The sequence below is a fragment of the Lytechinus variegatus genome, chromosome 14 (assembly GCF_018143015.1).
Source record: "Lytechinus variegatus isolate NC3 chromosome 14, Lvar_3.0, whole genome shotgun sequence".
Classification (NCBI taxonomy): domain Eukaryota; kingdom Metazoa; phylum Echinodermata; class Echinoidea; order Temnopleuroida; family Toxopneustidae; genus Lytechinus; species Lytechinus variegatus.
Genome location: NC_054753.1, coordinates 31,081,624 through 31,153,712, shown reverse-complemented (window position 1 = coordinate 31,153,712; position 72,089 = coordinate 31,081,624). Strand labels below are relative to the sequence as shown.

The following is a 72,089-nucleotide window of genomic DNA, read 5'->3' as shown; positions in this document are numbered from 1 at the left end:
ACTATTTCTTATCCGGAGTCTTAATGTGCTGTCGGCTTAGGATCATTAGTAATGTCAAACTTCTCAACTGCCTGATGGATAGTAAGATGGGAGGATCGTGCATTCAAAACGATTAGTTCCTTGACAGAGAGGTAACAGAAGATAATTCATCTGTCTTAATTATCAAAGGAAAGAATGGAATTTGTAAGAGAGAGAAATGCCTCTCATAGTTAATGAAGGACTAATATTTATTACTAATTAAATTAGAATTGCTTTCATATTTTCCTCTCAAATTATCAATTTTAAAACAGATCAATGTATACTTTAATACTACTAAACAAATATTTTTTTTAATTAAAAAATAAAACCTTACCAGAAATATAGATCAAAATATAAACAAATCTCTCCTAGAAATATGACAATGTGTTCTTCTTATTAATGGAAGTTTTTTCATTCAGGAATTATTTTAAGCACAGAATAAATATAACTTTAAAAACAGAGAAATGGATAATAAGGTGGATGAAAGGTTGATGATGATAAAATGACAACAGAGAAATAGAGAGAGAGGGGAAAGGGGAATGTAATGGGGAAAAAGAGGAAAGGAGAGAAAAAAATAGAGGCTGATTTGGGGGGGGGGGGGACAGAGAATGAGAAAAGATGGAGAAAAGAAAGAAGAATAGCGGGGAGCATGCACTAGCAGAACCTCAGCAGCCCTGTTTCCTTGTCCTCAGCAAGCTGGCTTGAGAGCATGCATCGATCTGTGATATTCCTTGCTGTTATTGTTATCTCAATTTCACTGATCAGCTGTTCGAACGAGGGCTTGCGGGGGCAGCAAACACAATTTGTTTTGTTGGGCGAGGAATTGGTGAGGATTTGGAGGCAGAAGAAGCATAACACAACTGTGTTTTTGCGGGGAAAGAAGAAAATGTCTAAATGCATCTGATAGAGTAGTTTTACCATCTTTGATATAGTGAGGACTCTACTGTATAGTGAATTGGTATGGCTTCCAACAGGTGTGCATCAACCAATATCAGAATGAATGTCTGCAAAGAAACAAGGTCCAATCAAGAAAAATACAATGAAATTGGATTTAAAACAAAAAAATAATTAATGTAAATGATTATTATTTGATATCATGGCACTTGTATTAAACAAAACTTTTGAGGTATCCTGTTTTTTTTTAACTGAAAGGCCAGTTTACTGCCTGATTATATATTAGATGTTAGAACTGTTTACATGCATTTTGAGGTAATATCGTTTTAGTATACTGAGTACTAAAGGTCTTCAACTTTGTTAGAGCCTAAATAGCTGTGGACATTTTAAAGACATTACCTTTTCATTCTCCTTTTTTTAAACATAATCTGATTAAATGAAATTTATTGTATATTCTTAGCCCCTCTGTATTTCCAGTTAAGTGTTCTTCAAATTCCTTCTTAAGGATGGACAATTTGATAATTCTTTTCTAACAAACAACCCCAACCCACATGTGAGAATTTATATAAGCGTGACTTGTCTAATTAACCAAGTCAACATAAACTTCCAGTTCCATTCCTTTGCTAGCCAGGTAGTTTAGTGATTAATAATCCACTCCCTTCTAAGGTCTGCTGCTGAAATGATCTTGACGTTAGTGCCCCTGGCAACGGAGGGAGGGAATCGTTTGTAAAAATTAGGAGGTCCATTAGGCATGTTTGTCTTTACGTGCTCGTGTAGTATAGAGTCACAAACCATGACTGTATTATGTTTTTCCTCCTATCTAGTCCCGTTTGTTTGTTGTTCATTTGTCGGCTTTATGGTCTTTGAAGAGGGCTTGATATGATCTGATGCGGCCCCGCAACAAATTGCCGGCTCATCTCACTCGTAATCGCGACATCGTCTTTGGTTTGTCAGCGTTGGAGGGGGGTAGTCAAAAGACTCAGTGAATGGTCAGAATAGAAATAAATAGAAATGGTCAAAATGTATTTAGTTTCTTGACCATTAGACCAGGGAAGGATTTCATTAAGTACTTTGTTTCTGACAATCATTTAATATAGATTATTGAAATCCATGTACATTTGATAGGCTCAAAGCAAATTTATTGGTGATAATCAATAAGCTTGCATCATCAATAGTTCTCAACTTGCTTTTTTGAAAAATTAATTTAATTTGGAATTCATATGGCTTAACGATTTTATGAGCATATTTTTGTCCGAATTGCTATCGTTGTGGTTTCTTGTTACAAACTTATGTCTTGGTGAAGAAAACATGAAATAAAATGTTGAAAAATTATGACATTTTGAAAGTTACGCCCTAATATGAGTTGACTTCTCATGCGATGTAAAATGTAAACACCAAGTGCACCATTAATCCGCATTTTCATGGTATTCCTCAGAAAAATTGAGTATGACAAATTCGTACCTCATGCATACAGCTGAGAGGAGGAAAAAGGGAATTGTTGCCAAGAGTGTTTTGCCTTGAAGCATGAAGTAGCAAAAATTCCAGAGTTAAACCCTGCCATCTTAACTTGCCAGGACCGTCTCAAACAAGTCATTCTTTATTTCTCAATTTATCCGATGTCTTGATCCATCAGCAACAAGCTATAAAGAAGCAGTGACAGAGGAAAACGCTTTTCCAGGTTTTCACCAATTTTTTTGTAAATCTTCCATAGTAATACAACTTCTGATCATGCTGTATCTATCTTCTTGTATCATATCATTTCTCTATTTTGCTTCCTTGTTGAATTTAGCTAAAAGGGCATTTGAAAAAATACACCTACATTATTTTGGCAGAATTATCAATTTTATTTGTGTGTATTTGAAGGTGGAGGGGGGATATAGGTTAACATGGGGATCAAATGTCTTTAAAATGAAATGAAAAGAAAACAAATCTTCTTGAGTTCCCAGACTGTACTGGAGGAAGATGTGACACGGAAGTACATATATGATTTGAAAATGATGCCTTGGGTTTATACTCCAGTCACACCAATGAAACTCACTCCAAACCAACCGATGGTATGCATTGGTAATAGCGTAATATATTTGATCGGTCTGGAGTCGGTTTCATTTGTGATACTGTAACCGAAACAGACTCTAAACCGACCGATGGTATGCATTGGTAATAGCGTAATATATTTGATCGGTCTGGAGTCGGTTTCATTTGTGATACTGTAACCGAAACAGACTCTAAACCGGCCGATGGTATGTTATTGGTAATAACGTAATAGATTTGATCGGTCTGGAGTCGGTTTCGTTGGTCTGACCAGGGCATCAGAAAGACATACTTGTTACATCAAATCAAGAATGGGTGATCATGAGCATGTTTTATTCTGATAAATTTTACATAAGATTCAACACAAATATTGAAACATATCAAGAAATCTAGCAAATCTGTATGTACATTCAAACATTATGTAGAAATTAACAAATGATTAAATTGTCATGGATTAGTTTTTAAAAAATCATTCTTTTATTATGGTGAAACATTGAGACTCCAGCAGAGTAAGCATCAGTTTTCTGTATTGGCAAGATACAGGTTTGCTAATATTTTATTTTTATAATTCAGGAGGTGGAAGAAATGAATGATTCTTAAATTGTCATTGATATATTTTTGTTTTTATGGATACCAAATGCCCTGATCTAATCGTAATAGTACATCTCAAATGGGACAAGCACAGCGTGGGCCTAGTCGCCTTACAGAAAAACTGAATGGATCTCGAAATAGACCAGTTTCGACAGCTCATTATTAGATTCTGAGCCTATTCAGAAGAGAGAAATCACACAAAACCTTTCTAATATATATCATGTGAAGCATCAGATAATGTCACATGTAAGAAGACGATAGTTTAGGTAACTGTAAGTGTAATATCATATAAATACAAGATCATTCTGAACACTGATAGCTTGTTTATAATTATATAAAACATTTTTAGGTGTCTGAATGGGGGTTGACCTACAGAAATAGAACCATCCATGAGGGGTAGGGGCAGGAGGGAAAGACAAAGATGTTTTGAAAGTGGCTTTTTAACTCAGCAATGTTTCAGAACAGCAGGCTTAGCAGTCAACTCCTCCCACCCCCTACGGAGTGAAGGAACAGTTGATATCGTCATGACGATAGAGAATGCATAAACTGCTAGCAGATCCAAGGAAAAGTCACTGGCATTGATACCTGCCAAAGCCAAACTCACAATAAATTTATCTTTTAAAAGCATTATTGATATCCATGATTGCTGAAGCAATATCTAAGACCAGGAGTTTTACATTAAAATATTTTAGTGCTGCAGTGCAGCTAATATTATATTGAATACAGTGTATTTAATATTACTATTTTAAGGCAATTGAATCCAGCTGTTTAAAGAAAAAAATCAATAGAATGAGGTATGTGCTTTTAAGCAAATCTCATAAAATACTAAATTTATCAATTTGCATCTTTGTTGAAATCCTCCAGTGTAAGGCACAAGGGATTACTTTTTGTTCCATATGATTTGACATACTATTCACTCATGGCATAGAAATGAAGACACTAACATGAATTCAGTTCTTGAGAATAAAATGAAAATAGCATGTGTTTACAATATTATATTAGATTTGTGTACGAAAGTGGGGATAGTTAGTATTTATAAATGACAGAATAGAAGCATATTGTTGCTTTAAGATGATACTATGCTATCATATCATTCCTTGCTAGAGCCTGTCACATCCACTTCACATTCCACACCAACCCTCTCTCCCCCACAACCCCCCATTCACACTTGTTAAAAATGATTGTAATGTCAAGTCTGATGGGTCATTCTGAAGGGTCACCAGATGATTATCAGCCTTCCATCATATCCTAGGGACTAAGTAAGTATTAATGCCATACTAAAGGGCCCAAGACCATTATTTTTTCAACTGAGATTTGACCCTAGGATCTCCTGTTATGAGGACCCTTCTCTTTATCACATGCAGTCTATGGTGTCTCCAAGGCAAAACAAAATATTGAATCATCTCATTGTGTGTTTAATTTTAAACATATTATGATACCCAGAAGAGTATCTGTAGGATGTAGCCTGGAGTAGATATGATTTTATAAGTTTTCCTGCAGAGGATTGTCAGCCATATTTGTATAAATCTTTATTCTTAGTCATCCAATATTATTGTAGGAGAAAATTGACTCAATCACCCACAAGTTATTTCTTCTGAGTGCATTTGTATTGATTTTAAAGGTGTTATTTTTTTCCAATTTGAAGGAAATATTCAAAATTGTATTGATTAATTTTAGCTCCCCCTGAAATGATTCATTTCATTTGTCATAAATCAAAGATAACATGTTTTTGTTTTGTAACAATATAATCATTTGCATACATCACTCTCTTTATTTTCTTTTGTAGCCCCCCCATCTCTCATATCCCCCCCCCCATCTCTCATATCTCCAATGTAAATTAATGAATTTAAAATGCTCCTTTGGGATACACAAATTGGTCCAAATAAACCATAAAAAGGAAAGAAATATTTATTTATAACTCCAATAATTTAACTTCAAAGATATTATGAAAAATGGAATGGTCCAGTCCTTTGAAATTTACTTTTATTTTTCTGTTTTGTTAACTTATACAGCTTTGAGAACAGAGACTATAAATTAATCTGGAAATGAAAAAATATTACGATAGCAATGTCACATTTTTGCTGTGCATTGTTTTAACTTTTGATGCCTTTATTAAGAGATTTAACTTTTGATGCCTTTATTAAGAGATTTAACTTTTGATGCCTTTATTAAGAGATTTAACTTTTGATGCCTTTATTTGATACCGGACATTGGCCCTTCTCTTAGATATAATGAAATAATAGGGAACATTATTGAAAAAAAGGCACTGTTTTGGTGTCATTTGTTTCAAGGTTACATCATCAATATCAAGTCCACTGTAATACCCTGCAATATCCTCACTAGAAATCTTCTTATATTTCATCTCCGTTCCATCCTGTCTTTTGTTTTTGTTTGTAGTTTTTATAGAGAAACGTTGTAATAGAATCAACCTGAATACCCGCTAGCATCACATATCTTCTTGTGCTATTTTGTGATATTTACGGCTGTGTCCACACCATAACATTTTTAAAGCTTTTGAAACTTAATTTAGGGTGATTTGAAGCTTTGTAAGTGCTGTTAAATCATGAGTCAATATTCTACAACATTTCTGGCTTGAGAGTTTAATTAATCATTCGTCATCTCTATTTAACATCTTTGAAATATCTCTTGTAGTACATAGTTTTAAATGTCTCATAAAAGTGTTACGCTTCATAGGCCTATAAATTCTAATGATATTTGTACAGTAGCACAAATTTTGAACAGATGTTAAGACTGTCTTTGTTTCTTTATTGGGAAACTATGATTTAAACTCACCACTTGAACACTACCTGATAAACGTGAAGGAACAGAAGAAATTCAAGAAAAGGAGAGAAAAAAGGAGGACATAATTTAATTTATCATCACTTGTGGCTTTTCTGTTGATTTCCCTTGCTTTTGGTCTTCGTTTCAAAGCTTAAGAAAAGAAGACATTTTTAGAAGTAATCAACTCGAGATGCTCCCCTATGAAACATGATCCCCTTTGCAAAGTTTTTCTCAAATTTCAGCTTTTTTTGTCATCCTTTCCTCCAGTCATTGATTAGTAGCAGATAAATTGGAAGACAGAGAAAAAGAGAGAAGATAAAGATAAGAAGTGACTGTTCTTACAATATCTGGTGATAGTTAGATTTCAATGTTATTGATACCAGACAATTACAAACATATTCATTTTCTTTGATCAATAAAGTTTTACTTGTCCGACAAGTCCTTGAAAATAATTATATTTAATAAAAGGGATGAATTTTGAAAAAAGAAAAATAGACCTTCATGTTAGAAAACTTAATATGTTTACTTCGAATATTATCTATACGATATCGTCTTTAAACCAAGAATAGGATGTTTGTTTTTAGAGTGATTATTTGATCAGCTCCGGGGAACAAAATATGGAAATAGATAGTAAAGGAATATAGTTTACCTGAAGAAATGTTTCTTTGTTTTAAATGACTGTCAATATTATAGTTTGAATGGACTCCTGAGGTTCTAAGTTTTTCACATCTTTGGTTTTTTTAATGTAGAAAAGCTTAAACTCTTTGAGTAATAGAAGTCTTGTTTCATTTCTTGTGAGAGCATTAATTATTGAAATGTTATATTTCCCTAGAAGGGAAATTGACACTAAAAACCCCAGGGATATCATGAAGAAGAAGTGAAGATCATTGTCACTTTCATCAGAGCTAGAGTTTATCTTTGTTCACACTATTCAACAGAGAATGGGAGAATAGGAACTTGTTCACTTGAAGGAAACAGAAATCCAAATTATAACGTTTGTAAATGCCTAGTAACAGGTTAACAAAAATTGAAGAAAAAAAATTACTTTCACAATATTCACCAAATTATGATTGGCAATATATAGGGCAAGCCTTCATCATGACTTGCACTGTTAAACTAGAATATTTTATTCAAGCAGGAGGCAGAGGTATCTGTGGCCCCATTCATACAAGCAATATTAAAGAAAATTGAAGTGCCCTTACAGGGATTGTGTGTGAGTTTCCAGAATATAAGAAAATTATTTATCTTGTGCCCCTCTAACTTTCCTAAAATTTATGCATTTACCATTTCCTAATTGTTTAGCTCTGTCTCCCTAGTTTTATGTGACTGCCATCGTGTTTTCTTTCATTCTTTCTCTCATCCACCAACCTCCCCTCTCTCTCTCTTTCTCTTCATCTCTCTCTCATCTTATGATTATCTATCATATAGCTTGCAGGCATCACTGAGGCAGTGAGGTGTTAATCAGATTGTTAGTGTAATTTGGAGCATCATTTCCCCTCTGAGGATCGGCAAATCATCCACAAATATGACAGTTATTATTCAGCACACTTTCCTCCCATCTCCATCGCCTCTCCTTATTATGGGTATATATCTTGATGTTATATGAAACAAAACACCAAATTTCTTTTTGACTCTGCTATGAAATACATTATAAGTAACAAAATTATAACATCTGTTTTGCTTGAAACCAATTAATTAATGTCATTTCATTTTTCTGGGAAGTGGGATTTTCCATGTATATTGTTTTCTTTAGGATTGCTATTGTACTTATTAGGACAGTTATGGTTACCTAGGATGGAAGAAAGTCTAAACTTACAATCCCCTGGTGAATGTTACCATGGCAACAATGAAGACTCAGGATGGCATATCAATGGTGTGATCTAGGGGGAAAATATGAGTCAAAATATTTTGTTTTATGTCTCCTGTAGAAAGCATGTCGCTCTTTAGAAGGACAATAGAAGCTTTCATTACTGAGTTTCTCTCTTTAAAGCTCCTCTTTACCCCAATTCATTTCCTTTTTGTTTTGATGGATATACTGATTTTCTTTACATTTCTTAAAGACACACCTCTTTTCCCTATCATTATGTTGTGCCTTTTTATAAGTGGCATGAAGTGGGAATGATAGAGTGTCAGTGCATAGGGTATCGTTTAGGAGTGTGCATCACTTATTAGCCCAGATAAACCAGACTTTATGACAGTTATGATGGGCACCTGCTACACAGAGTAGTCTATGAAACTGTCTCATCGTTGCTTCACTGCAATTTTGAAGATGAAGGGTTGATACATTTTTGCATATGTATACTATTTGGTGTGATAAAAGAAATTGAATACTATCACTCTAAGATGGTGTTGGGTATTTTGTTTTGTTGGGGGGGACAGATTTTTTATGAACCCATATTGGCATGCTCTCCTGAGATGATACAGGAGAGATTAAGACTGGTGTCATATTCTGCTGTAAATGATAAGTTATGATGGTAGGAAATAAATGTTGAGACAGGAGAGAGACTGGTGTTTGATCTCTTAAATCTTTATGATGGATGGTTTCCTGCAAGCTACCCAGTATCATGATACATGATCAACTATACACCTGTTAGAAATCATTTCATATTATGTTTTTGAAATGATTCTTTCATAAACTTTTCCCTTATGTTGCATCCATATCATTTCGCTCCTCCCCACCCCTCCCTAAAAAAAGCTCCCCCACTCCCTCCAGCCCATCACCACAATCTATGCCAAGTCTGTGTTCTAAAGTTAAATATTTTTTGTTCGGCTGGCTGAGAAAATTGCTGAACAATTTTGACATTTTAACTTCTGGCCCCACTATAGGGAATTCTACCTTTGACCCAATGTTCAACAAAGATTTAGACTCACTGTTACAGGCTTTTCTCCATATTCTCAATTTTCTAGGTTTTTGATAAATTGAAGAATAAGGGGGGTGGGAGTTAAGGAATATATGGATCCATTATTGTATTTTGCATAAATTACATAAATCATAGTTGATTTATGTTCATGATTTTTATGTTTATGTTATTATTTAGTTTACTGGGAAAGATTAAAGTTGTTTTTGACATGAAAATGGCTAGGGGAGAGTTAAACTAGAGTAGGTTATTTTGTTATTTCCCTATGTAGGCTGATACTTTGTTGATGTCTATGGGGATAGATAGACACAATGAAGCTGGAAAGAGAGTTTGAAAGGAACAGAGAGGAACTGAGAGAGAGAACACCACCACCCCCCCCCAATAAAAAAAATATATATTCACATGAAAAATATCAAGTTTCATAGTTCAGGCAAGTTCACCAGAACACTGATTAGAAAAGAGTTTTATAGAGTAAAACCATTCAAATGACAGCAAAAGTGTTCGTGTTTCTACTACTTTTGTACCCCCAAGAATTACAAGCTTTGAACATTTCAACAGGAAAGTTGAGAAATTTGATAGGTATTGCAAGGTATATAATGAAAGCTGCATACATGCGCAGTGTAAAGGGATTTTTTTACTTGTTTATTATGGAGTTACAGAGAATTGATTTAAATATATATGCTCAAACTTGTCCATGACTAGTTTCATGAGGATTGTTTTGTACAAACAAATGTAAAGAAATAGCTTACATCTCTTTGAGAGAGTGTATTGCGGTTCCAGTCGTTTCATGTTTCAAATTTGATTTGGCATTGGTTGCTGCTGTATTGGATTCAAGTTAGTGTTGGCCAAAGTCAAGCTGTAGGATTTGTTCACCTAAAAGGGACAATTACTTGGCAAATTAGCCAGTCTTTGTACTACTAGTCCTTGTGGAAAGTCATGTTTGACTTCTCACAGCTAGCTGACAGATGGCAATCAAGACGTGTTCTATGAACTTTTTAAACTTTGCTTGCAGATTTCAAGAACTTTGTTTTACCAGGAATGAAATCTAAAAAAATATATATGGAAAAAAATTCTTGCACTTAATTGCAGAAAAATATTCTTGCACTAAATTGTGGAAAAAAATGTGTGTCAATTTAGGTTAACTGTAAGGGACATTGATTTGATTGAGGAGATAATTGAGGTTGCCAATTTGAAGATTTCTTTGAACTTCACATATTATTCGAACATTAGATTTCTGAGGTTGTTTATAATTTTACAGTGACCATGCGAGTGACCGACTATGTTTACTGTCTTCATTAAATGTTTGTATTGAAATTTGAATAATGTAACTTCATTTGTATGCATATGTGTGGGGAGTGTCTAATGATATTCAAGAAAATATCCAGGGGGAAGGTATTTTCAGATGTTTGATTCTCTTGCAAGTAGTTCTATAACCATGTTGTTTGTTGAGAGAGAAGGTATATGGCACTGTTTAACGATTAAGATGTCACCTGGTTGCCAACCAAGACCGAAACTAACTGGGAGCAAAGCAGTTGTCTTGCAAGACCCAACATTTTCTTTGGGAGAGAATGGATTGAAACATGATAGGAGCACGAAGGCAGAGGGATGGAATAGGTGTTTATTCAGGGAACACTATTGAAGAAAATGAAAATGTTGTGTTATAGCTAGGGTCATAAGAGGGCAGATCTAGGGTGAGGACTTTGGAACAGTTTGGAGGATCTGATGAAGACAGCTGTAGGACCATGTAGAATAGCTGTTGCAGTCCAGTATAGGAACTGGGCTGGAAGGTCTGATATAAAGTTAAGAATATTGGACAGCTCCAAATAATGCCCCTTTGGGCTTGGAGGGACTTGTACAAAATTAGGAATATAAAAGGGCTTCATATCTGTAAAGGGCCCATTGTGAATTGTCTTGAAGGCCTATGCTTGGAACATGTTTCTAAGAATTTAGGACAACTTACCTTTGAATAATCAAAATAGCCTATGTTAAAATATCAGTAATCCTGCTTAAATGAAAATGGCATTTGTGATTTTAATTTGTAATTGTATGCCAATGTTGATTCATAAGTGACATGATTAATGTTCCTGAATGTAGCTGTGTCTGTCTGGGTGAAGAAATGATGATATGAAATAAACGACAAAATGAAAAGAACCCTTTCATTCTATGGCGATGTTAAATAATGACTTTTGGTTCTAAAAAAGATATTTAGGACCACTGTAACCTTTGTCATAATTAGTGATTGACCTTTGACATAATTAGTGATTGACATGTTAGGTTTCTATGAATTTCAAAGAGGGAAAGGGGATGGGGGAGACTACCATGAAGTGAAATTTTGGATCAAATGACATGCACATATGAAATTCAAACAAGCCAACAGGAGCCAATTAGCCCGTGATCACACATAACAAATCTAATCGAGGACCTCGTTACCGTGGGCATCTGGCAAGAGTTTAAAAGTAATATCAACTTCGGAGTACATTCCCACCATAGTGATTGCCAAGTCTATGTCAAACATCATTCCTAGAGTTGAGTCCTAATGAAAGATGGCTATTCCTCGTACTCATTTTGCCCCTTGTAATCCCAGAGAAGGGTTTGAAATAGAAAGCTTCAGCCAATCAGAAAGTGTGTATCTTATGACGGGGCCATAACTCTGCACCTCGTTATCAACTTTCACCCCTGTTCTACCAATGAAATGCAGACCCAAATGATTTCTTTTTCTCGTTCCTCTCTCTTTACCACTCTCAGTACTTCGTATTCAATCTTTCTTTTTCCTTTTTTCATTCTTTCATAAAACATAGATATTCCCAGACATTGCACTCCCTTTTCCTTTGTCTCACTCCCTTCCCCCTTCCCCCCTCCTCCTTCCCCCTCTCCCTTCTATTTATCTTCTTTCACTGTTTCTTCCAAATTGAAAAATATTTCCCTCTTGCAAGGTATGCTGCGGTTCTTTCTTCATGCTGATTGACAAATGCGAAGTGCCCAGGCTCTAAGAGCCTGTCATCAGCAACTAGTTGTGACAGACGCTGATCATGTTTGTATTCTTCTTGTCAGAATATGCCTTTTCACAAACTCTCTCTCCCTTTCTCTCTTTCTCTTTTCTTTTTGTTTCAGTATTTTGTTTTCAAGTATAACTTGAACTTTTCTTATGTCAACAGTTTTTTGAGAGCACTAATTGGTGCTCTCTAAATAATATTGCACATACTGATGTGGAGAGAACAACTCCTGAAATAATACCTAATGCATTTATAATCCAAACATTGAATTTAATTGAAGAAGTGAAGAAGGGCACGCTGCGTTCTTCATTTTACAAAATTTGAATGATAATAGTATGACCTTTCTTTCTATATACTTCTTAAAAGATCATGAAGGAGTGTGTACAAGGTTTATCAGCATTGCAAAAAAATATTGTGTTTCTTTTCTATCTTTGTTTTTGTTTTTTTAAACTTGGTTCCTATCCATATCTAGTCTCTTCTTAGAATGTATACTTGATCAGTCATAATTAGTAATGATTTTCCTTTTCCTCTTTTCATTTATTCTTCCTCTCCATTTTTTTTCACTCTTCCATCTTCTTTTTCTCTATCTTTAACATTGATCATATCCCAGTTTAATTCCCTACTCCTTACCCCCCACCCCCTTATTCTCACCATTACTTGTAACCCTTTCCTTCACTACCTTCAAAATTTCCTTATTCAAAGTTATTCTTTCTTTAATTATTTTAGATTAAATCAAATTCCATTGCAATTTACCTTGATTGTTACAATGGTAGATCCAGGGAGTTGAAATAGAGGGGCTCAAAGAGGACAATTTTCTTTATATGTTCAATGGGAGATTAACAAAATTCAGAGGGGTGCGCATCCCTTGCACCCTCACATTAATCTGCCACTCTTATTTTGTTTCTCTCTTTTACCCCTTTCTCTCTCACTCATACTCTTGTGTTTGCATAAGAGGCCTATCGGTTGTAGGTCAGGGCTTTTAATAAAGACCTTCTGGATGTTGTTTCAACATTAACAGTCTCATCCTGTTCTGAAGGCATCTTCCATCTCCCGTATCCCCCATCTACCACTTCCAAACTCCAAAGAGATCTTCAATTCTCTCCTATTATGACTCACACAAATGTCGCTTTCCTCCATATCACAATATTGTGATACACGTAGGCCTCATTTAGATCACAAAGGTTTCCTCATAGAAAATTTCTATAGAATGTCCTCTTAGCAGACCAATGTTAAAAGATTCTTATTACTAAATCTATATTCTTCATTTCATGGAAATTCATCTTACAAAAAATCTCTCAGAAAAACATCCAGTTTCAAGCTCTTAGATTTTGAAATTGCAATATGATTTAAAGTTATTTATTCTGCAACTGAATAAATCTGTCATCACAGACATTGTAAGTCTTTGTTTGTTTGGCTATGGACATACATTATAAATCTTTTTTTAATTGTATATTTATCTTTTGATATTGGATTCAGCTTACAAGTTTATTAACTTGGCTTTGACGTCTTAGAAAAAGTTGTATAAATCTACTACTAATTTGAGATTAAGGAGTGGGTAGCAATGTTTCTTTGATTATTATGCTCATTTTTATTCATAGAAATGATTAAACGCCCAAAACCTAGTTAAATTCAAAATAGTGATGTGGATTGATAGATGTGAACAGGGCCTTGAAAAGCAATATCTGCAACTGTGTATGAGTGAAAGAAAGAAATCCATTTGAGTGAGACATTAGGGAAAAATGAAGTTGTGATGTGTTTTGTTTCTAAATGCATCTTGAGATGCAGAAGATGAGATGGGAACGATAAAGACTTAGAAGAGAAGGGACGAAAGAGGAGAGATTTGACTGGCAGATAGAAGAGAGAGAAAAAAGGGAGGGAGGGAGGTGAAGAAAAGAAAAAGGAAGAAAGAAAGATCAAGGGAAGATATTAGAAAGTGGTAGATAATTGGAAGGAATAAATAAAAAGAAATTGTGAGAGTAAGGAATGAAAATAAGAAGTAAAAAAAATACAAGAGAGATTGATGGATTTAAATGAAGGAATATAACACGGGAGAGAGAAAAGGAGACAGGCAATGTTTGAGAATTTAGGTTACTGGGAAGATTATGTATTGAAGAGAAAGCAACATCTTAAATGTTGACTACTTTGAAATAAAACATGTTACAAATATTACAATTATTGAACATATAGCAAAGTCACCACTTTCAAAAGAACAAGAAGGAATAATAATTACACATACAATCCTTATAATAGTATTACAGGATGAACCTAGTTGAAAATGACCTACATCCCCCACTAGCTATAAAGTTCAAGGTGGAATCTTCACCATCTTTCTAATCACAATTTCCATTAAATAATAATGCAGCAGGTTTAGTGTTTAATCTTATCTAGAGAGGGCTAGGTGAAGAGAGAGAGAGAGACGAGATGAAGAAATAAAGATGCACTCCGCATGAACTAGCTCCGGTATACGTGAGATGCATCAGATTTTGGGCTGTTACGCTGGGTACTACAATATCTTGATGAGGTATTCAGTGTGTAAAACAGTGTTCAAGGTGGAATGTCACTCTTACAGTTTACAGGTATGGTAAGATTGTGGAGGGGGGGGGGGGGAGGTTTGTATCCTAGATGTATCCATTGTACAGGCAGCCATGTTGGTATCTATATGTAGCATGAGAATTATTAGGATTTACCTTCATGTAGAACGTAACATACTTATCTTTATGTTTATCGTGTGATATATTTGTTTTAATATTAAATCAATATGTTTAAATGTATTTATATCCCATTGCATATAAGTATACAGACTTTCAAGTAAACTATTATCATATCCTAAGCTAAGGACATTACCCTATAGGATACTAGTATGTCTTTGACTTGAACCTGGATCTCTTGGTTCAGAACCCACTGCCACCCTACCACTGGACCGTCTACCTGCTTCATGTCTATCATATCTATGTTGCCTATTCATGTGAGGAATGAAAAATATTCCTGCTTCAGCCAGGGAGAATGGAAAATGTTTTAAGGATACCAAATAAATTCAGGAGATATATTTTTGAGGAGAGAGGAAAAAGAGAAGGGTAAAAGATGATGAGATTTTGATTGCAAATGATGGACAAAAAGTATAGCCCACCTCTAGGGCCAATATTAAAATGCAAACCTCGCGGGATGATGCTGTTGTGAAGGCAAATTTGCAGAGATCAGAAGTAGTGTTTAAATACCCCAATACCACGATGAATCTTTAACGAGGTGCGATTGGCTCTCACCATCAGAGCAAGAAAAATGCTTGGCAGGTACCTATTTTGGGGCTCTCTATCCTGTGGTAGGCTTCAAACCTATGTTTGCTTTTGCAGTGTGGAATTATGATTCTGCTTCAGATTTTCTTCATTTGTGTGGTGTATCCTTACCCAAGAGATAAATTGACATTTTCGTATTTTCTATGGGGATTGCAACTTAAATTAAGTGAATGCTGTCATCTTGAGCGATTACTCAAAGTTGTATTTTGCAATTTACTCTTTAGAATCATTTAAAATCTGTTAGCAAAGGGGTATGGTATCTAATTTACTTGAATAAAATTCCTTTGCATGAGTTCCGTGAAAATAGAGGCTTTTCATATTAGGGGAGCAAAACTGATCTCTTTAACTGTTGTCTGATTGGATTTCGTAATTGAGGAATGAAAATTGAGAATAAATAAATACAATTAACACCGACAGCTGAGTTTTATTCTTCCTCACAGACCCGTTTTGCCTCCTATTAAGCATTCTTTTACACCAGCTAGAACTCAAAAAGTCCTGAGGATAGATGGAAAACTGTATGGTAGAGTGTCACCTGGGCACGACTCCTCGCCCCTGCGATCTCAAAACGGCGACCATCAGGAAGCGCAAACACCGATTTGATTTCAACGCAAGCAAGCGCCTCATCTCCAAGGTATCTCTCTCTGCGGGCGTGCATGGCCCAAATCCCGAAAATGTTTGCTCTTCAAATTGCGGGGTAGTTATTGGATTTTACCTAGGAGGAAGGCGGCCCTGCAACCGTGTAATAGATGTAACGTTTGCTAAGGAATGGTGCTGCGAAAAAAGTGCAATGCAACCTATTAGGCTGGTAGCAGCAGACCTTACAAAGTGTGATGGTATGAATAGTAGAGGTATTTCCCCTCTGCATTTGATTATACTGACAAGAAAACAATAAAAAAGTAGATGATAGTAACGAAACTAGCAACTCTTGGAACCATGCTTTTCAGCGTTTCTAATGAAGTATACTACCACTCAATAATTTTTGAGAATATAAAGAAGAAAGCATGTGTTAATCAGAACATGTCTGTCTGATTTGCAGACTATAGATGTCTTATTGTCGATTCAGGGGGGCAATTGCACTCGGGGATGGGTCCAGGTAAGGTGGCTGGCCAATTGCGCCAATCTCGTCCTGACCCATTGTATCAGGAATGGCACTTGAACACGCATACAAACTCTAGAGGATCTAAAGGGGTTTGGTATAGCAGGAATAGGAGAGTAACATCATCAAGGTGAGATGGAGAAAGAGATGGTGGTTTCGTGGCCATCTGAGATTCAGGGGGATTTAAACAGAGATCAGCTGAACTAATTAGACACGATGAGGTCATTATTAGTTTTTGATCACGTTAGAAAGAGGAGAACTGTAGGGAAGATGACTAAGCATTCACACATTCATTACAAGTTGAAAGAAATGAGGGGGAAAATTACGATGATTGTGAAGCTCTTGTCTACCAAGTTTAATATTAAAACTAAAAGTTAAGATGGTGTGTTTGTAGTGCCATGAGAACTTGAGATTTTTCTTTCACTGATCATCCACATCAAGGGTGAGCAAGTTAGTAGAATTATACATGACATCTGAATAGTCAGCTTGTATGCAAGTTGTTGCAGGAGATATTGACATTAAGAAGGGTTTGAACCATGGGAACTGAAAAAAGTACATATCTAATGAGATACTTTGGAAAAGTAATTTTGCAATTATTTTGCAAAGTAATTGAAGTAATTTTTTTCAAAGCTAATGTAAAATGAGGAATAACAAAGTTATTATGCCATTGAATTTAGCAGGTTCCATTATCAAGTCCCAATGTTTGACTCTTCAATATAAAACATGGTGGTTTTATGATCATGATTGCCTAACATGTCAACTCAGATGATCAGGTTCTACCATTAGAGAAAGACAAATTTGATCATGAACATGTAATTCTATGTTGATTGAAAGTCAAAGTGAGACTGTAATATAGGACATGGAAAGATTTGAGATTGGGAGGGGGGGGGTCCAGATCTATTTGCATATCGTATCAAGTTTTGGGGGGAACAATTAATCAGTTGACTGCATTAAGCTGAATTTCAAAGACCACAATGTTTCTTCAAGTTTTGCAGTGGTGCCCGCCACCAATGTAAATTTGTAAATATGATTTGCGCTTTGTAATCGTGGGACTGTCAAGTTGCTCGAAGCATTCTCAATTATTCCATTCCAATTTGTGACCTTCTCTCCTCACCTTACTCTGTGAATGTGAAGGTTGGTTACCTAATTTTGTTCCCCCTTCTTCTCTTTCTTGCAAAATTCCTCCAACTCCTTTCCTTTCCTGTCTTTCTATTGAGGTTTTGTTTGGCAATCACACCAGACATTGTCGAGGGTGAAAACTCGATGGTCGAGGTGGACTGTTTTATACGCCGGGGCTGATACCGGAGCAGTGCGGCCGTAACTTAAGCCCACAGCTCTTTGTCCACGGTAGAGAGGGGCCCCCAAGCCCCCTAGACTTGACTGTCAATGTTTTGGCTTGACAATAGAGCAATCGGTCTAATGGGGGTGCACGCCGGTAACCATCAGGGAAAACCCAAGCGAGGATACCGGTATCAAATTACCCCGAAAGCGAGACCACTGTTTTCTTGCGATTGGAATTGCATGACCGGACAAATTTCTTTCGAAAGCAATTTCTTTTTCTCTTCTCTTTCACCTATCCCATACCTCCTTTCTCTTTTGGATAGTATTATGCATATTTTTTTATTTCATTCTTATGAAAGAGAAGTTTGTGCCCCAAAGCAAACAGAAGTATTCCTCAGAAAGTGATGTGGTCAAGAGAGAGATGGGTGCTTCCTCAGAGGATCGGCTAAAGTGGTCATATTACCGTCGGCTTGATCAACAAAATACTGGGATCAGAATGGGAATCCTGGAATAATGCGGCGTATAATTTCATGTAGAGCAGCTGTCGTGGGTTCACAACAGGCTTTCAAGGTGCGAGAGTGGTAATGACTTTACTGAGACTAATCACTCACTATTAGATTTTCCAAGGGAAATTTTTTTCGCAAATATTAAAATATTCTTGCTGAATTACAGATTAATGTAAAATAAAATTTAATTTTTCAGTTCTGCCCCTGCCTCACCTTCATCTGCAAGTTGTTAGATAAACTTGTTTGATTGTACAATTTGAAGACTCTTCTTAACTAAAATACTAATATATACCATCACTGAATATGTGATTGAATTATGCTAATTTGGTCATGATTATATAAAAATACATATTAATTTATAAAATCAAATAATTTTACTTTATAAGGTATTTATAACATAAATCTATATCTGATTCATTCTCATTTTTCAAAGATATGTGTAATAAAATGATTGCAAAATGAATATATATATAATTATAGCGCAAGTTTGGTGGAGTATGTTTTACCAAATTGAATCATATGATTGAGAATGAATCGAGAGCAGATTAAATATTGGAGCATTTGATTTGCTTGGTTGGATCCTTTGTTATGATTGAAATGCAATGATTCATTGTTTCATAATGGATTGGTTCTATTGTGGACTCCAGAGAGGCTGTTGAATTTACGGTCGGTCATAAGGTGACATTTGTTTTGATAACAGATGTTGATATGTATCTTATTGAAAAGATGGACCAGATAAGATGATGTAAGGATGATAAGATGATTAGGAGACCGAAGCATCTTTCAATAACAACACTAGATGACCTCACATTGAACTAGTTTGACAGGCACCTAAGAATGCTTTCATCCTGGGTCATCTATAGTAGATGTTGACTCATTCCTTGTCTCCTCCTATAATACCACCAATATACCACCACCACTGTACCCCTTGGACTGCATCCCCTTCCATCCCTTTACCCCTAGTAATAACACAAGACTCCAGTGAGTTGTGCCTGTCAAAGGCAATCACTACATTGAGTCATCAGGTGGTTCCAATCCCACTTGGGTCCATCAAAGGATTGAAGATTTTACCCTTTTACTAGAAGATCACCCTCCATATACCTAGTCTCAATGGCGAGTCTAATTCATTATGTTTGGTAGCATGTCTGACTCCTCTTTGAGATGGTTGGTGTAGGGTATGAAAGACTTCTTAGAATTGATGACCATTACTGTGGTGACTGTGAAATTAGAGAAATATTAACCTTTGTAGCTCTCTCTTCATTGGTTACCATTTGATTCAGTTGGTTATGGTAGGATTGTGAAGGGTCTGGTTAGAAAAGACTCTATGCCCCTATCCCTCCTTTTTTTCTTCCATCCCCGCCCCCTCAGGCCATATCCATTTTCATTTCTGCTAATTTAGCAGTGATATGACCCACACAGCTTTTAATACTTCGCCCAATTTGTCATCAAATCTTCCCAAAACAACGGTCAGGATTATTTTTCTAAGGTCTAAGGGACCAGGATTCTGAGTCATCCGTCCGGGGTTACATTTGATTAATAATCGAGAGTGAATTTCTGGTGTCTTTGTTTCAAAAAGCACTTGGTAACCTAAACATTATCTTTCTCTGATTTTTACCAAGGTTATGAGACATCTTTGCTCAAAGCATTCTAAATGTGCCCTGCGGTAGTATACCTTAATGAACAAAGTAGGTTTCAATTGATCATTTGTTAAACTTCTGGGTGACTGCTGCCTCGCTGTGGAATATTTTGTCAAAAATTAATGTCAAATTGGTAGCCCGTGGGGTCAGATTGGTAATAAACATAGCCAGAAATCAAGTAATGTGACATGTCTTCAGTAATAAACTGGAATGGAAGCTTGCTTGCCTTCAGGAATTCACCTTCAGAATATATCCATGTTGGAATATTAATCATTTAAGTGTACTGTAAACTGAGAGAGAGTTGATTTCATTTAGGCATGAGTAAGGCAATATTTCATAAAGCATGTTTGTCAATTCAGTTTGAGGGAATTTTCATGTAGCCTTCCTTACAATTCTTTCAAGAACATATCTCTGGTAACCATATCTTACTTGAGAATATATTTCTTCATGTATCCTTCTGAATATTTTTTTTTCATAATGGAATAAACTACAGGCTTTTGTTGACTTTTTCCAATCTCTAACGATATCAGTGCTAGTTATATCCAATGAGGCATTTCAATCCTTAAGTGGCTGTGAAATCTGATTGTAGGTGTGATGATATGCAAGAGGAATTTTGACCAAACCAAGCGTACCGATGAATATTTATGATTATCAGAGATCTATTCACTGACAGAGTGTGCCTCGCTGGGGTGTGAAAATTGCTTTGTAGATCTGTGATGGTCAACAAATTGAATTGAAAGTTGGAAGGAGTCGGGTATTGTTGATTCTAAGCTGTTTTTCAGTTAGACAATTAGTAATATAGCTCATCCTGCAAGATAGAGAGTAAAAATTATATTACAAATCACACATCACATCGATCATGCCAAGAAATTCATGTTTCCCGTAGGTTGTAAAATTGATATGAATATAATGATGCCGTCCAGAAATAAAAATTGTTGATTTTACTGTTTCATGAAAAACAATATAAAAACTAAAACGTTCTAAAATTGTATTCTTGAAGTAATTTTTCTTTGTATTTACCAAGGTTCCTTTCAACAGATGATCCATCTTTTTGCAGCATTTATCAATATTTGTGTGAAGGTGTTCCATAGTGTTTTTTGCTAAGATACGGGGTGAATTAAAACGTTCAGAGAATTTGAAAATGTTCTGAGAGGATAGTACAAATCAAGGTTCATGTGTACATGAATAAATGAGAACAGCCACGTGGAAGGAGATGGGAGAGGAGGGGGGATATTGGGCTTCGTTTTAAGAGTGCTTCGGAAAAGTATTAACTCAATTTTGCTTTCATGTAGTGGTGCCCACCTCAAGTCTTAAAAGCAAATAGTACAAGAGTTCCAATGCTCATATTAACAATCATTAAATGCCTTCTCAAGCGGAATAGCATGGATTACTTCAGCCAAACCATTTCCGCCGGCAGCACCGCTGTCGCATCATTGTTGGACTAAAGTTGTATTTGCCAAACAGATCCAGCAACTGATGCTGCCGATGCCGCTTCATTTCACGCTCCGTTCACGGGTGCGGCGCGATGGCTTGTCAAATTTGTTCGTGGCTAGTTTGTTCTTGTGCAATTGGTCACCTGTTTAAAGATACTGTCGTTGTTAAGTAGGAAGAAGATTCCAAATGGAAGGGATGTCTTTGAATGTTTAATGCTTCATCCTGATGTAGTCTTATATTCTCCTAGTACTTTTATGTGATAACACACACTTCCCACAGACTCCAGCCTGCCTGTATGTGTGGTTAGTCCTCAACAGGTTAAGGATCCAGTCTTGGACCACTTCACAGATTCTTTGCCTTGCTTTTAAAGTTTGAACACTTGCTCAGAATATTGATGTTCACTAAAAATCTCATTGCTCTCTTATTTAAAACATTGAAATAAATTCATGTTCATAAAAATTTGCTGTGCTTATCATATTGAAAGTTGTAAACTCAGTCATAGTACTCGATCTTTGGTTGTTGGTTCTCCAAAATACTCCTGTTTGAATTTTTTAGTGGTTGAGGGTGGATTTACAGAGGGTTTTTTTTTACTTGTTTTAATGTATAAAATGCTTCTCAGATATGTTTGTGGAATATGCTCTACATTTTGTTCATTGAAAACCCTTCAGGAGACTAGCTAAAGATTAATACTAAGTGGAAGTTACAGTTTGTAACCCATCACATTATGGGCAATCAACCCATTCCTCAGTGTATGTAACCTTTTAAGACGATAAGGCAAAAAGACAGATGAATGAAATCACTTTGATTAAGTGCACCGAGTGAAACTGTTCTCTTCAAGAAAGTCTTGCTTTGAATGCATGTAATCTCAACAGGAATTCTAGTCTTTGATAACCACAAATTAGGATCAATTTGGAATCTAATCTTAAAAATCCCTTTATATAATTCATCCTCAATATAACCTTTCTGAGAGAGAGTCCAGACAATCATTAAATCATTTTAAGCCCAAAGGTCGTGAAAAATGTTTTTCGGTTTGCATGTCTGAGCAAACAAGGTATATTGATGGATTTTCTGGTAAATAACCGTATTGAATGTTTTAAACATTGTTAATTGTCCTTGAATATTTTATTGCCATCTTCAGATAATCAATAATGTTCTATTGAGCAATTACATGTGTCCTCAGAAGGAGCACCCCTCCCAACTTTTGTAAACTCCTTTTTTCAATAACAGAACTGTTCAGGGGTCTAAATGATTGGTGTTTCTTCAGCTGTGCTGCCCTCATTGATCTGTGCTTTTAAGTGTCTTTTGAAAATAATGTTCAAGTTTTATGTTTTGCTTCAGAACATATGTAATGACAGATGTCACAAGATTGCTTATTACATATGCTGCCTCTCAGTTAAATCATCTTTCAGGAGTTTTGTTTTATTTCTACATCTGATGTCACAGTGAAAGGTTTATAATTGAAAACAAAATCTCAATGTCTTATAGCTGTTTTATACTTATTTGTCAGAAATAACATATATGAATATGTATACTGTCGAGAGTTGTCAACAATATGTGATCTTCTCATAATAGAGGTCTTTGGGATAACATGATGAAAAGTATCTAAAATAATTAAAGTTTGCCATGACAGAAATAGAGCCAATAAAAGCAGGTATTACACCAATTATTTTTACCTATGAGTGAGTGCTATAGCATCTAACAGGGGGGGGGGGGTAAATTGCAAATTTGTCTACTGCCAACTCATCCACTCACCACATGTCTACTTTCATTTAGTCACATGCCATTCCGTCCTTCAACATTTTGTCTTAACAACCATTTGGTCCAACAAACAATTTGGTCCAATCATGACTTTGTCTAATATCCATTTCATTTTCATTCATTTTGCACAATTTAACACCTAGTTCAATTAGACCAAATTGTATATGGACTAAATGGCTATTGGACAAACTGGTAATTAGAAGGAATGGCATTAGACTAAATGAAAGTAGACCATGTGGTGAATGGATGAACTGATGGTAGACCAAATGATAGTAGACGAGTTGGCATTTGGACGAATTGGTATTAGAAGAATTGGAAATGAACCAAATTGGGGGGGGGAGAGGTCATCAGATTGCCCCATTAAATTCTCTAATAATCTTCCCTCTGAAAGCCTTCAGTATGATTTTTTTTCTAAATTTTTAGTTTCTTGAGTAATTTTAAAGAAGAGTTGAGAAGAAGATGAAAAGGATGATGCGATCATCTCCCAATATCCCTAAACCCAAGGGACGTCATAGTGTACCACTGGTAGGAAGATCAGCTAGAAGCAGAATCCTTGCATGAAAATAAACTTATCAGTAAACATTGATCACACTATTGTCCAGGAGCTCAATCTTGGATACTTCCATGTCTTCTCAGTTACCACTGTCTCCTCAGAATCTCTGTCTCCAGACACACCGCCTTGTTAACTCTTCTTGTAAGGAATCCTTGGTAGTGGTAGGGATGTCAATGGAGACCGTGTGGTGGTAACCAGTCCCCAGGAAATTGGCTCAAGTTTTGATGCTTCTTCTTGTCTCTGGTAGAAACCTTCCAAGTGCAGTCAAAGGAATGTAGTAGGATTTTAAACAAGGACACTAGGGGAGCGTGTCATGAAACAAATAGTCAGTATTCAGCTGTTATAAGCTACTGAAATCCTTGCATCTGATTGGCTTAGAGTTAGTGGAAATCACCTGCAAGATACCTTATGAAAGACTCCCTAGGTCCATGTCATATGCAATTCTTGCATGACAGTTTGGCGGCATGCGTGACTTTAAAAAAAATATTTTACAGATGGTACCTGTTTTGGTTGACAGCATGTAGGAACTGTACAGGCTTCATGTAATTATTAATGATTCAAGACAGGAGGGTGCCAAGATAAAAAAAAAGCTACATGCATTGAGAATGAAACAATGACAGAAGCTAATAGAAGACGGTTCTGTGGTTTGGAAATGGCTAGGCTAATCAATAGAAAATTATATATAACATACACAATCGTGCAATTTCTTGGTTACAGTATTAAACCAATCTCATTTGCTCTTGTGTGGTTTTTCTGCAGCAGCATTAAGATCTTTCTATAATAGGGTACTTGAAAAGTAGGCCTGAAAGATTCCCAAGGTTTTTAACTATTCATTCCCAACCTTTCAATTTCTAAACTAGAAATTATGAAACTTTTCAAGAGAAAGGAAATGGAAATACCACCTACGGTTAAGATAGAGTAATCAAATGTTTTTGTAATCAAGACAATATCACATTACAGAAATGCACTAAAAAGGATTCATGTTGCATTTATTTAAAATAATTATTTGATCATGATAACCCAGAGGGGCGTTTTTTTTTCTTTTAGTTTTAATATAATTTTAAAAAGAAAACCCATGAAGAAGGAAAATATAAAAAGATTATTGAGGACTGTCTGATATGAATCATTCATGAGAACTATTACAAAATGCTTTTCACAAGAGGGAAAGATTAATCCTAGCAATTTTAAGTGTGATTTACTTAAAATTTCAATTGGAAATTAATGGTTTCTATAAAAAAATGTATGAAATACTGTTGCCATCTGTATCAGATTTAATTAGCCTTTGTAAGAATGGAAGTTGTGTCATTTATTTCTAAGAACGTTTTGGTTTGCTGGGAAAATTGTCATAAGGCAATGACCTAAAGAATCAATAAATCTTTTGTTTGAAGCTATTGTTGTCATTTATTGACCAATAAGGGAAAGATAGTAGTTCCAGTTGCATAGGACATGATTTCTTCTCTTTTAGGTTGTGTTCTTGTTTTAGGGGCATTTAAAGTGATTGGTTAACATTGGTTTGACTTTTAAAAAATCTTAGCTAGAAGGTCACACTTGTCACCTGTGTCTGTGATATGATACAAAAATGAAGCCCAGAAAAAATTGTGTTCGAAAATCATTATTTAGTGCTTCAAAAATTGAAATATAAAGTGACCGGAAACACCATCTTAATTTCATCTCATACACTTATGTGTACTATTTAGGTGTCTATAAGACGCCTATTTACAAAATCGGGGTTTGCCTTGTAGTTTTTGCTTTTCATTCTCAATAATGGTTGTTTTCGCAGTTTATTAGTTTTAATACATGCACTTGTACACATGTTTCATCTTGATTTGAGAATTTTTTAAATCGGCTGCTCACAAAGTTAAACAATACCTTTAAATTCTATTGGCAGATGAAGTGTTTTGAAATATACAGTGTAAACTCAGATACAAAACGCTCAACTGGATTTAAAAATTGTGCATAAGAAACCGCTTTTTCTTTATCATCAGTCAGTGGACAAACGTTGTCGTCCATTGAGGTGGCGCCCGAGGCAAGGATGTTACCTCAGACCTGCTTTCATCTTAAGATCAATACCTACTATCGGTTGGTCTCCATCTCATGACCATAACATCTCTCTTGGAGCTAGAAGGGGATGGCTACGGAAAGAGGCTCTTGAAGGATAGTAGAGACCATCAATTCATGTTCTTCTTATGTTCTTGGATGTACCCCTTTTGTGTGAGGTATATTTCTTTGGGCGCTCACTTGTACTCCTTTGTGTCAGGTGTTATTGTTCCTTTTGTCCAAACCTTGCCCCCATTGTGCTCATCTTGTACCCCTATTATGTAACTCTTGTCTCCTCTTATTCCACAGTGCCATGAAACACAATGGCTAGACATGTTTACATGTCCATATCACAAACCACAAATGCAGATTTCCACCAGATCGTTATGGTAAATGACTTCGTCCAAAAAAGGTGTGGCACTTGGCCTATTTCATGAGATGGATGGTTGCATAGATTAAAGATTGATTATACAAATCTAATAGGGTTATTGCTTGTAATCTGATATGAAATTGCTTAATAGTTTTGAGACTTAACTGAAATCAAATTTGCAGATATTACAGTTTTATTTCAATTGTTTAGTGAGTGGTATTACCAATTAAAAAAATCAAGTCCATTTTTTCCTTGATTCTTCTTTAGAAGTCTGTCACAACCCTTTCCAAAGTCAGAGCATTCTTCTCACCCATTCAGCTTTGGATGTGTGTCGCTTTATTTCTATTTTACCTCTTCAATACTACAGAGGAATATATTATGCAAGGAGTTATGCGAACCCAAGCTTACACATCCAATATATTTTCAAGGTGATGTCTTTTCAGTTCAGAGGGACATTTTGAATTCCCAGTGAAGCGGGAGGGTTCGAAAAAACTAAACGTGAGTGTTTCATACAGATGTTAGAAGATAGAGGGTCATTTGAACACTACGGCACATGAGTGGGCAATATTGGAGTATTGATTTCTTGGCTTGTTTGTGAGCTTTCTTGTAGGATTGATTTTTCTGTTCGGCCGTTGGAGGGCAGGAAAGTAACAAGTAGTTTAAGATCTTGTCAACAAGCTACAAAACAAGGAGCAAATTCTCAGGAAAAGTCACCAACATTCAGGAAAGGATGGATGATGTGTATGGTGAAGATTTGGGGCTTCTTGTAAAAAATAAAGATCAGAGAAGAGATCACCTAGGTGATTGTGGTACAAAGATGGATAGAATTCATTGTTGACATCTTCTTCCTTGAGCGTATAGATTAAAATGTTGTTGGGGAAAAGGCTTTTATGAACAAGAACTTTTGTCCACTAACAACGCCTCAGGCGATGCCTTCCTCGTCAAGGAATTAAGCTTGAATTGTTCTTATTGATTACTTGTTTATGACATAGCTTTCACAATAAGTTTTCTTATTGAAGCTTTTCTCAGCTTCATGTTGAAGCCTTGAAATGGAAAAGAAAGTCAAAGATTGTCAACCAAAGGAAAGTGATTCCCTTAAACTACAGGTCATCAAAGGTCATGAAGTCCTGAAAATGAAGATTTTCATCAAGAAATGCACTTTTATTCAAAGATAAAATAGGATAAAAAATAATTAGTCACATGGGAACTTGTTTTTCATAGTTCATACATTTATCTAGTAGTTTCATTTTGAACACTGCCCTCATTTGTTAGATTCATGTCCAATCCCATTAAACAACATAGTCAAATTCCCCCTCTCTCTGAATTATACATCAATCATGTTTATCTTTTGATATACTTAGAAAATAATTCGAGATATAGAATGCTTGTGGGAAAATTAAGTGATAAGAAAAATGGATGAAGGTGTGTTGAAACCTTGCTAGACTAGTGGATATGTAAATGGTAATATTGTATTGATTGAAGACAAAATAGCTCATTCCAACTGGCAAGTTTTTTTTATAATTTACTTCCTGTTCTCCCTTGCTTCATTTCTAGAAACAAGAAGTCAAGAAAACAAAATTGATGTAATCTTGCATTTAGGAAATTTAGTTTAATAAAAGAAGATGTGATTGATAGAATATAATTGTTATTATCAATGATATAAAAACCATAGAACTTGTATCAATATCTGAATATTGCATATTCCTTCTGTGCTGATCAACTGTTCCCTATCACATCACTGGGTTTGTATTTATCAGTTTGACTCTGGTGAGGGATAGTTGAAGAATGACATATTTTGAACAATAGATGGAGCTATTAAACAAAATAGAGATGGGCTCATATTATGAGCTTGCATGTTTTCATGCCCAATCTATTGTTTAATCCTTGCTTCATTAATAGGTAGACCAAATATTCATTCATTTGGTCTATTTTTCAAATAAAGAAGTACTGTTGGGTATGTAATTGTCTTAAATGAATTAGTTCTATTAATGTATTATACATTAGTCAAAAAGAAAAATATGTGTGTCCTTGGTGACATTAATTTTTATACTCTTGGCCAACTTTCACATCAGAAGTTTCATAGATATGTAACACAATATAGCTTATGTTCTCTATTCCAAACACAATTAAAGTCCCCCTCTAAATCATTCTCTTCACATTTAAACAGTTCGCCTCCTTTCCTTTATTCTATTCTAGAAACATTACAGCCTTCAATATAATGACCTTACACATGGTACATGGTATAAAAGTGTTGGAATTGTCCCTATTTAATATCCCCATGATTGTCATTTACACATATTTCTGAGCAGCTGACAGTCTGGAGATATTTACTGCCCATGCAATGTTATGATGTAGGTCTACATGTGTCCTCCTATGTCTGTGGTTTTTATTTTCATCCCCCCTCTCTCTCTCTCTCTCTTCCTTGCTCCTCCTTTCACTCTCACCTCTTTTCAGTTTTATAGACTTTCTTGATTTAATCTTCTCCATTTCCATGTTCATGAATTCTAACTTTAATCAAATTAAACTATATCTTTAATCAGTTTCAAACTATATCTTCAATTAACTTTCCTTAATCATTGTTTTTGCTGCAACCTTTTCATATATTCTTTCTTTTTCTTGGGTGTGGTCCTTTCCACCCATTCTTTATTTCACTTTCTCCTTCATTTTAGTGAAATTATGTGAACTTCTCTAATTGAGCCATAATATTTATTTTACCAGTCTCCTTCCATCTATTCAAGCTCATGTTTTATTCAACTTTGTTCTTTTCCTTCAATGTTGTTCTTTCCTTAACAATGTTCGCCTCTACCTTTAGTTGTTTCACAAGTTGACATTGGGAGTTAAAAGTGGGCAGGTCTGCTGTAAATTCAAGAACAGTTGCTATTAGTTTATTGGCTGTTGTACACAGCATCAAACATTTACTAAGATTAACAGGCAAACTATAGTGAGTATGATTGATCACCCAAACCAGGAGCTTATGACTGTATGATTTTATCAAAGATGTGTGTTATAGGCTCTTAGCAGTGATTGGTAGTGTTGCTCTTACAGTCTTACTGCTGATGGTGTCATTGATAATGACGGTGATGGTGATGATGATGATGATGAGGAAGATTATACTGATTATGAAAGTGATGATGGTATTCGTGGTGGTGGTGTTTTTGTTGTTTCTGTTGTTGATGATGGTTATTGTCTTGTTGGTGAAAAAGAAGAAAAAGATGATGATGTTGATTATGACGATGATGACGATGATGATAATGATCCCTAAGAAGGATGATTCGTGGGAATAGGGGGGGTATTGAAGGAGGAAGAAAAAGATTGATGGTAGATTAATGGGGATGCTGATCAATATTAAAGAAGAATCGGCGTGGATAATAATGCTTAATTAAGAGGAAGATTTTTAGGATGGAAGATTATCCAAAATTAGCATAAGCATGTTTTCAGTGGTGAGAGGATTAGATGATACCACCAAAGTCATGGCAATCCCAAATAGATTGGAAGATGGAAATTATGAGAGCACCAGCAAAAAATTCTCAAGATATTTAGATAATCTTGATTTATTCATGTATTTTTTTAATAACTATTAAGCCTTATACCTGTATACCCTCTAGCGATTAACTATTAAGCCTTCTAATAAGACATAGTGTTCATTCTCTCTGGACAAATGTCATAAATCTGCAAAATGTATGTAAAATATGTACAATTTAGGCGTACTTGATTTGTATGTTGTGAATTGCCTTTGAAGAAACAGAGGCTGAAGGAACTCTTACACTGCATTTAACATTTTGCCAGAATTATTCATCTCCCTATCCCATTGTAGCACTGAAATGTCTCCGAGCGTAGGTAATCCTTGTACATTTAGAAAAAGAAACAATTTACAGATCATGTCTTTTTCTACTGAGGAGCAGAAGCTTTAAAAGGTCAATATGTACATTTGTTGTCTCTTCTTCAACGTCTCCTTTTCCCCTAACCAAAGAAACCAAGATGAAAGCAAAGACTCCTCTCTAACATGATAATGGCCTTGACCTATGGCTGGCTTTAGTTTTTTTATTTCCTACTCCACTATAAACTTCATTTGAATTCAATTTTGTCTAGCTTGAGTTGTTCTTCTCTGCATCTTCTCATAGTGCATGTCTTATTCAATCAAACATAGTTTTGTCTCCATATCTGCTGGCTCAAAGTCAAAATATTTTGCTTGAATTTATGAATTTCGAACCTCTGATGAAAAAGGTTTGTTGGTGTGTTTATGAATTTGAGCCTGCAGATGTAGATTCATTTATTATCTGAATAAACTATATTTTCTGATCTTTTGAAAGCTTTGTTTTTGTAAATATAATACTGTAATTTCAGTTACACATCTATTTGACTTCTTTTAAAGCTAAAGAAATGAACAACTTTGTTGACATTGCCATGACCTGAAGATCAAGAGATATCTATCCACTTAAAGACACTCACGAATCGTTTAAATACTTTGATTTTCATCCTACCTCTTTTATTTGATGTTACTTATCTGTAATTTATTTATTGTTTGATAAAACCTTAAACAATTTAATCACAGTTTTTGCAATTGAATTGAATATTAAATCTTTGTATCTTTTCGACTTGGGTGCTCAAGCAGATGATTATATATTAATGCATTATGGTCTTGATTGTGATCACATTCAAATTGAACTTGGTCAATCATATTAAAAAAGTTGGTGGTGAATAAATTTTGTAATAGTGTGAAAATAACCCTCTCTCTATACCTATCTCATTATTTTACAGAATGTCAAATTGGGACTTTCAAGTCAGATATCGGTATAACTGAATGTTCTCCATGCCCTGCCAAGAGCCATGCAGACACCGTAGCAGTTACAAGATGTACCTGTATACCAGATTATTATCGAGCACCAGGAGAGGAAGCTGCTCATCCCTGCACAGGTACTGACGAAAAGCACCCCCTTATTCATAGTGGTATAATCTAAAAGAACTCTCATTTCATAATGGTATAGTCCAAGACATCCCTTCATTCATAGTGGTATAGTCCAAAATAACCCTCATATACAATTCAATTTCAATTCAGTTTGTTAACAAGAATAGAGGGACCGAAAATCTACTATATTGTGGGATTCGTCATGTCTCGTAATAACTATCCAGCATTTTTCTTACACCTCAATATTTTATCGTTTAGAAAACTATTTTGGACTAGTCACATTTCTAGTTATATAAGAAATAGAGAAGTAGATGTTTTCGTCCACAGAAATTAAATGTTTCCATTGCAGTATAACATTGAAGAAAAATTAACTTTTGGAGGCCAATTCAGGTTTAATAAAAAGAAAAATGAATCAATGGTGGTGGGGGGGGAGTGAAAATTTTGTGTATTTGGATACACGACATAAAAATCAGCCCTTTCCGCCTATTTTTTCATTTCTTATTTTGAAAGAATAACTGGATTAAAGTTTACTTTTCAGCCATGACTCATGGAAACCAGACCCCGAAAGACTTCCCTAGGTCCGGGCTAGGTTACCCGCCTTGTTCTTTATCCATAGTTATTGTGTCTTTTCACGTGTAAATATGTGTGCGTGAGCTCACTATTTGTTTTGTAGTATCAGATGGTTCTCAATTAGATCTCTTTGACTCCACATAATAATTTCAATGCCCCTTTTCCTCTGTTCTCCTCCCGGTGGCCCAAACGATATGATCAGTCCCGTGTTTGTGGTCACGAAAAGACTTCAGTTGAGACCGAATGTCCCTTCGGAATTAGGCATGATTTTGGTTGAAAAGATGTAATATTTGGGATCGACTTTTCAAGCAATTTCATTAGTAGTGTTTGGGCCATGAACTGGTTCTCATATCATTGTTGCATTTTGGAAGGATTAATTTTCATGGAAACTGGGGAATTTGGGGAAAAATAATTATGTGATAGATTTTATTTTTTCCACTTAGGAGACGAATAATCAGGAAAGGAGTTTAATAACTTTGTACCATGGATTCCATGCTTATGTGACTTGAAAAAGAAATGTTAACATTTGGGAGAGCATATTCAAGAACCATCATCATTGATGATTTTCAAGTACAAAGACCTTTCAGCCAATCAGATACAATGATGCACTAGTTTCTAATAGATTGCAGTTAAAAAAAAACCAAATCATCAAAAATTTATTCATGCGATGTTCCTCGAGATTGCTTTCTTACTACTTGTATGAAACTAGCCAGACTCTCATCTTAAATTTCTTTTAAGACAGTTTATCGTAACAAAATTTTAAACGATTTGGTTTGTGGAAATTGGGAAAATTAAATAACAGACAAACCGTGGTCAAAGGTGTGAAGTCGTCATGGCAAAGGAATGAAGTTTGTTTTACCTGTCGTAAAGTATGTAAATTATCTAAATGAAATATGGAAATGTTGTTTTCTTCCAACGAAATAGAATCATTCTCTCACAGCCTTAGATGAACTCAGATCCATCAAGTTTTCTTACTGACAGTGTTTGATTTGCTTGATATACAACCAAAACAAACTTATAAGACTGATTTGAACAATTTATTTGCTTAAACCCCACCTCTCTTGTCATCAAATACAAGAAATGTTCATAAATAGTCATCTTATGATTCTATTGCCTCATTTGGTTGTATAAATCTCCTGTCATTCAAATGCTAAAACTTGGTGAACAATATGATTTTTTCACAATCAATTCATACTACTGAAAAAGTACACCCAATTTCTTACATTTGACAAGAAGCTCAAATCACTTTAGCATGTTTAGTACAAGACGGGGCCATTTGGCAATACTGATTCAGTAACATTGCTTTGTGCCAAATCTAATGAAAGTAGTTGAAATGAAGGATAAATATCATCCGTAGATCTGATTCTTGCTGAGCTGTTCTTCATTTTTAAAAGAAGAGATATCTTTTGTAATGCCAAGACAACCAAAGCAGCAATAAATGTCTCATTTTACTTAAATATTTACCAGGCGCTCATATAAGAATATCCTCAATGCATATTTTGTCTGTTTCAGAAAATGTTCACAAATTTTCAACAACAAAAAGAAAGTCGTTGTGATAAGAGGTTGAAATCAGAAGTGAATGAACACTGTGAAAAGAAGTAGATTGAGTTTTAAGATTATTAATATGGTTCTGGAAAAGTCATTATGTTATTGACCTTAACAGTTAATTTGCACATCTTGGCTCTGTTAATCCTCATTAATCTTCTGTCCAAATACTTTTATGAAAATGAGTTTACAGGGAAAACTTATTTACATCAATCATGTAATAACATTAACAAATCACATGTCAGATATATGGGCACATCTGATATACACATTCAAGAAAATATTAAAGGGCATTGTACAACTCGAAAGAAATGTTATTGGATAAAAAGTGATGTAGTGTGTAATCTATACATTTGTTCAAGTATATTGTTGATGTGAAATAACTTGCTCATACAAAAATGAACAAATTGGAAATACTAAACATAAGTAAAAATGTACAGTTCACCATGAAGGAATTCAAGAAAAAACAATGTACAGTTGAATAGTAAAGTTCAGCATGAAATGACCAAAATGGAGAAGAAGAAAAAAAAAAGACATTAAAAACCTGCATTTGAAATGAACCAACTTGCCTAATTTGATTGATAATGGGCTTCGGATCGAGATGTTTTGTGGAGACAAAGGGAGGATGTAAATGGTAATGTAGATTCTTCTTTGTCTGGTAAATACTATTTCATGACGGATGGTGAGGGAGTATGGGCTCGGCTAATCATGTGTATATGAAGAATGAATACCTAGGGAGTTCTATCCTCTATGTCCAGTCAACCAAAGGATTCATCAAATGTCATAGGCTCTTGAATAATTCTTAAAGATGTTTCTGGTTCTGGAAGACTAATGTATCTTTGCATATGTATTCCTGTTTTTCTCCACTTCATGTATAGTGTGGTGGAACATAAAACTATTGTTATTAGTCATGCTTTTCTCTGTCCGTGGCTGCATGAGATCTGACTGACCTAGCACCTGGCAGTTGAAGAATATGTTTCATTGGAAGTAGTATTGAGATTCAGAATAGAGACATTGTCTCCAATTGCGAGATATAGCAGTTTCATTTTTATTGTTTTCTTTATCTTCATTCATATCTTTGCTCAAAGTGTATCATATCAAATCAGGGACCCGTTTCATGAAACAATAACACATCTGTAATAACAGTTTAAAGCTACTGCAATTCTTCTATCTCATTGGCTGGTAGTAAAGTTGTTATAGGAATTGTGCATAAAAATAATAAGTATTTATGAAACGGGACTCAGGTCTATTATTTCAAATAAAAGAATGTTAATCCTATCTCATTAAATTCAAATAGTCATTCCTCTGTAAAACTAGACTTTTTTATATTTCAGAATGCATGCATTATAATAAAGCAACATTATATGACTACAGATAGGTTTACTTGAAGTTCAGTCCCTTTCAATCTCCCAGCTTAGTAATAAACTAGCCGTTGAGATGTTATCGCTATGACAACATCTACTTGGAATTGATGAGAAGTCACCTGAGGGGTGAGAGGTCATCAGTCTAGGGCCAAGAGGTCAAATGACTGGGGATTGGTGATGACTTTTTAATCAGGGTTTTACATCTTGAGGGATTACCTTGTAAATGACTGCTTGAAATTCTTCCCAAATATGTCTTCAATATGAAATTGGTAACAATAGGGAGACAAGATGAACGATAGAGCTACAGCAAATACATAGGCCATGCAGTGATATATGACTGTACATTAGGCCCTCTATCTTTAGGACACATTTATAGAAACAATTAAATTATCTTTTATCTCAATACTATTTATTTTTAATGCTGATGATGGATTTTCATTTGTTGATATTTGGCACTCTGAATGTAGTGAATATTTGACAACTAAGTTTTCAAAAACAAAAAAAAATAAGTGAACATTCCTGGATTATAAAATCTCAACAATTGTATTGTTTTTAGGAAGGGTTTTCCCAGTTTGCTTTCCGATAAAGGTTTCAAAAAAAAAAAAAACAAAGCAATCGATTTCTGAAGAAAAATGTCTGTCGATTTTCAATTTTGAAAAATAGATAAAATATAGGCCCATAGGGTTAAGGCTTATATATATTAGATGACCTAAAAATGTCTGATTATAGGATAATGCCTTTGCTCTTTTAGAATCAGTAATTACTCCCTCCCTGCATTTATCATTATTGAAAACAAATTTTATTTTGACTTCATATGCCATGTTTGTGTAAGAATATCATGATGGAGTTGAAATATCATATACCCATCCCACTATACCTTCCCCCCCCCCCCAATCCTCTCCTGTTTCCACTGCATCTTACTCTTTGCACTGTCACCTAAAGGCCTTGTCTATATAAACATGAAAGTGGTTTTGTACAGGAAATCAGTTGTCCATGAAAGGGGCGTTGCTCTTGAACATGAATGTAATCCCAAGGGCTCTCTCACCCCTTATCAAATCTTGTGATAAACCTCTTTCTGGTGATAACAGAGTGATGAATAGAGTTATGATGATCTTTGAATGATGTTTAGAGGACCACCTCCCTGTAACAGCCGTGGCTGATATCCCTAAGATTGAAGCCAGACGGCATATATCCTCTAAGATTTGCCTCTCTAGATTTAAGAAATTGCTTTAGTGCCTCTTCTACTCTCAACAAATGAACAGCCTATGACCAAGTATATGTCACCTGATATCTCCTTGCTATGACCAACATCTCTAAGATGATGTATGGTTAGTGACCAGATAAGTGCAAGAAAGGCATTATACATGAAATAAAAAGTTCCCTTGGTCTTGCTCCTATACTCTTATTAGATAATGTCTTCAATTATTAAATAAATGAATTCAGGAAATGATAACCAGAGCATGAACTGACTTGTATTACATCTGACATCCTGCTCATGTGTTGGACAAATTGAGATAATCCTGTTCAGTCCATGTTGTAATCTATATTTAATTATGGTGACATTGAGATATCCTCCTTGATTTAAAAAAAAATATAAAGTGAATTAGGAGTTGAGGGGGCTGGTGCACAAAGGGTTGCAATAGAAAAAAAAAACAACTTAACTTGCAACCAATTAGAAGATTTCATTTAGGACTGTTGGAACAGTTCTCTATTCTCTGATATGAATATGTATCCTTGTATTTTACATATAAAATTAATACCACTCATCTCTGCAATTGAACATTGGCAAGGCCCCTGACAACCAGACAGTTTGATATATTAAGAGTATGAGAAAGAAAGAATCTTGAAACAAGTGTTTTTTATATGCCCTGCTTACTCCAGTTTCACATCTAACAAAGATTGGAAGAAAAATGTCAGACAAAACTTTTTAAGGACCAGCCAGGCCCCCCCCCCCACCTCAATGAAATTGTGACACTTATTAAAAGAAATATAATATTTAGGAAAGCATGTACTTGTAGATCTATATATTTTTCCTTTTCTGTACATAACTTTGTTATCGTTGATGTTTGCTTTTCTGCCTGCTTCAAGCATATGAAACATTTTCATGCACAGCTGAAATGCAAGTTTCATTTGCGAATATTCATAGAAAATGACTAAGATCCGATTTCATCCATAATCCATTCAACTCTGTGACATTTGCTTCTTTTGGATTGGGTTTGAATATTGGTGGAAAAAAAGATTAAAACAAACTCAACCCTCATCAAAGTTGGATTTATTTGTAGTCAATTCGCCCCTCAGACCTCCCAAGCCTGTCTCCATGTTAAATGAAAATGTGGTTTGGGGATGTATCCATCTAATGGGGATGTCATAGGCCTCGCCACTCTGTCTTTTTGGTTGTTCATGTATCACAATGTTCCAGGAGACAAGACGTCTCCAATTTTAAGACATATTCGGCCAAGAGAAGATTTCCCCCTTATCTCTCTTTATCTTCACAAGTAAAATAACTTTGCCTGGAGGGGAATGTGACTGTGTAATTTAGACATGTTCCCCCTCAGTGATTTAGAAACCGATATAATGTCCTCAATTAGGGTCTGAATGTTTAACCTGTCCAGTCATAGTACTAAAGCAGCTTCATCAAATGGCAATATGTCTGGGAAAAAACAAATAATCCATCTTGAAGCGATATTGTCTGAGGTTCATCTAGAATTCAAAAAGCATCTTAATGAATCATCTGCCCTTTTCACCTCTGGTTAATCCACTGGCTATGGTATCTGGGTGGCCCTTGCGCAATGCCAATTAGAATTGGAGAAGTCAGTAGTTAGTGGGTTAAGAGCAGGTGGTTTCCCCCCATGACCAAAACTTGCCCAAAGTAATGATTTTTTTATATGACTGTATGCAGTCAAATTGATTTACTAAATTTGCAGTAAAGTATTCTCCATTTCCTCGAAGACTAAAAATTTACAGATAATTTGTATTTTTTAATCCATGTATAGATTCAATTGATAGTCAATGCTGATGTGGAGTGTGATTTTAAAGTATTCAAAACAATCACTTTCATTACTATTACAGCACCCCCATCTGCACCCACATCCCTCACTGCCGTGGTCGACGAAAAATCATCCGTCGTCACATTAACGTGGCGCAACCCCGAAAACCTTGGCGGCCGGACGGATATAGACTTCAGAATCGAATGTCAACGATGTCCGGCCGATGTCCAGTTCTCATCCATCCAGCGAATAGGTCAGGGGTATGAGGTCAATGTGAGCAGGTTATCATCGCATACGACGTATGAGTTCAGGGTACATTCTTACAATGAGGTCTCCAGCCAGAGTACGGTGGATAACTTTTCTGGCGTCAATGCTACAACCTTCTCCTCAGGTAAGAAGTTAAAGTTGATTTTGTAGTGTAAAATAAATTTCTCTACCCGCTCCAATTTCTGCATTTTAAAATAGCACAGGCAGCATGTGAGAATTGAAAGAATAATAAGATGGATCATAACTTTAGTTGATGATGTTTGCTTGTCATAGACATGATGAAGGTAAAATGATGCGTTTAAAACATCTGACATGTAACGCCTAACATCCACACCTAAGAAAAAACATGACCCATTTCTTACCACCACACACAACCCAGATGCCAGCATCTTGCAAAAACACCCCTATCTAAACAATTTATTCTTTAATCTTGTCCCGTTTATTTGAATGTTTATTGCAAATGCAGTCTGCGTGTATTTCCCTAGCTTGGTTTGCCTGACATGGAATAACAAAGGATTGAGCTTGATGCTGTCTACTGGCTTGGTTACTGATGGATAGAGCAGGGGTTATACAGGGAGGGGATGTACAACAACAAGATGATGTGTGAATTGAGATTAATGTAGTGTTTGGTAGGAGGTCAGGATGTCAGAAATGTCTTTTCATCACCTAGGATTAAAAACTGGTTGGGATGGATGGGGGTAGATGAGATAGTAGGAATACTGTCTATCTGGGAATGAATAATGGAATGGGAAGGATAGCAGTGGAGAATATGTTTTGAGTGATGTAAGGACTGAATTGCAATGTATTTCACTGCCCTGGCCTATATTGCTTGTCCTATATAAGGTGGTATTTTCATTTTTTATGAAATAAAGATTCAATGTAAATTTGCATTATTATTTTTCCCCACAATAACAATAATTGAAAAAAACAGATCCTTTCTCATCCTTTTTTCCATGATTCTCTCTATCCCTCTGTCTTTCTTTATCTCTCTGAGACATGCAGTATACAATCTACACTCATTTTCACCTTTCCTCCCTTCCTCTTTCTGACCTATATCTCATTCTCCACCTATCTTATTTCTTATCCTGATGCTCTTCATATCTCTTTCCTGTTTCATCATGAAGTTTGATGAAAGTCAAAGCCTTTTAGCATGAAGATCAAAGTAGCTGTCATCTCCCCAAATCGAGCCATTTTGTTCAGCTGCACATACAAGTACTCCACTTACCAAAACTTTATAACGAGCATCTAACAAAATGTATCTCCTAGATCAAGCAGGGTAATGAAACCCTAGTAATTTGCTTTAGATCCTCTCACAAGCCAGGTGAGGTGTACATTATCAGTGTTGAAAGGTGATACCTTCCACACTTTCAGACAAAGGTATCCCTGTTAAATGTTTGACTTTGTTTTACTTAGCCAGAATGGTATATGAGATTCATTGACATGATGTTCAAAATACAGTGAACTTTTTAGCACAAAATTTTGGATATTGATTACTCTGAATTGATCTAAACATGGCTAGTATTAACCGATTGTTGGTTTATACCAAGTTGTGTCTTTAGATGAAGGTGTTTAGTGGTAGATACCAAATGGTTTGACTTCATTGTAGTAGTGTGACAACCCAGTTAAACCTGGTCTCATGAAGCATCTTATCTGTGATTTTCACTGACTAAACCAATCTGAACCAATCAGATGCAAGGATTTCAGTAGCTTATAACTAATAGCCAGTAAAACCTGGTCTCCCTACAACTTCATTCCAAGTTCATTACTTGAGGCTCTTGAAGGTTCAGCCAATATTGACACAGGCTTCGAAGTAAAGGGAGCATGTACTTTCCTTTTCCTTCTTGCATCTTGCACCTAACGACTCTATTAGAACGCTAAGTGGGTCGTTTATCAGATACGCTAAACCTTAGCAAAGCATTCTCCCAAAGCATTCTTGCAGAGCACGGCACTCATTAAGGAAAATAGGAAAAGGAAAGAAACAAACGTGGTTGGTTAAAGAAAAGTTCAAGGCTATAAGACAATATGGTTACGTTGTTAGTAAGGGAAGGCTTCTGATTCACCCTCCATTATTTGTCTATCTTTAGCTTCAGCTCATATACCCGTCATTTTCATCATGGTAAACATGCCATATTTATGCACATAAAACAAGACATAGGACATAGAAGCTGTCATAAAACGGAATTCTCATAGGCCTATGTTGGAATGCAACTGAATCCCACAAAATTTATAATATAGATTGGGAGAATGTGATTTATTGTGAAAATGTATTTTGTAAAGGGCCTGAATTTTTCAAAACATAGACTGATTGATTTCATACTCTTCACAATTTATTTCCTGGTTAAAAAAATTTGAATCAGTTGGATCCTTCATTTCCCTACTATGTCTGATTTTCATAGCAAAGCAATCTCCACACTGCGAAACACCAGCCTGCATTCTATATGTTCACACCAGAGAAGTATTGAAACAACACCAGTTTGGAATCAAACCGATGTTATTTTAATACTAAGTGGCGGCTCTGTCGCCCATTGTATGCATGTACATCAGTGTTTTACACCTGCATACAATGGTGTTAATACTTTGGTGTTACCTACATACTTAAGTGTATTACACCTGCATACTATGGTGCTGATACTTGAGTGTATTACACCTGGTAGGAATGCCTATGCATATAGTTAAAAGGGGATAGCAGGTATAGAATGACAGGAGAGGGGGTCAAGCTTCCCAACTTGAACAGGAAATTAAATCACAGAAGGAAAGGAGTGAGATCGATGGCCTGGACGAAGGAAGAAAGAAATAAAACTTAAGATTTAGAGTGAAATGATGGATGGGAAAGAATTGTATTACTCTACAGATTCAATGATTACTGGAGGTTTGGTAGACAACCAAACCTTTGTTATGAATGACGGTATCTTCAAATGAAAGATAGAGAACTAAATCCTAAACTGGTTCATATCAGATGAATATGATTTTATTCTGTAGATTATTTGTCTTCCTGCCATTCTTATTCTATTCCCAGCAATCTATTGGTATTTCTCTTAGCGTTTTGCATCAATTTTTATGCTTATGGTAGGTATTTTATCAGATAGTTGGATCACTTATTGTCTTAAAGGGAATTTATCAAAAATACTGATTCCATCTGGAGATGAAAATGGCAATCGCCTAAAGAAGTTGACCTGATGGCTTCGGGCAGCTAGGATTTCCTCTTTCTCTGTCTCAATTACAATCCACCATTAATAATGTGTGACTTAACACCTGAGGAGAGTGCACTTTAACCATCGTCAAAAAAAGAGACATGTGGGACTGAAAGAAGAAAATCATATTTGCACTCTGGTAATTACTCCCTTTTTGCGGATGCCTATTAAGGATATCGAACAATGTCTTTGGCAGTGGAAAGGAGAGAGAGAGAGAGAGAACGTAGATCTGCCTTTTATTCTCTTCTATTTGAACAGTCATGTACAAGTTGTGGAAAAATGCAAAGAGTTTGCATGAAGAAGAACGGCAAACTGGTTGGTAAAATGACTTTCCAAGATAGGGTTGGATGAATTGTTCAAGAGGACAAGAGGACAGTACTTGATAGAAGGGAGGGGGATGGTGGTATTGAACGAATGAAGATAACCAATTACCATGGTAATTTCATTGTCCAAATAGGCATTAAGGATCCCCCCCCCCTTCTAAATCTTAAAAATGGTTGAGTATTTGCGAGGTTCAGGTTTCCTCCCAATCGTTGGTTCGATAGGTTATTGAAAAAATACGGAAACGGAATGCAGTCTCTTTGCCTGACTCACTGCCATCTCATCCTCTTTATAAGAAAGGAAATTGTAGGGGTCAAGTCATGATATCATGCTGAAACCTGAGAAACTTTGAAGAAACTACTTTCTTCATCAAAAGTGTGGAAATATTTTAAGCGATTAGATCATGGGGTGCCGTCATCGATTCTCCCATCGATATTCATCAAAGTGATACTTCTGGATTTTTCTTCAAAAAGAGATTGGTTCCTTCAGATGGTGAGGCTTCTCACACATTTAGGAGTTCCTAATCTTTGGTCAATACACCATAGGGAAATATTGCTCATCTAGTTAAAAATCAGTAACAAAGGTTTTAAAAGGCGAGAGTTCTTGAAAACGCATCTTAATCGTGAAATACACCTGATGGAAATATTGCTCATCAGTTTAAAAACCTCAAAGAAACAAAGAGTTTTTTTGGTTAAAGGTGAGAATTACCTATTACGATGACAACCCCTTGAAATAAGCATCTTGTTCCAAAACTCACAATGACGTGCCCTTCCATCATGATATCCGAAGGTGCTTGTCTGTCCAAGACCCTCCTCACAGACCCACATCTATGAACAAAGAAAGATCTTTAATGCATTCACCTTTTAGAACAAAGAACATACGATCAAACACTCTTTGCAGAGAAAATCTCCATTTTCGTGAAGTACCGTCACCGCTGATACGACTTGCAGATTTTGGATGACGAGACGTGAAATCACCGACTGTGGTGAACGGCCACTAGATGGAAAGTCAATAAAATAAAGATTTTTTTCGTGTACAGAGCAATCTTCTTGTTGTGAATCTCTTTAGATTTACAATGTTTTTGGTGTTAGGTAATGAAGATGAAGTGTTCGAAGAGGTCTTTGGTTTGAGCACTGATTGGCATCTACATCACTTGGTTGCACTCGTATTGACATAGCAATAAAACAGTACAAGTAAATTTTCTTTTGATTACTGAAAATATTGAATTACTGTTTAAGAGGGCTGTATGCCAACACTTTTATCCAAATAGAAGATGAATTTTTATAAACAACCTGTATTCTCATTGAAGGTTGAATTCAATTCTCTTAGACTAAATGATACCTTGTTATACCATGGTCACATTTGTTCTACGGCGGCCGTACGGCGAGTCGAAAACAGCCGTTTTAACATTTTTTTGTCCAAATACATATAGGTGGTTTGAATCCAAATTAATAAAACGGCTGTATTCGACTCGCCGTACGGCCGCCGTAGAGCAAATGTGACCAAGGTATTACAGGTGATGATTTGACATTCTAGCCTATTTATTTTATTCATTGAATTAACTCGAAAAGTACTTAGTTTGAGACTTAAAAACTTGAAGGTTTTTTTTTACAATACGATGAACTTGTTGATGCATTCAAGAATTCTTTGCCAGAAGATAGAATACATTGAAAGAAATGGGATCCAGTTATTTTCAGAACCAATCGGGTTTCTATTTCAATAATTCAAGACAAAACATTGTTTTTGGAGACACCCTAGCACATTGTCTTGCTTATCATGAGTACAGTAGCTTGCTCCAATCAGTTCACTGCTTACAGCAATTAGACTGAAGGTGAAGTGCTAATGATTTGATATATTGTTTCCAGCTGAATATGTCTTGTGGTAAGTTGTTGTTGTCCGGATCATATTTATACTGACATCTCCATCTCTTTGCCTTCTCTCATTGAATAAACCGGTCAGTTCAGGTTTCATGAAGAGTGATGTTCACAGACTTGTTCTATAAGCTACTGAAAATCCTTGCATTTTATTGGTTGAGAGCAAATTACTTGGTAAAAATCACTGACAAAACCTTTATGTGAAATGTTCCTAAGATCAAGGAAGTAGGAAGCATATATTAAACTATTTTTTATTGGTCATTGTCAAACATTGTTCTTGTATGCCTATGATTAGGAATGTTTTATATTTCATAAAGATATCTCCTTGTGCAAATCTGACTATGATCTGAGCAATCCTATTTCTATGAGTAAGACCATGTGTGTCAACCAAGACCTCATTTTTATCTACTTTCTTGAATTGGTTTCCATTAAACCATCTTCTGAACTTGTTTCAGGTCTTATTCCTGTGGGAACACTTTCAGTATGGTAACATTTTTTGCAGGAAATTTGAACAGCAGCGTTGGCATTCTACACAGTGTGTACTGCTAACATGCCCAATGCGCACACAATCTCTTACTTCTGTGCGAAGAAGATTGCTTCCAGAAGAATGGCTGTGTCTTCATCTACATTGAAACCAGTTTAACAAGCAAAATTGTCTTGACCATCGCATCAGGTGGATTTCCAAACTGGTTTGGAAGACCATTTACGGTCGCTTTCAAGACCACTTTGAGTGTTTGTGTTACATTGGTTTGCAATAAACTGGTTTAACAAAGTAGATGAGAACGGGGTCCAAGTGACTTATGATTATTGAAATGGACTAGTGTGTAGCTACAAGGCCAGAATCTGATTTAGATGATCTTTCCTTGGAGTGAGAGTGTGAAATTTATGTTCAGAGCTGTTACTGTGGAGCAAGGCCATGGTCTTCAGCAGACACACAGGCATTCGCTTTGAATGTCAATCATATCTTAATTCCCATTCACTCTTTTCCTACATTGAACATATATCCATATTTTCTCTTTCTATCTTGCTATCTCTATTTCTTCATATTTAGTTCTCTCTCTTTCTCCCTTTCACTCCTGCCCTCAAAGCTTATGCACATCACTTGTTTTACATCAAATTTTTATGTTTAGCCATTGGCGTCAACTACTCAATCAAGCAAGAATGATGAGAGCTGTTGTTATTCCAAGGTCATTTTGGATGTGTTTCCTACTTTTATTCTACCATGATAATGACAATCAGAGTTCACCTTATTCATAGCTTCTGTGTATGCCGGAGAGTGTCGGAACGAGGGCTCCCTTTATTAAATCCAGATGTACCGAGCTTTGTTTCGGGGTCAGTTGTTATTGACGGAAATGGAAAATACTTGAATTCCTACGATGATATCATGATATCATTTTCATCAGTGTGAGAACTTTTCTAATCCAGGCATGTCAGAGAATCTTCATTCAGCTATGGATATCATTACTCTTATCACTCTGAAGACAAGTCATTTTGGCATCAATTTATGAAGAAAATCATAAGTATTAAGTTTGGAGAAGAAAAAAATTGTGAAAATTTTATTTCAATTACAAGAGAGAATGATAAGTTTTAGTTTTCAGACATACTGATCCATCACAGTTAAAGGAAGGCAATATTTTTCATTACTAAGCTTGGATTTAAAGTAGCCTATACCAAAGAATGACTTTTACCCATAGTTGTTTTGAGATTTAAAAAAAGTTTGCGTAAAGGAGGACATTTGCAACAGTCAAATCATAAGTAAAACAACATGCAAAATATCATACATTTAATGTTGGGAGGATGGAAGGAATAAAGAAAAAACAGTAGAAATTTTCAGTAACAGTTACATTCTTTTGGTGAGGCATCTTTTTACACCATCAAGCATTTGTTATTGAATACATGAGATACCAAGGCGTCTATCGTCTAATAAAAGACAGCAATGCTACACCTGCATTTCTGCATTTGGTAACTTTATCTGAGATTGAGAAACGAACCGAGTCTAACGACCTAGCTGAGGATGGACTTGTCGAGTGAGAAGTAAATTCGCCAATAATTGATGTTTTTGAGGAGAAAGTTTCGGGCAAAGAATTTAGGGGAGTAAATGCTTTCTTATCTCAGGCATCAGGAATTTGGAATTGGATCCTCTTTGCTGGTTTGCAGTAGTTTATAGAGATGGTAGGGGGGGGGGGGTTAAACCACCTTTGTGATAATAAGAAATTTGTGTTCTTTTTCACTGTAAGAAAAACAGTCTTGATATGCTTTTTTTCTTGTAATTCATTTTTAATGTGCCACATTGTTATTTTTAGTGAATATGATAAGATATTTTGAAATGTTGATTGAATTATATCACTTTGTCATGAAATGTTAACTGTGAAAAAATGAGATTTCATTTATAATTGATATGTTTAATATTGTTTTCTGAAACCCCTCCAGTCCTTGAGGTCTTCTTCAGTGCCAGATTACAAGAGGAACATTGTATCTCAATTGTATTCAATGTTCACTTTAAACATTTTTGCATTCAGTGATTATTCAATACTATTTGCCATACATTCATCTTGAACTGTTTATTTCTCTCTCTCAGTGCCTTCCGCTGTACGAGACCTGAAGGTAGTAGAGGATGATGTCAATGATGATTCGATCAAACTAAGATGGCGCCAGCCTCTCTTTCCAAACGGTGAAATCACAAACTATCAGGTGATTTACCGTACCAGCGCCGAGACCCAGGAGAATGTCAAGTACCATTACCAGGGTGTAACGGATGGAGAGGTTCAGGAAACCACGGTGCACGGATTGGTACCAGGAACAGAATATGTCTTTGAGGTAAGCACTAATGGTACATTGGTGTCCTTTGAATTTAGTGTTTGGTGTTTGTCCTCAAGTTTGGTGTTAAAATCTGTTGTTGAGTCCAAGTTAGGTAAGTCATAATGTTCCCTTGAGTGTTTTGAAGCTTGGTGTAAAAAATCTGTTCAGAGAGTTTGGATGATATATATGTATACCAGCCACAACACTAAACAGTGACTTTATTCATCTTTAATTTTATTCACCATAAACATATATGTAAAATATAGAAAGGTGAGATATGCATTATGATTTAAACAATAATACTAAAAAGTTACAAATTATAGGGAATGGGAAGTTGACAAATTTAACATTTAGCATTATGGAACATTGACTGCCAATAGGATATCCATAATAGATGACTACACCTCTACATGATTAATGTTTTCCTTGAAAACATAATTGTTATCCTGATTCAGGCTTTTCTAGCCATCTTGTCTAGAGATAATTTATAAGTGACATTTTGCATTTTAAATGTCTTTTGTCGACTGTACCTTAACAATACATCCAAGGATTAGGAGCCTGTCGTCTGTGGGTGTAGCTGTATTTATGAATTCCTTTTTACTTTTATGAGCTATCGTCTTCAATATTTGTATCATCCTTGCTCAAAAACGCTTCAATGTTTTCCACTCTCTCACTTCATAATCAAAGCAGACTTAGATGCTGTAAAGGTCAGGGGTTTTTATTATGGACAAAAGCTTCTCTTCTTTATATCCATATTACCAACTTGACATTTCTAAGTTGCATAATAATAGGGGTGCATCACAATAATTCTGATAGAAGAAATGTTCCTTTGCCAGCTATTGATACATGGTGTCTCTATACGTGAATACTGATTGCATTGATTATAATTGAGTCAGAATGCTGCTACAGTAAGCAGTATTCTCTCTTTAAGAGTTATTTTGAACATTTTATATCAAGGCCTGCAATGGATTCTTGTCTCTAAAGTTGTATAGTTTTTATTACACATGTAGAGCGCTTGATCATGAAATAGTTTCCAAGGATAATTCATTCAACGTATGCGTTGAAATCAATGAGTCTAGAAATGTACACCACTCAATTATTCAAGATAAAATCAATTGTTTGGACATTATATCTTCAATTATTTCAGAAAAATCAATTTTTGAGATCATGTTTCCATTCGTTATTGCTCTGGTTTATATTGACTTGCTTGATGAAGAGAAAGAGAAGTAGAGAAAGAGAAAGAGAGAGATGAATACAAATATCTGATTGAAAAAAACCACAGCCACAGCTGAACTTATACTGTTTAACTTTGATCACAAAAATACTGAGAAAAGTGAAAATGAACTATATTTTTAAAAAGCTCTGCACTATTTTGTTTTACATTGTAGTCTTGTTCTATTTCAAGCAAATCAAGTATTTAAACAAATTTCTAATTCCTGTTACTTATCTACTTTCTTGAAACCAGTTCAGTGGAAATTGATTAATGTGTAATAGGAATGCTAGAAGCAGCTAGTCTTTCACTCTAATGATATATAATATTAATGGTCTTCTCTTGTTTATGTTTCCACAGGTTGCAGCCAATACTGCGAGTGGGGTAGGTGCCTATAGCCAACAAGTATTAGCTACTACATCAGGTTAGTCCAGCTTTATCTTTTAGTGTGAACAGGGTTTATTAGGTATAACTTACTATCTTCTTTATGTTGTACTATTCAGGTTATGTTTCATTGAAAATAAGGTTTTTATGTCTGTTTATGTTCCTGCTTTTGTATGTTAAAAAAGTAAGATACGCTCTGCTTGAAATTAAAGAAAAAATCTTCAAACAATCTTGCATAGTTTTTCTTTCGATTGATGTAATTATGTACTTTTACATAGTTCAAATGTCTGAATATTCATTTTGTTACTTTACTAATATCCCTATATGAATATTCATTATATTGACCTTTACAGGTTCTGGAGGTCAGTCTGTACCAACAGTCATTCTAGCAGCAGCAGTATCAGCCATCTTTATCATTGTCGTCTTGGTAGCTGTTGTCATCTTCCTTGTCTTCTGGAGAAGGTATGTAACCCTATGACCTTTAAGCAATGACCTTTGAACTATGAACAGACTTCAACACTTTAAATTAACAAATGAAATGTATGTAGATTCCCAATTTTCGCAGGAATTTTGTTACCCCTAGAATTTAGTCAAATACACAGTATAATGTTACTGAAATGACTGGAAGATTCTTAACGCCTTTGAATAGAGACTGAACTGAGCACTCTATAATCTAGTAAATAAATGACAAATAGAATACCCCCCCCCACCCTCTGAGTATGTGTGAAATACACCTCCCACTCTTTATTTTTAATGTTTGGTTGGCAGTTGAAAATAATTTTTCTGAATAACTGCATTGCTGTGGGCTGTGCAGTTTCCTTTTCTACTTTCTTTTCCCAGGATTTAACTTTAAAAAGTTCTTATTGATTTTTTTTTCTTTGTCCCCTAATACAAGTTTGCAGTGTTTAAAACAGCAAGAATTTTTTCCGTTTTGTCAAATTGAGTATATTATGCAGCAAGAGCGATGTTGGCATATGAATAATGTTTATGTTGCATTGAAGCTGCAAGGCTGAGAGTATAAAATGATAATAAATTTCTCACTTAATGTACTTATTTAAAAGCATCTGGAAAACTAATTTTTGAAAATGAATAATTTCTGTATCTGTGTTCTATCTTTGCTGGAATTTCATTTTGCTTTTATTGTCCTGTATCTTGTTGTTTTAAGAAAAGAATGATTTTGAGTTTTGTAATTCCAAAAGCATGAAATTTTGTATTTTTCATTGCATTTTGAGTAAAGTAAGCATGCAGTATTTGTTAAGGCTGAAATTTTGAATTCAGACCCTTTTCCCCACAAGTAGTTAAAAAAGACATACATATATTTCAAAGGATGGGGTAGGATTATTATTATTATAGGAAATATTCAAATTGAAAGCTAGGTCCTCATATACTAATCTCCCTCCTTTCCCTTATTATTCATATCACATTAACCAAACTAAAGCAATCCCGCCTTCCCCCTTCACAAGATAAAAAATGCACAATCATTCATCACAAACTTATACTAATATCTTCCAATATACCTCTGTGTCTGTCTAAACCCCCATCCCCTATTCTCTTGTGAAAAACAAATGAAATGTTCATGTATGTTGCAAATTCCTCTTTGAAAAAAAAAATATATGTAACAAGTTCAATTAATTTGATAACTGAAATCAAAACCAAGAGATGAAATAGCTTGGTTAAACAAATATCTATATATTTCTTCTATGTTCTCATGATTTTGGACCAATAATGCAATAATGAAAATTTGCTATACCTTTCACATTTATAATAAAGGGAGAAAGATAAATTGTATAAAAGAGCAAAGTGTAGGGTAGATTTTTTTGTTTAGTCAAAGTATTGATGTTAATGTTAAATTGATCTTTGTATGTTACCTTGGTTATGGCAGCTAGCTTCTAAATTGCATGTTTTATATGAATAATTTATTAAATATTAAGTTGGTTTAATGTCATCTTCAGTTATGTGCATGTGCATGTAATTACATATCTTATTGTTATTAGAAGCTAGAAATGTTGATTTATATTTCAAATTTTGTCTGTGGTATGAGGTTTTGAATTTTGATACTTTTATTTAAATACAAGGCAGACATGTTTTCCAAAAACCAAATTTCACTAAAAATTTATTTTTAATTTCAATTGACAAAGAGTACAAGATGCATGGCCAAGTCATGATTTCACATTTTATTTTCATGTGCTTTTTAATGATTTGAAAAAAAAAATCATGATTTGCGTAAAGGTTTGCATGATTGGTTATTAAATAGAACAAAACAGGGTATATCAAATGTTGAATTTAAATTGAATTATAAAGTTTGAGTAAGAATCTGCCTTATAATTGCATGGTGATATTTCTTCTTGGTGTGGACTCTCTGATGTGTATTGTCTATGTGTCTCTCTTTCCATTACCCCAGAAAATCCCTGAAACAGTTGAGAAAGGGCTTGTCTCATACAGGCCCCGACGCCTCCAATACTCGGTAAATAATGATCGTTATCAGACTTTCAAACAGGCAGCTCACGCCTTTTGTGATAAAACATCAAAATAATGTCACAACCCATGCCCCTCTCAGTATGATTTCATTTAAACCCCCTAAATGCATAATGGTGGCTGCTAAGACCTGATGACACTGTTTTTAATGTTATTATAATTTGACCTTTGACCTATGAATGGTGAAACCTTTTCTTTCATTTCAAGTTTTAGCTCACTTCTTTTATTTTACCTTTTTTTCTGTGCTTTTATTTTTTACATTCACTACTGTCTAATCCTCTTTGAGAATAGTTTGGGTGTGATAATTTCATTTTGGTGAAGGGATTTCTATTCTTAAATGATTTTTTTTACAATTTTCTTCTGTAATCTCTAAGGTATTAGCTCTTTGAGAAACTCTTTAAAAATTATGGAAAATAGATTGACTTTACATTTATTATGATAATAATAGATTTAAAATACAATAATATTCTACTTATTTTCTTTCAGATCTAGTAGTTTTAGTTTCATTGATATTCAAATATACTGAATAGAATAGATATTGATACCATATATTCACTTTATAGTCTAGAGTGTGTTCCAATGAGTGAGAGTGTGTGAGTATGAGGTATATTTCTCTCAAAAATTTTCACCCAGCTCATATGGGATTCACTTTTTTTTTCTGGGATTCATTTTTTCTGAGGATTCATATTTTTTTAAAGATTCTTTTTTTCTGTTTTATTCAAGGGATTCACCGTCCATTGTAATTGCTTATACTGCCCTCTACAGTCACGTAACCCTCACATCACTTATCACAGCAGACATATTTAACCATCACAACAATGTATCTATATTCAAGAGTACTGACAAATAGCATAATATTATGAAACTTTCTCCCCACATCCAATTGTAATTCTTATTGTCCTCTGTGTAAACACTGTCTCATGTCCTTTTGTTTTGTCTTGTCTTGTCCTTTGTCTCATGTTGTGGGAAAGCATGAATTTGTTTGTATCTGTTTGATCTAATGTCTAAGAAGCATGTCTACTAACTTGACAAGCATGACTTGGTTTAGATAATGCATGGTCTTAATATTGCATGTTTTGCTTAAAAAATGATTGCATGTTATATGTTTGATAATGCTTTGTGATGATTAACTAGCATGTACATAACAGATATCAGGCATGCATATGCATGGGTATTTGACTATAATATGAAATAGGCCTACATTATTCATATGCATGTGTCATAAAAGCTTTTGCACTCTAATTTACAGAATTTTGAAATTAAACCTGATTGGCTGTTAATGACATTCAACAATACTTTGGATTTAGATTTAAATTCTAAATATTTCTTTCAAATCAAGTGGATCAAATCAAATTTTGAAGTTAAATCTAAATCTTAATTGAGATATTGATTTAGAGCCTATCTTGATTTATTTCAAAGCCATGAATTTAGAGTGTAGCATTAACAATGAAGACTGTCGTTGTATTTTTGTACTGTATTGGGTGATGGTGCAAACTTTCCAACTAATATTCCTTCATTTCCTCTGATAATGGTCATATAATCATATCAAGTGTAAGGAATTGTTAGATATTTGATTCAAAATCATTGAGCCGGACAGTCATATGAATTAACAATTAATGTATGGCCAGCTTTGCTTTGTAACTAAAAAAAGAAACTTCTCTCACTAACACTGAGGACCTGTGTAGCTAAACATTGATTTAAAAAAAAATCATGTGTCAAAAGAATTCACTGAAAAATAAGTAGCCAAATGAAATTGTAATGGAGATTATGGCATAAGACTTAGTATATACCTACTGATTGCCTTTACCTTAATTATTTAACATGAAATTTCAAAAAAGATATCGCGTATTATAAATATTGGAGTCAATTACATTGACAATTATTTTTCTTTTCAGTGTTGCCAATATCTCTGTTAGATATGAACTGATCAAAACTATTTGTAAGATGTTTTTTAAGCAGCTCATATGAATTGATTAAATCAAAACAATAGCTGTGATACAATGTATTTTTATTCTTGATTTTTAAATCACATTGTATCTATGTTTATAGATTGAATTAAATCATGATGTCTAGGACTTGTTATATATTATCAGAATATGTTGATTATTTATTAGTTAAGAGAATATTGTTATTGTGATTTTTGTCAGCTAGAATTGACAATATAATGTATATGTGCACAATACACAGTCCAGACTAATGTTTGTTTGCATATTAATGATTTGAAATCACACTGAAATAACCAACTGATACTGCCACTTGTTGCACACTGCACACCAAAGGACAACCAAATTCCGTTTTCATTTTGCTCATTGCATCCACCATACACCTACTATGGTTTGTCACCACTGGCAGAGGGAGTGAGTTTGGCTAATGTACTCACTGTTAACTGATTTGTGATTACTTGTTTCTGTCCCTTCCACTTATTAACTCTCCTCCCCCCTCAGATGGAAGGCCAAGCAGCAATTGTACTATCAGATATCCACTCTACCTCCTAGGTAATGAGAGAAGAGTTTTTTTTTCTTCGTTTTTTTTTCTCCCATGATAAATAAAATCCTCAGTATTTTTTTACCTATATTCTCTCACCCTTGTAAGTCTTATGGTTTTTGTGACATCCTGTCATGCATTTTTTTTTTCATTTTACAAAATCTTCATTTAGAAAAAAATTATGAATGTGTCTATGTGAATTTCATTGAAATGTTGTGAAAGCTGTGATTTTAATTTTGATCACAAGACCATTTGACAAAATTTGCATTTTCTTGCATTCTTTCAAAAAAAATTCCCTCAAAGACAGCTTCTCTTCAAAACAGTCATATTTACCCTGTATTTTCATGATCTATATAATTATAGTTTACATTCAATTACAAATAAAGTAGCAACTTTATGGTTTGTTAATTGATAAGAAGTTTATCATGATTTTGAGACGTTTTGACATAACTTTGGCCAGAATTGTTAAAATGGCTGTATATTATTAAGAGTTGTCGTAACAGGATGTCATATAAGCCATATGATTTATTCTAAAATGCTTTTCAGCTTTTCAAATTTCCTTTATTTATATATTTTTTTGCTTTGTCTTGCGGCCCATTTATCCTGAATAATTATCTCAATGTCAAAATGTGCATGTTTTTGTTTTTTGTGTTTTTCCCTTTTTCCTCACTGCCTATTGTTACCCATTCATTCTCTTGTGTTGCTGTTTTTTCTTTGTTTCATTTTTATAACACACACCAAATGCACATCTCTGATTAATGATTCATTGTATACTATTAACCCAACTAATGATATTTGTATATACACACACACACCCCAACAAAAACACTAACTTCATCAGATTTGATTTATACCCCATCCCAAGTTCTGTGAGACCCCTTCCTATTTGATTTAATAGTATCAGAAAACCATTTAGAGTAACCCCAGAATTATTTTGTTACCCTCATGTTTTAGAAGGACCACAACTGATCTTTAACCTGTCTTTCCCTCAACAGATTACATGCTATCTAATGTTACAGTTGCACTAACGAAACTGACTCCATACTGACCAATGAGAACAATTAATTGTAATAGGTTTGGTCGGTTCGGAGTCTGTTTCCCTAGTGTGATTTTGGCAAAATAGGGAAGTTCACATATTTTTTTTCATTCTAAACTTAATATGCTCTGATTTATTTGAAAGTAACGATTGGTTTGTATTCACACATTCCACCAATTTTGCATTTAACATTAATCCCACATAATGTGAACTTCCCTAATTTGTTATATGTATTGTTTTCAATTTTATTTATATCTTTGAGAATAAGTTGGAAAACTAAACATTCGACAATTTACCTTTGAAATCACTGATGCATATTTGAAAGTGTTTGTACATGCTCAAAAAGCTTCCTAGAATTATATAAAATTAGTAATTCATAATTCTTTGTTTTTTAAAAACAATATCTCAAGATGCGAAATTCATTTTCTGTCACTATCTTTGTAATATTGTTATCATATCTATACAATATGGTTCATGGAACATTTTATTTGACCAATATCATCTATACTTATTTGGGTAATTGCATTGGGCAGTTCTGATATTTGGGAATTGATTATTCTTTTTCAAAATCTATTTCGTTATGTCTCTCAACTGCATATTTCTTAATTGATTGATCATCTAAGCATTTTAGTTGATTTTTTTTTACTTTTCCTTTAATTTAAAAATCAGTCACTTTCAAGCTGAAATATATTCATGTATTAGACTTATATAATTTCCATCTTTGATTTTTATATTATAATTTTCCATTTCTTTTGAATACATAGTTGTAAATATATCTTTGCATATAGATTAGAAAAGAAAAGTACATGTAATTCATATATACTTAAAAAAGAATCAAATTCTTGAGAAGAAAAGAAAAAGTACAATTTTCACTCATAAAGCAGATTACTAGTGACAAATTCTATACCAGCGTTAATCAAAATGGATTTGCATGCCTAGAAAGATTTGTGTTTTTCTTTCATTCCACTGAGTAGCAATGCACAATAGTTTTGTGATTATAGAAAAGTAATGTATAGAAATCAAGTTCTTAGTTCTTCTCTTTTTTCCAGCATTTTTTTTTAATAATGAATTTTCTTGAATTTTCGAGGACACTCAGTTTGATAAAGTGTTCAATGTGAATCATTGTTTTTTTTTATGTAAAGCTGAGAGCTAAAAAGACGTCACTTTATGTGAAATAATGGTGCCCTCTTGCATGTTTTGGGGGCACATTGGATTTGTAGCTTAGAGAGAAAAAAAATATAGATACATTGAAATCTTGTGCAGATAAAAAACAAACAAAACAAAACCAGTCACACACTTTATCTTTTGGGTCTCTATACTTTTATTACCTTGCCAGTGAAATAATAAACTTTCACATTAAACATGTTAAACAAATTTTAAGTGATAAGACATTTTTCATGTAGGCCATTTTAATAGTTCTTCTTTAATGTTATGTTTTATTTGATGGAAAAAAAGGGGAAATAACTAGCTCAGCTAAAGAAAATTGCTCTAAAATATGATTGTCCTTTTAGCTCTCTGCAACAATTATGTCTTTTGGCACACCAATGTAGTAAAATGTTGTTGTTGTTAAACAGACATTGTGATCAGTTCATCACAACCAAACATCCACATCATTTCACAAAAGCACTCCAAATTGTTGAAATATTATTCATTTTGAATTTTTTCCATGAGTTTTCCCAAGCCTTGCAATTCGGTAAGATATCTTAGATAGTTCTGCAAACAAATTCTACTTGAATTTCCATTCTACAGAAAACAAAAATTGCAGGAAAATTCACAGACGCTGCATTTTTAATTTGAATTTCATATTAAGGTTACAGAGGGACTAACATGTTATAGATCTTGTGATTTACCTCTCATTTTTCCATCCCTCACATGTAATATGGTAGTGAATATATGATACTATAACCCTGTGGTATACATTTAATATTTGACGTCCCTATTCGTCTTGTTATCCTGGATCATTTTTCCTTCTCTTGGTAGAAAACATCTTTTTCCTTGATTAAATATTGAAGATGATTTATGACTTCGCTTCTTGATTTAATATACTTTTTTGTTGAAAGATGATCAGATCATCCAGCGCTTTGAAAATTCTTTCTTTCTTGTTTATGTGAAATATTAAAAAGATTCCAGCACTGGCAGTGTTTATCAAGGTTATGAGCAGAGAGAAAATTGTTTTAGTTTCAAATACAGCCTGATAAAAGATTGTGCAATTGTATTTTGGAAAGCTAGATGAAAAAGATTATTTTCCAAATACTTACCTTTTCCATGAATAAAATGTGTTAGTCTATACATGAAGCTAATCTGATAACCTCTATCAGGATTCCTCTGATCAACCTAAATGAAGAATATTGAAAACAATTGAGGTAAATTTAGGAGAAATATAAAAGTTGAAACCTGTTAGATATCCAGTTGCTCTATCCTTTCTCTCAATTGATTTTCCCACCTTCTCTCCTCTCTATTTGTTCTGACTCTCTTTCTAACTCTATTCCTTTCCCTATCTCTCTCTCTCTCCAATCTTTTTCTTCTCTCACTCTCAGTTTGCTCTTTATCTTTCTTCCCTCTCTCTCATTTTCTCTTTTACTTTATTTTCTTTCTACACTTTCTGTGTTTTCAATTTCTTGTCACTTCTCTCCCTCTATTTGATTTGCCTTTTTCTTCATGATTCTCTTTTCCTTTGTCACTTTCTTCCCTCTCTCCCCTTTAACCCCCCCCCCCCCCCCTCTCTCTCTCCCAATCTCCTCCCAGAACATACTCATATATTCCGTATTAGCCGTAATTCCTGATTGATGCATAAACGCTTTAGATATATACCACCAGCGCACTCCATCAAACATTCTATCCAGAATGCCTTTAGCAGCCTTGTATATCCTGCCATTAACCAACCAAGAGCAGGCTCTTTTCCATGAAATTCACATCTTTTAAAAGCCTCCAAATGAGTATTTTATGCTAAAACGGTCTTAGAAAGCAAGCTAAATTGCCCCTGAGGTCTCCCATTTTCTCTTTATTTTTCTCGAGTCTTGGTAACATAAAGAAAGACAAGAAGTAAAGCAAGTCAAGAAATAAAACATGTTGGCTTCAACTGACTATTCTAAATAAACTCTCCTTCCTTTCTTTTTTACATTGTGGTATAAATCACTTTAAGGCTATAGTCATATGATATATTTCATATTAGGAAAATAATCATTTTAAAACAATAGAACTGTAAATCATGCTGCTGAATATGATATTCAAAATGTAAACATTCTATATTCTATGAATTGAACATTGTATTTTCTTCCAGCTTGAAATACATCAAACAAGACTTCTCATAAAATCAATGGCTTTTTTTATTTATAAATCTTTGTTTCCCCTTTTTACTTACAGGAAAAAGGAAGTACCCCCATCAGAAAATGGCCATCTTATATATGCTAATGGCACAAATGGTGAAGGTAAGCTTGAAAAAAATAATCTTATTTGTAGAGATAATAAGTGGATGTAGAAGACTATGAACAATATTTTCTGTTTGATTTTCAATATTGTGTGATGGGTATTCTAGGTATGTTTGCTTATTTAAAGTTTTAAGGTTTTATTTTTTACAATAATCTGCAAAATCTCTAGAGCACTTAATATCAATAGTTTTAACTGCTATGCATTACTGTCATAACTTTCAAATAAGTTATGCCACAGGATTAAAAATGATGCAGTATTATATATTTGAATGGAGGCTATACTAAAAAGTAATCTTAATCTGTATGAATTATTGTGGATAAAATTGATCACTTTGCAAGTACATGATTTATTTTATTCCAACCTGTCACTCGACTAAATTTTCATAGATGTTTGATTGACAAGTGGCTCAATTTTTTCAAATCTTAATACTTTAATTACTCTTTCTCTATGATTAATCCAGAACACTTTTTAATGGTTACTTTTACTTTAATTATTGTTTGTCTTTAATTATTCCATAACCTTCTTATTATTTTATATGATAATACATCAAATACTGCCTTTGGTTACAGTTTTTATGATAGGATGATGAAATCAAACCAAAATATAGAATAATACAGATATAACTGTAATCTCTATATTTAGTTTATGGAACACACTATTAAATAAATACCTCATTAGCATTGTAAAACTTGTTTAAAATGTCATCATATTGAAATATATACCAATCTGTCATCCCTGGTGTGAAATGCATCTGATTTTGGAATCCTGTCATACTAATTCTAAATCAATTAATCCCATGCATGCTTGTCACTTTTATTTTTTTTTCTCAAAAACTCAAATCATTTTCAAAGAACCTTATTTTTAGGCGAGAATCATATCCATGGAGATGAATAAAATGTGAATTTCTTTTGAGAATTTCTGTTTTTAACAAAATCGTTTGGGGATTAACAAACCACATTACAGAATTGTACCACTAACATGAAAAAAAAATTAAAAAGGGGATTCTGAAGATACTTTGTTCATATTTCCAAATAAAACTGAAAGAATATTCAGCTCGTTGCAATAAAGCCCTTGGAAATGTTATAGAAGTAGGGACCACTCCCATGTGCTAGTGTTTGAAAAACAGACAACAGACCAATTGCTTGATTAACAATTTGCAGTGTTGCTTTGAAAAAGTTTTGAATTACTAATAATCTATGTTTCTCATTTCCTCTTTCTAATCTTTGTCTAAAATCTCCATCTTCACCTTCTTCATTAATATTGCATACCTATACCTATTCATCATTGATTTATTTCATATGTCTGTTACTTCCATTTATCTTTTTTTTTCTTTTTAAAATTCTTTCCATCCTCATCTTCATTTTTACATTCCTTTTCTCTATCACCAACTTCATCTTATCCACTTTCTTTCCTACCATCCCTTTTCTTCATTTGTTTTTTATTATTATTTTCCCTTATGTCTAATGATGTGTTAATAACATCTCTATCTCTGATAACAATTGTCACTGATGCTTATAAAACTTCTTCATTACTAACATTCTTTAATTATTCCTATCTCTTGAGTCAACATTTCTATCTTGATAATGATTTGTCACTAATGCCTTAATAACCACTACTAACATTCTTTGTTCTTATCTCTATCACCGCTACCTGTCTCCTTCTTCCACTTCACAACTTAATGCTGTGCTTCACCATCTTCCTCATCATACCCCACATCGTCCTCCCTTTCGACATCATTTATGATGACCAGCAATCACCTTTGGTCACTCAACAGTTATTCTACCACCTCACATCAAGAAGGTCAAGACCTATGTTGATCCATTCACCTATGAGGATCCTAACCAGGCTGTCAAGGAATTTGCTACCGAGATTGATGCATCGCAGATCAGAATCCTTGAAGTCATTGGTGGAGGTTAGTACTTTGCTTTTATTTACGTATGTTTTTATTAAATAATTGGCGGAAAATATTGTACCGTGTTATATAATCCTGTCACTTTTAAAGGGTGATTTACCACATTCTACTCATTCATTTTTATGGAATGTATCAATACAAATATATCAATAAAGAGTTTAAGGACTCTGTATCAATAATTGATTTCACCCCCCCCCCCTCAATAAAACTGTCCTTTATATGCACTGTAAGTTTAAACTCAATTTATAAATGCCTTGAGGGTGTGACCACCATTTGATAGGAAAATAATTCATATTACTCATCACAGTTTGCTGTATACAAAGTAATTGTTATTCTATTACTCACTGAATTCACACATTCGTTTGAAACTGTCAATATTGTAACAGGAATCGTATAAAAGACAGGGCTTGCTCGTTTATGAAACATGTCATCAAATTCAACATTGCTATTTTTAAAGTTACTGTGTAGTATATGTGTTGGTTTTATAGTGTTTTGTAGTCCATCATGCATATATGTTCATATATATATCTGTTATCATTTAAGATGGGTACAAAATATTCACCCTTCGCCTACTGGAACTGCATGACCCCTGTATGTAACATATGTCAGTTACTTCATTCAGTAGTCAACAGTTTAAAGAACCCTAATTTTTTTGTTACACAACCTTGGTCAACCCGAATAGTCTCATCAATTACTTCAAACCATAATGGACAATGCAAACACCTTCTCACCCAAAGCATAATGCCACATGATAAATTAGAAAAAAGATGATTACATCATTATCAGCTTTTGATATGTCCAATTTCTAAAACAAGGTAAATATTAGGAATACAGCTGGTAGTAAGTAGATGATTTGATGTTAAGATAATAAATGAGGTCATTGATGGGAGACCTTACTTCTGACTCATACACGCCAAAATGAAAATAAATTGACTTAAATTGATGGGAGCATGGGGGGTAAGAGAAGAATTTCAATTTGGGAAGCAATTTCCATATTGATTTTGTCACGTTATGAATGGCATGCTAGGAGGAAGGTGTTATGATATGACAAGGAAAAGAAAATGTGTCAAAGGATGAAGTCATCCCTGTGTGTTACCATCTCAGATTTCTTTGCAAATTATGATTTTTTTTTATCAAAATATTTTGAGTTTTTAAGTCATTAATCTCACATTTTCTTTAAGATTATCTCTCTTAATTCAATTCTTCTTTTTCTCTTTGAATTTATTATTTTTTCAAGCTTAATTCCAATCTCCACCTCTCTTGCCCTCACTGTCTCTCTCCTATTATTTATGTTACTTCAGTTTACTTTTCCTAGTTTAATTACATATTTGTTGTTCAAAGAGCTTCACTGTGTGATTCATAAATTGTATCATCATATTCTGTTATCATTTGGAAAGATTTTTAAAAAACTTTTATGAGAGAATATCTATTTTGTGTGCAAACAGAAGATAAATGTGTGAATTGCATACTATTAGTAGAGAGATTAATGTAAAATGTATTTTATCATCTACCTCCCTTCTTTTGAATTCAAGGTGAGTTTGGAGATGTTTGTAGTGGAAGGATGCTTCTAGCAGACAAGACAACTATCAAAGTAGCTGTCAAGACCTTAAAGACAGGTGCAACGGAGAAGGACAGGTCAGACTTCCTGTCAGAGGCCTCTATTATGGGTCAGTTTGACCATCCTAATGTTATTAAACTTCTAGGCGTGGTCACGAGGACAAGACCAGCAATGATTGTGACAGAATTCATGGAGAACGGTTCGCTGGATAAATACTTACGGGTGAGTGGCTGAACTTACTGTCATAGATAGGTCAAACATTATGGTCATTATTATAGCAAGATTGTTATGTCCCCAAATCTGTTTCTTCAAAAAGTTTGGATTTTTTCTGGGGGGAAGGGGGTTGAGGGGGGAAAGATGCTATACAAAGATTGAAGTTTTGCTCTTCTATGTCCAATGATGTAATGAAAGTCATGTCAATAAATTTCAGTTTAAAGAGTCGCCCTGTCATTTCACATAGTTGCCATAATACAAAATGGTAAAGTTCAAATGATATCTTCCTTTGTCACTGCAGGAAAATGATGGACGATTTACAGTGACCCAACTCTTAGGAATGATGCGTGGTATCGGTTGTGGAATGCGATTCCTCTCAGAGATGAACTTTGTTCATCGTGACCTCGCTGCTCGCAACATCCTGGTGAATGAACATCTTGTGTGCAAAGTAGCGGACTTTGGGCTGTCGAGACGCAAGGAGCTAGATGGAGCCTATGAAACAAGGGTGAGCTCAGAAAATCTTTAATGAAGTCATCTACTCTCAGAAAAGCCTTAATGAAGAACCATTTCTGACGTGCATATGTTGTTGTTTTTTTTAGAAAAAACCTTATACAGTCTGTAAATGCTATCCATATTTCTGCTTATTCATAATATGATGATTTCTAGTCAAAGTCTCATTTTGCATTTGTTTGTGTCTCCTAGGGTGGGAAGATCCCTATTAGGTGGACTGCTCCTGAAGCGATCGGATACAAGAAGTTCACGTCAGCCAGTGATGTGTGGAGCCTTGGGGTAGTGATGTGGGAGATTATGTCGTATGGAGAAAGACCATACTGGAATTGGCCAAACCAAGATGTAAGTATACAGAAGAATTAATCCATTCTTTAACTGAAGTATTTTCATTTGGTTGCTCCAGGTATATGGAATTCTATCTAACTTGGATTGTAACAACGTTGAAACCTTCAAATCTTAACTAAAGACCTTACTTTTCCACCATCTATGTGAATGATGCGTGACATATTGTAGAAGCCGATACCTTTGAATGTTTTTCACAGATATATGGTACTTTACAAATATTGTTTATCATCATACAACTCCAAATGTGGTGCCTTTCTGAACAGTTATTACTTAGTTTTTTGTGACATTTTTTTATGGAGGAAGATGTTGCAAAGTCAGATAAGTTTTGAGATGTGCATCAATGATAAAGAACTTCTCATTTATTTTAAGGTTCAAAAGCTTGTCAGTTTCAGTAAATTCCAAGCCTTTAATCTCTGGAGTATATGTGAAGAAGGGAATGCACTAACTTTGGAGATAATTGTTCAACAAATAAATATATATAATGAATATATGGGGGAAATAGGCAATTACTCATGCTTTGAACTAAGCCAAAAGATGTGGACTGATGGACTGTAAAGGATTCATGCAAGATCTTTCTATTGCTACCATGACAGGTAATCAAAGCTGTTGAGAAGGGTTACAGATTACCACCTCCTATGGAATGTCCTGAAGCTATTCATCAGCTCATGTTAGACTGTTGGCAACGAGATAGAAATCACCGTCCAACCTTTGCCACTATCGTCTCAACGCTGGACCGGCTCATCAGAAATCCCAGTGCACTCAGACCCCTCGCCAAAAATGGGTAAGTTTCAATAAAAAATATTCCTTGTTGATGATTACCTCATGGCATGTTTTCCATCAGCAAGAGATTTACCCACATTGTGTGCTGCACTTGACCTAGGTGAGGTCAATTGATTCCTTGAATGCACGGAGCACTAGAAACAGCAGCTCAACATCTTTAAAAAGAAGTAGAGATAACAGGAAATAAATTTGAAAGTTTCTCAAAGTAAGTGGTTCAAATATCTAGGTATTCATGAAAAACATATCTGAGTTTCATCTTAACTGGGTATGAATGTGTATGCAGAAAGAAATATTGATACTTGAAGTCATATTCCTTGTATGAATACAATAACTTGTGAAGATTTTAAACTGTTTGTGTTTTGATCTTGCTGATACAGGAGTCCACTTGGCCTCAGCTCTAGCCTCAACGATCTGAGCCGCTTCAACTCTGTCTCTGATTGGCTGGATAGCCTCAAGATGGGACGCTACAAGGATTCCTTTAGTGCAGCAGGTTACGTCCGACTAGAAGACATCGCCAGACTATCACAGAGTGACCTACCAAGGTTAGGGGTCACTCTTGCTGGACATCAAAAGAAAATTATGAAAGGCATCCACTCCATACGAGCTCAATTAGAGCAAGCAGCAGAGACCTTGGTCTAACCTTTGACCCCCTGACCGTTCAACTCTGACCCAGCTAAACAGTTCATTAAAAACTTTACATGCATATATTGATGGATGTGTTTGGCAAATGGATGTTTCCCCCTGGACTTTATCAAAGCATGAAGGGAGACATCATCACAAGCAACAGTTTTCTTGTAACTGTTCTTGAAAAGTCTCACTGTCTTCAACCCTTGATGGTTGTGTCCAAGATCTTGTCACAGGTCTTGTGTCTGAGTCTCACATTGGTTCTCCAAGCCTTGTTCATAAATGACTTTAGAGACTTCTCTGAAGGATCTTCTTGGAGTGGGTCATAGTCACTCCTTGTACACCAAGAATGCTGGAAGGTTCTTACAGGTCTGACGTCCAGAACACAGAGTCTCACATCACGCCTCCAAGCTTCACTCCTAAAAGCCCTCAGAAAGTTCTTTGAAGGAGCTTCTGGATGTCGGACACACCTTGTTGACTGAGCCAGCTGGAAGGTTCTACGCTATGAAGACTTGAAATATGCCTGTTACAATTGGACAAAAGCAGTTAGTACAAGAGATAGACAATTGCAAATGTATCTTGAAGCATCAACCTATGCCATCAACAATGTCACCATATTCATGTAGATAACTTTCAAATCCAAAATGCTGAATCTTCCCGTAGTTTTTACGCAGCATCCCAACATTGATTGCCTTGTCCATCTTTTCCGCAAGTATGGATCGGGGCTTCAATCAGAACTTCCTTCGCACCTGATATTTCTTTGTTCGCTGATCGACTCCGAGTAAGCAATGCAATTGAAAAAAATCCTAGAAAATATTAGTAATGTGAATGGATCTACAGAATGGTTTGAGCTTTGTAGTTTGTACTGTGACAGGTTTGAAATGCTATGAGTATAATGGGAAATGGAATTAGTCAGGAAAATATACTGTACTTGGCCGATTGAGAGGACAAATTCCAAAATATGAATTGAATTTCTCCATGGTCTGATACACGTAGATTTTTCTCTAGATGGAAGTCAATTGGAGCGCACAGGAATTCAAAGTATTCAGATATGAAATCAGATTCAGAAATTGCACTGCCAGTACGGATTAGGGAAATGAAATCATATCACTCTACCGAGTCTAAATACTGAGAGTTCTAAGAAATATATACATGTATATACACAACATTCTTTACCTGGACTGATTCCAAGTTAAATCAAAGAAAAGAAAGAGAAAATGAAGTAACTTATTTTTATATCATATCCGATGTTGAGAAGTGATTGACTTACAAATATTGCTTTTAACGGCACATCAGGTACACTAACAAACTTTCCCAAATACCGTATTTCATTTTATTTGACAAAGTTAAGAAGGCGTCTCAATCCACATACATTGTTACAGGGTATCTATTATGAAAGATTTCTGCGACACCAAGTTGTGTTTGGTGGTATTTTCATCGTAGAATGAGTAATCATTTGTCAAAAATAGACTGACATCTTGTCAAATGTGACCGAAGTCATTTTAAGTATTTTGTTGAATTCTATTCACCCAATATTTAAGGTGAACTGACTAGATACCCTTTTGAAAGTTAGATATACTTTCATTTCTAATGGTGTTGAATTTAGTTTGACTAGTAAATCTGAAAAGATTTATGTTCAAGTTTTGTGAAGTAAAGAAAAAACTCAAGTAAAGGACAATCATAGATTAAGTATTTGAAGCATAATATACTTTGTGCTTATATTTTGTGATTTGATATGTATATAGAGAGCTACTGTGATATATGTTGAGATGTAGAACTCTGCTTCAGAAAATTAATATCGTTTTAATTCTTTTCCCGCTTGTTGTATTTTCAGTTATTTTTTAACCAACTAAGTGGAAAGGCATGATGCTATATGGTTTATTTGGGAAATTTAATATTTTTGTTGTTTAATCATATGTATAATTTGTTCAACTCATGTTTGTGTGAGGGAAATGTTTTATATTTGTGTGTTGAAAGTATTCAAACACTGTTGTGTGATGAAGGTAGTGCTATTTCATAACAGTTCATATGAAAAGATACTATTATTCATTCAAAGGAAATTAAAAGTATGATTTTGTGCTAGAATTAAATTAATTGAACATGATATACCAAATATTTTAATGTGCCAATCTAATGATTGTTCTTGGTCTTTTTTTACATGAAATAAAAATGTACAAGATAATTATTTTCTTTTTATTCTCTAATAGGTAAGAAGTGTAATGTTAGAAGGTGCAAGAAATTATTCCATAGTATTGATGTCAAGCTGAGGATATTAAATAAATCTCCCCTGTATAAGTAAATGGAACATCTCTTCTCTCTAGCCCTTAACTGTGGATTCATATGTAATTTCAGGCTGATTTAGGGTTTGTCCACTTTCTTGACTGGGGGTGTGTGAATAATGGTTTGTAACTTGCCAGTACTATGAAATGTTGCTGTCTGTTTTTAAACCTCTTTTGGGATTTAATTGTATAATTGGATCTAATTTTGTCATGAGAAGTCAAAAGTTTTAAAGTAATTTATTGTAAATTAAATATTTTGCATAGACAATCAAGTAATATATTGTATTTTGGAGGGAAATCATAGATTTTCCAGGGTGAAGATGTGTCTCTGTGCTGTCTAATTTTTGTATTACAGAGTGATTTTTACAACTATGATAAAGTAATATATGTATAGCGGCTATCATGTGAAATTCCAAGTTGGATTTAATTTGGAAGTGTGATTTGCATTTCAAAGCATCATGACTATTACACTTTCAGAATATAGAGTCGTTCACACTGGTTGTTTACTTGAGAATTAATTTTGATTCAACTTGTAAAATACCAAGGTTCCCATCAAGCAGCCATGGTCTGTTGTGTAGTGGATTTAATGTAAGGATGAAAAGGCCATATGGATATGCTATTTTTCAGAAACTGCACACAAATATGATGTTAGAGTGAGCTGTAAGCTCCCTTTAGATTAAATCAAATTAAATGAAAATATGTTCAATTACTTGGAATAAAAATCATATAGATCTCAAAGATCATGATATAAACGTATGGTTAGGGAGAAATTCATAGGAATGTTCTTAATGTTATTCCTAAAGTGGTATTATTTTATTTGGCATGATTAATTTGTTATTACAAAATGATTATTTTTGTTAAATTATTAATACATTTTTGTGTATAGTATTCTTGATTCACTGTCCTGTATGTTTAAGGAAGTTTACATATCTGTATATTACATCATCCACATCCAAGTGTCAGCATAAATAGCACAAAGTTTAATTTGAGAAATAAGTCTTAATACAAAGGATAGTGTTACAGTTATTACATTATTAGTCTGGTAAACCAACTGTACAATCAATCGCTAAGTTTTGTGATACTGTCCCCTAGTGTATTCTGTGGTTGGTAACATAGAGCCTTGTGATATAAAAGATACAATTAATTGTAACTATATGTTTATGACAAACCTTGTACAAAAAGAGTAAATCAATTGTTGATATTAATTGTATCTTTATATCACAGGGCCTAATTAATATAACTTGGACTTGTTTTAAACTCTGAAATTCTGAATGAAGGAATTCTGTGATTAATTTTTTTTAGAGAGAGAATGCTCACGCTGAAATATTTAATTCCACATCAATTTGAAATCATACACTTTTCCCTCTATGCAAAATAGATGAGTCACTCGAACCAAGACGTCTGTTCGTTCGGGGCCAGGGGTTATAATGCCTTTCTGCCTCTGAATGTGTGTGTATTGGTTGCGCATGTGGAGCTGCATATATATGTTTGTTTTATATCTTGATATATAAAATCACATATAGGTATATCATCATCAGTGTATATTCAATGTAATATGCTTCCAGTTTTGATGATGTTGGTGATATGTTGTGATTGTTGTATTATATTTTAACCCATTGCCTACTAGTATTGGTTGGTCTCTATATAAAGCTTATAGGGATCATATATGTCAGTAGTCTTTGGATTAATATGTGATTGTGATAAACAGGTGTTTAAATACTTCGGTTCTCTCTCTTTATGTCTGTGCATTTTTTGTCATTTTGTTGTAAAGCTTGGCTTTTTTATATAAAAACCGCTGTGTAAAATGTGTAAAATATTTGAGAAATTATTATATTGATATACAGAATTTTTGATGATATAAAAGTGGTTATGATGATGAAAAGTTTTGTTGTATAAGCATGTGAAATATCTTAAAATGATATGCAGTTTTGCTTATTTTTTTTATGTGACAGTGATTGATATGTGTTTCTTGATCTTTGTCTGTGCAAAAAGTTGTATATTTCGGAGAATATCATTTTCTTCGATGTTTTCTGAAGAATTTATTGTGGGCGTAGTACTGTTATGCTTTACATCTTTTGTTATTTTCATCTTCTTAGTAAGATGAAAAAAAGAATACATATAATAATGTATGAAAGGCAACATTGCACTTACAAAATGCAATCTATATTTACATGTACATTTGACTAAAGCGAAGTGCTAGATTACATGTATGTATATACTTTTTGGTTCACATGCATAACAGTATTAATAAATGCATTAGCATAATCTTTTTTTTTTGGCCTAACTATAGGTCTGGCTGCTTTTTGAGACAGAATTCCTTTTAATGCCCCTCTTTTTCTAGTTTCAATTAGGTTTTATATGTTTGAAATGTAAATTCTTTTTTATTAACAGCTCAGTAATGATTGCACAGCATTACATTCAGTGTATGTACCCTCACAATCTAACTCATATTTTTTTAAATTTCTTTTTCGGATTTTTTCCAAGTGTTAAAATCTCAGTTTTAGAAATATTTTAGTTTGTATTAGAAGATCACAACTTTTTCAAGTTATGTTGTTTGTTTTCTGTTTTTGCTTTGCATTCCGCCTCTTGTTTTGTTTTTCTAGCTTCACAATACTACTACTAATATACCCTGTATTCTTCAGATAGTTAAATTTTCGATGTATTTTCGAGAATAAATAATGTAAAAGAGCAATGTTTGAGCAGTGAAATTTCTTCAAGCTGCCTTTTCAAATTTGATACAGAGTCTGTACATAGGCTATTCATTTGGACAAGATTATAACAAGCAATCAGAAATTTTATGAAGCTGTTATGAACAGTTCATTTCTAGCATGAAAACAGTATTTAGTAAGCATTCATCAACACATTATCGTATAACAATTCAATGGCTTAAATTGGGAGTTATGTTAGGATGAAAATTTCTAGATAGGAGTATATCTCCTCTGTTATAACTTTTGTTTTAATGAGTTACAACCCTTCCTACCAAATCTGAACACATTTTATTTCTATGTATAACATATCTTATGGTGCCAAACATACCATACACATGAGTAGTCGTGTAAAGATCTGAATTAAACTTTACAAATGTATATGCAAAACCTTGCAGATTTGAATTTAAAGCTTTTATGAATTTCATTTGAATTTAAACATTACAGATTTGATTTGAAATCATTTGATATTAAAAAATAATCAGGATTAAAATTAAATTAAGAGTTTTCCTGGTTTTCATAATAACTATGAAGATGATGTGCAATCAAAATTAGATTTCACAAAAAATGTTTATTTCGAATACCGGTAGTTATATGTAAACTAAACCAATTTGTGCTTTTACACTAATTAAAATCAAACTCTCATAAATAAACAATTGAAATGTGCACAATAAATGCACTTTTATCATTTTTTCTTGAATTAAATTGTGTTCAGTTATAGGAAGGGTTTTGTTTTAAAACCATCTGTTTTGCTTAGTACCAGAATTAGATTATTTATTGAAATAATGATTGAAAATCATTCTGACAATCACTTAGAAGGTAGCCATTTTGTGTTGTTAATTTGATAACTATGGTGAATTAATTTGAGTGGGAATGTACTGTTTTTGAATGCCATGTAGATAAGTAAAGAAGATATGTATAAATTAAAAAAAACATGTATTTTGTATGTAAATGTATCAAACCTCTGAAGATATCTAATCTAGTATGTTGTTGTAATTAACTCTTTATGATTAATACTATCATTGGGGAAACTATTGGAATGTATTATAATAATGCTGGCTATAGAAATTACTTGTTTCAAGAAATGAAGAAAAAAAATGCTGAAAAATGTAATTTTTTCCAATAAAAAGCTACTGCAAAACAAATTGTCATTGGTTGAATGATTTGTATTTTGAGCTTTCAGCCATAGTGGAGCACTCGTTATGTTGATGATTGTGATGATGATGATGAATGCGATAATGAATAAGGACAAAGTTAACAAGGGTAATAATGATGTTTGGAGGTTATGGATTTCATGGCCATTGTTTTCATGATCATGATGCAAAAACTATTGATGTAGAGAATTGATGATGATGATGAGGGTGGTAGGGATTATGATATGATGATGGGGATAATGATGATGATGATGGTGGTGATGGTGGTTGGGATTATGATGATGATGATGATTATGATAATGATGATGATTATGATGATGATGATGGTAATGATGATGATGATGGTGGTGATGGTGGTTGGGATTATGATGATGATGATGATTATGATGGTGATGATGGTGGTGATGGTGGTTGGGATTATGATGATGATGATTATGATGATGATTATGATGATGATGATGGTGGTGATGGTGGTTGGGATTATGATGATGATGATGATTATGATTATGATGATGATTATGATGATGATGATGGTAATGATGATGATGATGGTGGTGATGGTGGTTGGGATTATGATGATGATGATGATTATGATAATGATGATGATGATGATGATGGTGGTGATGGTGGTTGGGATTATGATGATGATGATGATTATGATGATGATTATGATGATGATGATGGTGGTGATGGTGGTTGGGATTATGATGATGATGATGATGATGATTATGATGATGATTATGATGATGATGATGATTATGATGATGATGATGGTGGTGATGGTGGTTGGGATTATGATGATGATGATGATTATGATAATGATGATGATTATGATGATGATGGTGGTGATGGTGGTTGGGATTATGATGATGATGATGATTATGATGATGATTATGATGATGATGATGGTGGTGATGGTGGTTGGGATTATGATGATGATGATGATGATTATGATGATGATTATGATGATGATGATGGTGGTGATGGTGGTTGGGATTATGATGATGATGATGATGATCAGGTGGGGATAATGATGATGGTGGTGATGGTGGTTGGGATTATGATGATGATCAGGTGGGGATAATGATGATGATTATGATGATGATGATGGTGGTGATGGTGGTTGGGATTATGATGATGATGATGATGATCAGGTGGGGATAATGATGATGATTATGATGATGATGATGGTGGTGATGGTGGTTGGGATTATGATGATGATGATGATGATCAGGTGGGGATAATGATGATGATTATGATGATGATGATGGTGGTGATGGTGGTTGGGATTATGATGATGATGATCAGGTGGGGATAATGATGATGATTATGATGATGATGATGATGGTGGTGATGGTGGTTGGGATTATGATGATGATGATGTTATCCCAATCATTTTATGTTATCCCCACCACCACCATCATCATTATTGATGATGATGATGATGATGATCAATAATGATGATGATTATGATGATGATGGTGATGGTGATGATGATGATGATGATGGTGGTGATGATGTGATGATGATGATTGTGGTGGTGATGATGGAGATGATGATGAAGATGATGACGATGACGGAGATGATGATGATAATGATGATGATGGTGGGGATTATGATGGTGATGATAATGGGGATAATGATGATGATGATGATGATGGTGGGGATTATAATGATGGTGGTGGTGATGATGTGGTGATGGCAAGAAACACGTATAGCTGAGGTGGAAAATAGGGTTAGAAAAAGGGTGGGGGAAACAATGGAGAACTTCAATATTGTCATTTAACCGCGCGCAGCGCGGAAGCAAAATTCATATAAAAATACAGAGCGAGAATGAAGGAGTTTCTCTTTTGAGAAAAAAAAAGAATAAAAAGGAAAAAACACACAAAGCTACCTTTCTATCCTTTCCTCCTTCCCTTTTCCTTTTCTCCTCTCTTTTTCCCTTTTTTTTGGGGGGGGGGCGTTTTTTGGGGGGCGACCGCCCCCCCTGGCTATGCGCCTGGAGACAAGATATTTTTTACTCTGATTTCAGTGTGATGGGACTGCAGGTATTATGAAAATTGTCGACTAGATTATTGAGAGTGAAAAAATAGGAATAAGGACACCATGCTTGTTTGATCGACACCTGCTGTGGTTTTTAAAAATGGGGATACCTGTTCTTGGAGTTTAACCGAGTTTAATAATGATACATGTTTTCAACAATATTAATAAAAAAAGGCCATCTATACCATAAAATCGTCTAAATTTACAAAGTAATGCCTTCCTATTAACTACATCGAAAGCTTTTCAAAAATCAATAAAGCACGCGTATAAGTATTGTTTCTTTTTAAAACATTATATCTGTATATTGATTTAAGAGAGAATAGATGGTTTGAAGTTCTAGATTTCTTCCAGAATCATATCTGTTCAACTGCAAGTATGTTATTATTTTGCAAAATATTATGTAGTCTATTGTGCCCCCCCAAAAAAAAAAAATAGCCAAAGAACTTGTTAGTGCTATTCCTCTGTATATATGTAGTAGTTGTTAGGGTCACTGCAACAACCTACCTTAAATATTAGTGTTATGAAGATTTCTTTCCGTGCTTCCGGTCTTTTAGTTCCGGATATATTCCACTTTTTAGTATGTCAACATAATGACGCAAGCTGCAAGACGCTAAAATCATTTCACCTAGAATCCTATCCGGGCCACTTAATTTGTTTTTCTTATAGGAGTTTTTTGCGTCAAGTACTTCTTTCCTTGTAATAGTAGCATTCAAACAATCCGTATCATAATAGTTGGCATTATTACCTATTTTATGTTCCTCAACTATAAAATATTACTCTGTTTTTAAATCATCAGTTATTTGAAGTGTGCAGTCCACTCAGATGGGGTAATATCTAAGGAATTATTGTCTTTAACCTTTTCTTGTAATGAATCCACAATGCTCCAATTAAAGATGGTTCTTTATGTTTTGAGTTTAAGAGTTTAGCTTTTTTTGTGAAGCCTACGATATTTGCGTATCAATTTGCTCAAAAGTTTACGTTCTGTTGAAATACTCA

At 34.5% G+C, this 72,089-nt stretch overlaps 1 protein-coding gene across 1 annotated transcript; it reads left to right on the top strand.

The window, feature by feature from the left end:
- Window positions 1-16,539: 16,539 nt before the first annotated feature.
- LOC121427308 (ephrin type-A receptor 4-A-like) lies at window positions 16,540-65,110 on the top strand. Its single transcript, XM_041623646.1, has 15 exons — window positions 16,540-16,682; window positions 30,843-31,042; window positions 37,583-37,891; window positions 45,732-45,970; window positions 47,523-47,586; window positions 47,900-48,008; window positions 49,948-50,010; window positions 52,466-52,516; window positions 56,905-56,969; window positions 58,745-58,882; window positions 60,415-60,662; window positions 60,955-61,158; window positions 61,356-61,505; window positions 62,102-62,289; window positions 62,666-65,110. Exons 1-15 carry the CDS (start codon window positions 16,540-16,542, stop codon window positions 62,925-62,927), a joined length of 2,433 nt encoding a protein of 810 aa, XP_041479580.1. The 3' UTR covers window positions 62,928-65,110.
- The last annotated feature ends 6,979 nt before the right edge of the window (window positions 65,111-72,089 follow it).

Bases quoted from the DNA above. Each gene is read 5' to 3' on its own strand.
- LOC121427308 (XM_041623646.1), top strand. From the start codon at position 16,540: ATGGGTCCAGGTAAGGTGGCTGGCCAATTGCGCCAATCTCGTCCTGAC. The intron at 31,043-37,582 runs GTACTGACGAAA...TTACTATTACAG, and splicing joins AGCTGCTCATCCCTGCACAG to CACCCCCATCTGCACCCACA. The intron at 45,971-47,522 runs GTAAGCACTAAT...ATGTTTCCACAG, and splicing joins GAACAGAATATGTCTTTGAG to GTTGCAGCCAATACTGCGAG.